The sequence below is a fragment of the Heloderma suspectum genome, chromosome 2 (assembly GCF_057233095.1).
Source record: "Heloderma suspectum isolate Gila_16-S chromosome 2, 16-S_ref, whole genome shotgun sequence".
In the NCBI taxonomy this organism is placed as follows: Eukaryota; Metazoa; Chordata; class Lepidosauria; order Squamata; family Helodermatidae; genus Heloderma; species Heloderma suspectum.
Window position 1 is genome coordinate 270,573,428 of NC_139459.1, and position 72,089 is coordinate 270,645,516.

Genomic DNA, 72,089 nt, shown 5'->3' on the forward strand with positions numbered 1-72,089 from the left:
GGATGATCGAGAAGAGATCCTGGCCTTCCTCTCTGTGACAACCTTTCAAGTACTTGAAGAGCGTTGTCATATCTCCCCTCAATCTTCTCTTCTCAAGGCTAAACATGCCCAGTTCTTTCAGTCTCTCTTCATAGGGCTTTGTTTCCAGTCCCCTGATCATCTTTGTTGCCCTCCTCTGAACCCTCTCCAGTTTGTCTGCATCCTTCTTAAAGTGTGGTGCCCAGAACTGGACACAGTACTCCAGATGAGACCTAACCAGTGCTGAGTAGAGGGGAACTAGTACTTCTCGGGATTTGGAAGCTATACTTCTATTAATGCAGCCCAAAATAGCATTTGCCTTTTTGGCAGCCACATCACATTGTTGGCTCATATTTAGCTTGTGATCGACAACAGTTCCAAGATCCTTCCCGCTTGTAGTGTTGTTGAGCCACGTATCCCCCATCTTGTAACTGTGCATTTGGTTTCTTTTTCCTAGGTGCAGAACTTGGCATTTATCCCTATTAAATGTCATTCTGTTGTTTTCTGCCCAGTGCTCCAGTCTATCCAGATCACTTTGAATTTTGTTTCTGTCTTCCAAAGTATTAGCTATCCCACCCAATTTGGTGTCATCTGCAAATGTGATCAGCATTCCCTGCACCTCCTCCTCCAAGTCATTAATAAAAATGTTGAAGAGCACTGGGCCCAGGACTGAGCCCTGCGGTACCCCATTCGTTACCTCTCCCCAGTTTGAGAAGGTACCATCAATAAACACTCTTTGAGTCCGATTCTGTAGCCAACTGTGGATCCACCGGATCGTTGTTTCATCTAGCCCACTTTAAGCTAGTTTGCTCATCAGGATATTATGGGGCACTTTGTCAAAAGCTTTGCTGAAGTCGAGGTATATGATGTCTACAGCATTCCCACGGTCCACAAGGGAGGTGACTTCATCAAAAAATGAGATCAGATTCATCTGGCAGGACTTGTTTTTGACAAATCCACGTTGGCTTCGAGTAATCACTGCATTGTTTTCAATGTGCTTCCAGATGGATTGCTTTATCATCTGCTCCAGAATTTTCCCAGGGATTGATGTCAGACTGACTGGTCTGTAGTTCCCAGGTTCCTCCTTTTTACCCTTTTTCAAGATAGGGACAACATTAGCCCTCCTCCAGTCATCTGGCACTTCCCCCGTCCTCCATGATTTCTCAAAGAGAATAGACAGCGGTTCTGAGAGTTCTTCTGCCAGTTCCTTTATTACTCTAGGATGCAGTTCATCTGGCCCTGTAGATTTGAACTCATTCAAAGGAATTAGGTGTTCCTTGACCGTATGCCTAGCAATCTCAAGCTGCAATCCTGCCCCTTCAGCCTGCACTTCGCCTTTGCCGGGGGGGTCATGGACCCTCTTTTGGGAAAAGACTGAGCCAAAGTAGGAATTGAGCACCTCTGCCTTTTCTTTGTCATCTGTAATCATTTTGCCATCCTTATTTAATAGCTGAACAACCATTTCTTTCCTCTGCCTTTTACTATGCACGTAGCTGAAGAAAGCCTTTTTGTTGTTTTTAGCATCCCTCGCTAACCTCAGCTCATTCTCAGCTTTAGCCTTCCTGACGCCATCCCTGCAATTCTGTGCTACCTGCCTGTACTCTTCCTTTGTTACTTGGCCTTCTTTCCACTTCCTATATCTGTCCTTTTTTTGTTTTCAGATCATCCCTAAGCTTTTTGTGAAGCCACATTGGCTTCTTCTGTTGTCTTCCACCTTTTGTTCTTGTTGGAATTGTTTGTGATTGTGCCTTGAGAATTTCCTTTTTTAAAAGCTCCCACCCATCTTGGACTCCTTTTCTCGCTAGCATTGCTTGCCATGGGACCTTACTGATCATTGTTCTGAGTTTATGAAAATCAGCTTTCGTAAAATCCAGGGTATGCGTTTGACTACACTCGGCTTTTGCTTCCCTTAGAACCAAGAACTCAAGTGCAACATGGTCGCTTTCCCCCAGAGTTCCTGTAACTGCTACTTTATCCACTAAGTCATCTCTGTTGGTTAGGATCAAGTCAAGGATAGCTGATCCTCTAGTTCCTTCCTCTACTTTCTGTAGGAGGAAGTTATCCGCAACACAAGTCAGGAATTTCCTATGTCAACAGCCTGCCTTGGGTGGTCTTGGTGTTCCTGATATTATTAAATATTGTGATGCATTACAGTTACACCAACTCATTTCGTTATTATAAAAAGATTCTGATATAGCCTGGGTGGAAATAGAACATCCTGGAGATAACCAAGTGTTTTTTTTTGGTCCAATACCAATAGAAATATAGCCACATTAAATAACCCTTTTTTGAAATTTACCCTACAAATTTGGAATAAATGGCATAAATATCTAATGCCCCAAATCTCTCCTCTCACACCTTTTTTAATCCATCCCTTGTTTTCTTATCCTGATAAATGAGCACAATTTGCTGGTTAGAAGACAGCAGTTTACACAGGATGTTGGATTCCTTCCCAAAGGGCAAATGTTTAACAGGACAAGTTAAAGAGAGACTTCTGAATACCCCTAATTTGTGGTTTCAAATCCACCAGATACTTCATTTTCTAAATGTACCATCAGTCAAGCAGCAGGCTATATGGACACTCAGACAATTTGAAAAGTATTTAGTTACTTATAGTCCAGGCTCTAAAGGAATAGTTTCGCAACTTAATAAATACCTTCTCAATATTGCTAATTATAACATGAGAGGTTTAAAGATAGCCTGGGAGCAAGATCTTGGATATGAAATAAATGACAAAACTGGCAAAAAAAATCGGTCTCCCCACCCATTGAAATCAATTTCAGACCATACTAGAGAGAGCTCAGTAAAGGTGATTTATAGTGTGCTCTTCATCTGGAAATCATTTCAACTTGCGTTTGGCTGATCTCTCCAGTTAGTGGTTATTTTATTGTCTGTTGTAATGTATTACCATATGATTTTGTTTGTTGCTTATTCCTTGTTTTAATTTTATTGTATTTTTTAAAGTCTCCTTGAGCATCCTGGACAAGAGGCCTAGAAATGTACTACTCATCCACGCAAACTGGCTGGATTTGAATGGAACTACAGATCTGCATCTGGGGGCACTAATTGTTATGCACACCTATTTGCTCCTGATACAGCTAGATCAATAGGGTATTCTTTGCACGTTCTCAGCTCCAGGAAAGTTTCTCTCTTCTGCCCACCATACATGATCTGTCCCTTGTTTAAAAGTTATTGTTCTGTTTGTTTCTTATTTCAAAAGATACTCCTTTATCACTGAACATTATAGGCGCCAGGATATAAAGAATTGCTCTTATTTTCCTTACTATTATGCCATCCCTACCAGTTCTGTTATGATCTATAAATAAGTATACTTGATATGGGAGCTAGAAACCTTGGATAGCTTAGAAGGAGGGATATAAAATCTAAGATTTTTTTTTTTTTTTGCCTGATAACCACCAGTGTACTTAATCTTTGTTCTGTGTCTATGAAGAAGTCCTCTGTTCTATAATGACATCTAGTGGAAAGAGTTTTCATTGCAAAGTAAAAAATGTTGAAGTAAACAAGACTAAAATCAACATTTGGAAGCATTTAAACTAACAGGACATAATATTCAACTTGTATGGCATAATGCTATTATCTCTCAACATGTACCTTGAACACACTTTAGGCTCATTACATTTCCTTCCTTCCATTTCTTTATTTATCTGTGCATTATCTCCCCGTTATGACAGCGCAAACATCCAGGTGGCTTGAATGACAAGGAAGAGAAAACTTTTCTTTTTTTTGTATGCTATGACATGTGAACCGAGAACTACCAGAAGTACAAGCAGGGTTTCGAAGAGGCAGAGGAACTAGAGATCAAATCGCCAACATTCGCTGCATCATGGAGAAAGCAAGAGAATTCCAGAAAAACGTCTATTTCTGCTTCATTGACTACGCTAAAGCCCTTGATTGTGTAGATCACAACAAACTGTGGCAAATTCTGAAAGAGATGGGAGTTCCAGACCACTTTACCTGTCTCCTGAGAAACCTGTATGAGGGTCAAGAAGCAACAGTAAGAACCAGACACGGAACAACCGATTGGTTCCAAATTGGGAAAGGAGTACGACAAGGCTGCATATTGTCACCCTGCTTATTTAACTTATATGCAGAGTACATCATGAGAAACGCTGGGTTGGATGAATCACAGGTTGGAATTAAGATTGCCGGGAGAATTATCAACAACCTCAGATATGCAGACGATACCATCCTAATGGCAGAAAGCGAAGAAGATCTAAAGAGCCTCCTGTTGAGGGTGAAAGAGGAGAGTGCAAAAGCTGGTTTGAAACTCAACATTAAAAAAACTAAGATCATGGCATCTGGCCCCATCACTTCCTGGCATATAGAAGGGGAAGAAATGGAAGCAGTGACAGATTGTATTTTCTTGGGCTCCAAGATCACCGCAGACAGTGACTGCAGCCATGAAATTAAAAGATACTTGCTCCTTGGGAGGAAAGCTATGGCAAACCTAGACAGCCTAGTAAGAAGCAGAGACATCACCTTGCCAACAAAGATTCGTATAATAAAAGCTATGGTTTTCCCAGTAGCAACGTATGGCTGTGAGAGCTGGACTATAAGGAAGGCTGAGTGCCGAAGAATTGATACTTTCGAACTGTGGTGCTGGAGAAGACTCTTACGAGTCCCCTGGACTGCAAGGAGGTCAAATCAGTCAATCCTAAAGGAAATCAACCCTGAGTGCTCATTGGAAGGACAGATACTGAAGCTGAAGCTCAAATATTTTGGCCACCTAATGCGAAGAGAAAACTCTCTGGAAAAGACCCTGATGCTGGGAAAGATTGAAGGCAAAAGGAGAAGGTGACGGTAGAGGATGAGATGGCTAGATAGCATCACCGATGCAATGAATATAAACTTGAGCACACTCCTGGAGAGAGCAGAGGACAGGAAGGCCTGGCGTGCTATGGTCCATGGGGTCACGAAGAGTCGGACACGACTTAACGACTGAACAACAACAATGACAAAAGAAAACTGTGAGCAAAGCATGGAGCATGAAACTCTTTACAGCTGAAAGCTAATGCCCTTGAGGGAATTCATGGCAATATAAATGTGTATGTGCATATATATACATACACATACAAACAAACACATACACACACACAAATCCAAACAAAATAATGCTATGCTCAGAAAACACAATAGTTTATTAGTTTGACAGGAAAAAAATAATTTGACCAGCAGAGAATAAAACGATATACATTCAATGAACTCCGGGCAAAGTGGAGCAATTCCAGTACATTTCTGCCAGGTAAGAGAAGTGGCTCACTTAGTGTCATGAAATAATGAGCAACGTCATGCAGCTGAGAGAGCACAAGCCTATTTTCATCCACATTTACAGCCTCTGAAAACAGGGAAAGCAAGGAAATCCATGTGGGGTTAAAAAAGCAGGGTGAGTTTCTTCACTTGTTTGACTATGTAGCTCAAGTAATAAGAATTGCAGGTGGGTGGGAGGGCTCAGTAAAGCGTCAAAACCCCTCCTCCCACAACTTGGCCTGGCTCTGGAGTCACTGAGGGCAGCATCCAATAGTAGTCCTATGTAAACTAGGCCCATACGCTTAGATGGGTCTACTCTGTGTAAGAGTACCATTGCATACTGCCCTGAATCTCCACCTTGGGGAAAAAAGGCACTTTCCATTTAAGAAAAGCTGTGTGTATGTCAGTGGCTTTAAACGCTTCCTTCATATTTCCATTCCCTATAGTACGTGAAGAAAAGAGAAACAGCAGCAGTAAATCCCTTCCATTACAGGTATATATTCACAGAGGCATTCATCCACCACCACCACCACGTGCTCGGGTAGCCTACCTTCTCCTTACCCATAATTCCAAGGCTGCATAAGGCTTCAATGCTAATTGTCATGGTAACAAGAGTTCCTTTTTTCCCCTCCATTGAGATACAAGGTTGGATTGAAGTGGTCAAACAGCCCTGGAAAGGAGTCTTTTAAACAAGAGACTGCTCTGACTGGGGCAGGACAGACAGCAGATCAGTGTCCTGAACAACTTGCCACATCACACAAGGAAATGTAGGGTGCCAAGCTGTTACACATCGACACCAGCTCGTGTGCAGAGGTTTCTGGACAGTCATATTTAAAGTAGCTGCCATGCAAAAGTCTGGGTATTTGATTCCAATCAGTAAATGGGGTTGGGGGGGTGTTTTTATACATTGAAGAGTAACAAATGCAGATTTCCATACTCCAACTTTGCCTCATCCCTTTTAACCATCATTTTACATCTTTGGTTACAGAAGCTGATTATTTCCCCTTAATGAGGCATATTGTACAGAAGAATGGCTTGACTCAAGTGCTTTAGAATAAGACATTTGGAAGTAAGCGGAAAAACAAACAGCTGATGTCAGCATGACAGAATAGGCAGAGAGGGTGTTGAATCTCAATTATATTCTATATGTAAATATTACAGACAGTCTCTTATAACCACTCATGCTGACTTACAACTTGGGACCAATACTAAGACTGGTAGAATCCAAGCCAAAATTTTGCACAACTTTTAATATAAATATCCATCCTGAGGCTTCCAAATAAATATAGAAAGAAATGCAAGATGCAAAACCACCTGAACAAAATATTCCAGCCTAGTCCACCCACCTCAGCTAGGTTACTAGGCAGTATAGAAGTTCTCTCTTCCACTGCAATACATACACCAAAACAATTGCAAGGTCATTTTAGGCAGGAAAAAGAAGGTTCTCGAAAACCTTCAGTTCCTGATCTCCCTGTTCCTTACATTTTCAAAAACTTGTTCAAACTATATTATGATGGGGAGATTACATGATTACGTTTTCAAGCTTATATACTAAGTAAACCTCCCATACCCGGAACAGATGTCATGTTAAGAATTTGCCAGGCTCTGAGATGCTTGGGTCCTATGTTGTTTGAAAGTGGAATTTACAGAAGCCCCAAATTGCCACCCATATTCAAGAAGTATCCTACCACCCCCAAAGTTCTCCAGTGTAACCACTTAACCTATATTAATTGCTCTAAAGCAAAAATGAATGGACTGGTACTGCCATTAGTGAAAGTACCTCAGTTTATACTTATAAGCCCGGGAGGGAGAACCTACGGCTTGTGGGAGGTCCCATTCCAGCCCACCAGCTTCCCTGCCTTATCTCCGAACACTGGTACCAATGGAAGCCTTTAACAGGCTGATCGTAGTGCGGGAGGGGCAATGTATGAGTGAGTGAGTGTGTGTGTGAACACACGGCAGTAGTGGGATGGCCCTGCCCCCTTCGGGATGTAGCCCCGCCCACCGTGGGTGTGTGGCTCCTGACATGCTTGCCCAGAACCAATTCAACCTGCAAGCTGAAAAAGGTTCCCCACAATACATTATTTCCTTGGCATTCAGATGCAAGATTGTACCAAGGGTGAACTACTAATGTAGCTCTGTAGTGCTTAGAAAGGTGGAGAAGTGCCTCCCTAGAGAAACACAAAATTTTATAGGTATCTACTCATACCTGAATGAAGGCAACCACATAGCATCCTTCATATTACACCTGACGTGTAATGTGGGTAGGGAAGGACTAGCTTCAAAACAAGACAAAATTGAGTCCTCATGTCTGGATTATCCTTGGCTGAATAAAATCAGGTTGACCAACATAAAAAGTAAAAGAAAAAGTGCTCTTTCATCTAAATTTCTGAATTTCAATGTTCTGTGTATTTCTAAACCAACTCGATTTATACATTTAGATTCAATTGCCACATGCACTCTTCCAGGTGGATGCCTCCAGCAAAACAAGTGTGTATTGAACACATTAGGAGAAAAAACAGTATCGGTTTGACTCAAGATGGCAGCCATTTCTAGACATGTTCTCAGAGTGTTGATTTTCTGGATAGTTTTCACCCATTTGCAGGCAAATCCTCTCCCTTTTCCCCCCCTTCTCTCTTCAAATTAGTCATATCCTATTAGGGGGCGGTGGACTGAGGAATATAGTACGGAGGATTCTGCTTGCTCCAGAGAACAAGTTGTGAGTTACTGATTCTAATATGATAATTGTTGTTAATCTGTCAAAACTATATAATTTAAATAGAAGCTTCATCTGCCTGCAACAAACTTTGACTTCTTTTTCGAAATAAGCAGACCAGACCAATGGCAAATCAAGCCAATACCATACACTGTTATTAGGCAAGGTCAGGTAAGCATTTAAGAACCACCAAATCCGGAAGAAGTTTATAACAGAGCAAAAGTTGTAATAAAGTCCATCATCATTTGTTGCTCACTTCCAGGTGCTACAGTCTTAGTGTTGGGGGTCAAAAGCATTCTATCTAAAAACTGTTAATATCACCATCTTCCATGCAGGGCAAGTTTTTACAACAGTAGGTGCATTAAGCTGCTCTGGCAAAACCAGAGTCCTGAGGCACCTTGAAGACTAACAAATGAATAACATTTTATCCTTGTAAAGTCAGTTCTTGTACTGGACCCATGTATGTGCATGTCCATCTCCACTTTACAATAATTCATATCGCAAAGCATTTGTTAGCCTTTCAGGGTGTTTTTGTATTCCATGTAATTTGTCTAACAGTACTGGGCAGCTTGACAGACCTGGACACTTAGCCATCCGGGTGTTCTGAAACCTCGGACGTCCGTGATTAATACATTTTAGACAATCGTTAATCTTTTAGCTGTTCCCTCCATCCTATGGCAATGTATTCCACAATTTTGTTTTCTCTTCCAAATTTCTTTTCATCCATCCTTTGTAGGCTAAATGATTTGTCCAGGAACAGCCTGGGCCTAACTACATTGCCTGGGAGGATGTCTAACTTCAAAGTAATGTCTGTTAGTCCTTTATCATATAGAAGTAGTTTTAATCTACACCCCTGCTCTCCAGCATTTTTCTTCTCTTCACACCATGTCCGAGAGCCAAACTACATGACTTATGTGATCTAATCTCCCACTGCACTTTTCTTTCATTGAAAAAAAATCTAACTGGAGGCGGGGGGCACTTTGGATCAGGGCCTGGGGTGCATTGTCCCTATCCTTTTCCTGCTCTGCAGCAAATAGCAGCTTCAAGTGAATGATTTAAAATTGGAGAAATAGAATACACATCTTGCAGAGGTTTGAGTAATCCTACACAAGTATCAATAAGAGGTAAGAGAGTAACGCCTAGGAAGCTCTAGCATTTGAGGCTGAGTTTTCTTTTTGCTTTGTGGGTGGGGGTAAGTTGCTTAGCGGTTTCTTCACTTAGCACAAGACAGACATGTCTGTCCAGTTTCTTGGACAGATTTCACATCTAGACTCACTGCATTCTTTAGACTTAACAAGGTTGATTTGAAGACTCCCCCCCCCCCCAAATCTCCTATGGGCAGTGCATCATTACTAATGATTCTTGTTACCATTGCAAACCAGATTCACTTTACTGGTTCATGGCCTATTGCTGAGGTCAGTTCTAAAATAAAAGAAAATAGTCAGGACACAGAGAACAAATGAAGAAACACCATATCAGGTGGAGTCTTTAGCCCAACATCACAGAAAAAAACTATGTGTGATATAGCATAAACTCATTTTGTTTGTTCCTTCAATGGTATTTATAACCTTCTTCTTGGGATGAGATCTAGGAATTAGCTGTTGTAGTCACGACTTTCCAGAATGATGTTCAGAATATGCTTTAATTGGGTGAGGCGAGCCTTCAGGGATGTGTCAGAAAAGATCGTCAACTTACGGGCCAGGTCAAGGGGTAAGATGGATATAAGCCACCAACACCAAACTGGTCCATCTGGAGATGCCTAATGGGAGAATATGTATGGAAAAATATGTAAACAGATTGCGGCAGGGATTCCATGTCTGCACACAGGAAGTAGTTTGGGGCCAGTCCCATTGGGACAACTGCAGATGGCAAATTTGACCACATCAAGATTTGGCTCGAGGGATGTTGAGTAGTGTGAAGGAATACTTCCTTCATCAGCAGAGTACTTAATACTTGTCATCACATAGATTTTTTAATATTGAGCATGTGACTGAATGGCTCAGTTCACATGTAGCAATAAATCAGAATTCTTTAGAATTTGGGCTTATCGTGAACAAGCAAGCATGTTGGTGCATGCTGTTTGATGGTTCCCACTTGGCTCCTCCTGCCAGCAGGAGCAAAGAAACAAACTAGGAAAACTCCAAACTGCTTTGGCCAGGCCCACCTCACTTGACTTATGCTGCACCCGAGGCAAAAGAAACTCTGACAAAACTCTGGCAAAACAATGAACTACATACACAACAAGGAAAACCAAAATTCTTTTTTTAGCAACGTAAAAACTCAGGCAGCTGAGTTCCCAGGCAATAATTCAGAGACAGTCTCATGGGAAGCCATAAGAAATGTAGCATTTAGTTTCTGAAAAAGAGGGCTTTGAATAGATCAGTTCATCTATTTAGCAGTACACCCATATTTTAAACAAGCTCCAGAAAAAGGTTTGGCCAAGAAACATCTAAGTAAGTAAAGACGAGAAACCAAACAGAAGCTTGCATTGCCCCTTGGGACCAACACGCAAGAGCTCTAGTTTTCTATACAATTGTTCTTGGTTGATCAAATATACCCAAGGATTAAATGTGGTGGTCTAGGGTTCAAATCTTTGGCCAAAAGGTACTTTTGTGGCCTTAGGTGGCAAGTAACAAATGGACTTATTTTTCCCAGTTTTCATAGTTGAGAAAGCTTTGTGAAAGGGCACAGCATCTATTTCCCCATCATGGTGAGCTGTGTTGAAAATTGTTTCATAAAAGGCACCAGGGAAACAATTTGGTGCTTTGTATGCTTAAATATTTCGATATCTAAATAGATGCTGAACTCTTGGTAATGTTGGGTCAAGACACTTTGTCCTAATTCTTTAGTTTTATTGCACTATTATCTACACCAGGGTTGGGCAACTTGAGGCCCTCCAAATGTTTTGGCCTACAACTCCCATCAGCCCTAACCAGCATAACCAATGGTCAGGGATGATGGGAGTTGTCCTCCAAATGTTTGGGCTTACCACAGCCACCCCTGGCCTACATAATTTGGCCAAGATCAACAGGCACCTCTAGATATAGGATTCTAGGCTAGTCAGACCACTGAACCTACTGACAGCACAATACTATGCGTGCCTAACTGGGAACAAGTCCTATTATATTACTGCCAGATAAGTAACCCTTGGCAGAGGTGTTCTTAACTTCTTGTGTCTCACTGAGCTCACAATAAGATGGAACAGATTAATCACAGGATGCAAAAGATTGTACTGTATTGGGCTCTTTAAAAATCAAAGCTATTTCTAAACTGAACAAATTGCTTGACTGCAGGCCATTTGTTCCACTGCTTGAAGAGGAGGATCAACTATGTGAAAAGCATAACATTAACACTGTAATGGGATATTAGTATCATAGTTAGGCTCAGCCAATAAGTCAAAGCACCAGTAAAGCAGAGCTTGAGATGCGGTGCAACAACTGCACTTGTGGCAAGATTTGTAATGCTTTTAAAACCAGCCCAATAGGTTATAGATCATAGAATCGTAGGGTTGGAAGGGACCTACAAGACCATCGAGTCCAACCCCCTGCTCAGTGCAGGAAGTCTGATTCCCACGCGGTCTCCCATCCAAGTACTAACCAGGGCTGACCCTGCTTAGCTTCCAATATCAGATGAGATCAGGCGCATCTAGCCCTCTAAGTGTTGCACTACTGCAGTGCAAATCAGTGCTACTGCATCAGCATCTGCCATCATCAAGAGGTGTTGTGTACACAGCAGTGCCTTACACAATTATGCTGTATCTGATAAATGGTCAGCATGGCTCATATATGTAATTCTGTGAGCATCCGGCATACTGTAAGGGGCTTTTAGAATGGGACTGTGGGCAATGGGATGCTATGAAAACTATGGCAGTGCAACTAGGGGTGTGCGAACCCACCCCGCACGGGTTCTCCGGGTGCCCACCCAACCCCTGCCCCTGCTTGCCAGTCCCCAGACTGTGCTTGAGCCCCTCCCGCACTTAGCAAGCAGCCCGCACTCACCCCAGCGGCCTTGTCAAGTTCTGCGGTCGCCATTTTTTGAAAAATAAAATGGCAGTCGCAAAAATGCACATATTTGCATATGAGCGAAATGTGCATTTTTGCGAATGCGCATTTTCACATATGTGCAAAAATGCACATTTCACAAATGCACATATTTGCATGTGTGTGAATATGTGCATTCGCGAAAACGCTCATTTTCGCGCATACACAAATATGCGCATTTTTGCTATCGCCATTTTATTTTTCAAGAAATGGCAACTGTGGAGCTCGACAAGCCTGCTGGGGTGAGTGCAGGCCATTCACTGAGCACAGGCAGGGGCTCAGGAGTGTGGGAAGGGGGTAGGTTCTGCCGGATTTCCAGATGGAATCAGGTGCCCGTGCCATTCCTAAGTGCTACACACTCTGCACATCATTGCAGCCATGCACACCTATCCCAGGGCTGGGATTCTTCTAATATTTCAGCACATGCAGAAATAGAATGGGAATACCTGTATCACTGGGCACCAATGAAAATCTCACCTTCTGGCTTTTCATTCCATTTATCCTGGTCCATTGTGCTTTAGAATGTGGGTGTGGAAACTCTTTCAGCCTAAGCACTGAATTCAATTTCAGAGAAGCTCCTGAGGGGGCATTCCAGTGGTGGCCAGGGGTGAAAGCCAAAATACTGGCATATTTTAGCTTAAAGCTTTTATTGCTAGTAACTGAGCCTTAGACAGACATCTCAGCCTTTTAGAATGGGAGGAAATGCACAAAATCCAGGAAACCACCAAGTGATTGGTGGTCAAGGGAAAGGGGTGGAGCCAGGGGAAGTGAGCATTGCCATCTGGGACACATGGAGGGCTGGATCGGAGGGACTCTGCATTCGGCCCACAGACCTGCAGTTTAACACACCTGCTTTAGAACATGGGCAGATCCCACTTAGAGGAAAGAGACCAATCAATACCTGGATGTCTTCCTCTTTCTCAGGAAGAGGCCCATGGTGCATCAAGAGCTGTCTGAAGGTAGTGTCCCCATGGTCATAAAATTTCTGTGTAAGCTGGTATGTGTAGTCATGCAAATTCTGAAGCTCAGCCAGTTCCTCTCCTTCCACCTACACCAAGAGGACAGTAGAAGGAAGATATTAGGAACAAAGGGAGTGAATGATGGAGCAAGGAAAAGGGTAAAGGTTAGACCAGGAGTTGAGAGCAGAAGAGCACAGAGACAGAGAGAGATAAAAGCCAAGAATAAACACAAGTGACTTGCTATAAACTCAGTGATGTTGCTACACAGATGCAAGATACACGGACCAGATGAAGTGTGGCCTTTTATCAGACCCAACTTTTCTTTGATGACTTTGAGATGCCTATAGACACTCTTGATTAGCTTGAGCAACAGCGAACTTGCATGACTGGATCTACATTATCTTAAGATTCATTTTAAGGCAGGTTATGTAATAATTACATCAGCTGCCTGAAGAAGAGCCTGACATGGTTGCTCATTCACCAACAGAAACAAAATAGATAACAGCTATCACCTTACATATGTTTGTGGTTGCAAGCATCCAGCAGCAGATCAGTCAACTAAAGCTTTCGCTAATTTATTGGCAGGGGACAATTTTAATAAGTGAAGTTAATGCCATACTTTTGGGGGGAGGCCCCTTTTGGTTTTGCTACATTACTCTAAGACGGTAGAGAGAGAAAAAGACATACTTGGAGATGGCCTTTCCTTCTAACAACCAGGAATAGCTTTTCTTTATTTAATTCTAAGCCCTCTCACTTCCATCAATATCTCAAAGGGGAACTTTGGTTAATCTGCAAAATGTATTTAAATTTAAGTAATAGTTAAAAGACAGGGTAATAAATCAGCTGAAATTCCTTAGTTGTGTGACCCTCTTGTTTTGCATCTTCCTTGCACAGAACTTTCAACCAATATGATGCATCTATCACTGCAACCATTTGAGGTGCAATCCTATGTATGTTTAGACAGAAAACAAGTCTTACAATTCCCAGCATTCCCCAGCCAGCCATGGGGAATGCTGGGTGTTGCAGGACATTTTTCTGTCTAAACATGCATAGGTTTGCTCTCTTGGTGACTCAGTAACATGAATAATCATCACATGCACCTCACAAAAGGGTATAGGAAGCTGCCTTATACAGAGTCAGATTATTGGTCTGTCTAACTCAGTATTGTCTACACTGTCTACTGACTGGTATCAGCTTTCCAGGGTTTCAGGCAGGGATCTTTCCCAGCCCTACCTGGAGATGCCAAGGTTTGAATCCGGGACCTTCTCCATGCAAAGCAAGTGCTCTCCCACTGAGCGACAGCCTTTACAGCTCCCCAAAGGTGACCTGTAAGTTATAGAGCCAATGCAATATAAGCTTCTTCTGGTAGAGCAAGTTTCATTCCCTTCGGTGCACTGTTTCATGTTAAGGATGCCATAACCACAATCTTTATGGGACAACTCAGATGGAACCACTCACCTTCTCATCATCCAAGTACTCAATATCAGCAGTGTTGTAGCCATCCCTGTGCCCACGTCTCAAAACCCGGAATCTCCGCTTGCCTATTGTGTCCACTAAAGATCGTCCATCAGGCAGGAATGCTATTTTCTGAATCTCCAGCATGCAGCCATAGTCGGCAAAACTGAAGAGAAGGAAAATGCTACTGAGAGGGGACACACTGAGGAGCTACGTTTACAAGGTGTGATGACTCAAATCCTGAGCTATTATCTATCCCAAACAGCTTGTGGCCTCTATAGGGCTTCAGTTCTTCTTTGCAAGGCTGGAAACCATCATTGCCATCTCCTTTGGAGATGGGGAGCTGAGACAGAGAGGAGAGGTGGTTTTGTGGCTTGCCTTGAAGCAGCAGGACTAGCACCCTGACTCAGCCAAGATGCAGCCACTCAACACTAGTAAACCTGCCTCTCCTAAATAAATGCAGTCATTATCAAATGCCTTCTATTTCTTGTTCCCAGGGCATCTCTACACCAGCCTAAACTCCTGCATTTAAATTGGGGCTTTCTGCTTCTGTTTTAAATGCAGGATCACAACTCCCTTTTTCACGTGCTTCCTTTCCCCGCTCCCCTTTCCCCCTCCTTCTCCCTGTATCTGAGTCTTCCATCTCTTCCATTGATCTCGCTCCTCTTCTTGCCATTTTTCCTCTTTTCATGGAGGGAACTTAAGCAGAATACAACAGGGTAATTTGATAGGTCATTATCTGTGATCTATTTAAAAATGGAACAAAGGGCATTTAGTGCAGGAGATGCCTTGCAGATTCATGGCATCATGTAAAGAGCCCACAAACTTCCGTGAAGCAATCTCAATCGCAGGACAAAGGCTCCGTCTGAAGAAAGCCCCAGTGGTCCTATGGCACTGAAACATGAAACCATCACATCACCTGGCAGAGCCCAAATTGAACATCTGCAAACCTTCCTCCTCGGTATCTTCTTAAGACTCTTGACTATGCAGACATCCTGACTATAACATCCAGTGAGACAGACTTTCCCCACTCCTATTCCCACCCCCATCAATCTGCTTTTTGTAACATCTTGCTTGATGAAAAGATGTGGAGATCTCAAAAGGTTGCACATTTTTGGTGAGCTTTGTTTTGTCCTAATAAAGATATTCGACAAATATGGATTTTGGAATTTTTCTTATGGCCAGCTAGACTGCCTTTGTCTTTTGCATACTTTGTTGATTACTACCTTTAACCCACAAGTAAAGCTTCTTGTGTCTTTTGTGTTACTCTTACTAAACATCCACAGATAACCAACACATCCACAATGTGTCTCTGGGACTACTAGCTGGTCCAGAATAATTACTGCTTTAAGCCCTATTCACACTTTCCCTCCATGTGCAGGACTAATGCATGGAGAGAGGCGGCATCTCCTGGCCCACCCCAGGTATCTGCATGTGGAGTGTGGACCTCTGCAAAGCGACAGCTATGCACGAGCAGCAGATCTCAGCACTCAATGTGCAGATGTCAGGGAGGGGAGCAGGACTAGCATGGTATGCAAGACGAGGAAGCATGGGCCTGCTCTTACCTCCACCGTTAGCCCCACACATGGAAACACCATGGGAAAGGCAAATCAATCTTCATTGTCCAACTTGCTGATTGATTTATTTTAGTTATTTGTTTTTAAAATTTATAAAGCAGCTGTCATCCACAGGATCTCAGGGCGGTGTACACAACATCAAAAACAAACAAATCCAATATAAAAAAAAATCACACATAAGAAGAGTCCTGTTGGATTAGACCAAGGGTCCATCTAGTCCAGCATTCTGTGGACAATTCTACATTTAAAAAAATGAATTAAAACAACAGTAACTCTCCAACCAGAAAACCAAACAATCAGTTTGGTTTAAAAGTAAGTTATGGCGCAATTCTTTGCAGGTTTAGACAGAAAAAGAATCCTACAACTCCAGCGTGGCTGGCTGGGGAATGCTGGGAGTTGTAGGACTTTTTCTGTCTAAATGTGCATAGGATTGCACCTTTTTTAAAAAAAAGAAAATTAATTCTAAAATATTAAAATGCCTTATATTCCTGGTCCTCCATAAACAGAGGTGTACCTAAGCAGGCTGATTTGCAAGCCATTGCTACATGCTTTCTGTGAAGCTCAGTGGATTGTTTTCCCTTCCCAAGCAGCTTATTCTTTAAGATACGAGTTTGTCAGGAAAGAAAGGAACACAAAGGGCTGAGTCTGTGAGTACAATCAGAGGGTGAAATCCTGTCTGCCAAGCCTAAGTAATCCATGTGGCAGAGCAGGGAGTGAGACTGGAGCTCACATGTATGCTTCGGGGAAGTCATTCTAAGCACTGACGTATCCTGAAGATGATACCATGAGGAAGAAGCCTGACACAAGCATGAGTGTGAGGAAGGTCACAACCGCTGCCTTCCACGCCACTTACCTCTTCCCATTCTCGTACATACACATGCCAAACGTCTTTGTGCCAGCCTCCTGACATCTTCGCATCATGAGGCGGTAGCGAGGTTCAAACACATGAAGGGGACACACAATGCCTGGAAATGACATTGTGCACACAAAGATGGGGATATTCTTGGTCAGGCTGCAGAAGGAAGATGGAACCAGCATGATCACATGTTCTCAGTGTGGATAAACAGGAACACATTACGGTAGGAGAAACCACCAACCATCTTTATGTGCATACTATATGACAGCGGTGGGGAACCTCTTTCAGCCCAGGGGCCAAATTCAATTTCAGAGAAGGACTCGGGGGCCGCATTCCAGTGGTGGGTGGAGCTGAAGACAGAAGGAATGGGGCCAAAGGAAAAGGGGGCAGGGCAAAAATACAAAAACTATTTGTATTTACTGTAGCTTAAAGCTCTTTCTGCCGATAACTAAGCCTCAGGAGAGACATTTCAATAAGAACATAAGAAGAGCCCTGCTGGATCAGACCAAGGATCCATCTAATCCAGCATTCCGTTCATACAGTGGCCAATCAGCTGCCCACAGTAAACCCCCAGCAGAACAGGAGTGCAACAGCACCCTCCCACCCATGTTTCCTGCCAACAGGTGTACATAAGCATACTGCCTCTGATACCAGAGGTATCATAGGTATAGCAAAGGTATTGTAGCCATTGATACCCAATTTCTCCTCCAGAAATTTATCTAACCCTCTTTTAAAGCCATCCAAATTGGTGGCCATTACTATGTCTTCGGGTAGCAAATTCAGTTCTTTTTGAATGGGGATGGGGGGAAAGCCAGGAAACCAACACAAGATCAGTGACTGGAAGAAGGAAGGTGGGACCGGGAGAAGGGGCGTGGCCATCTAGGGAAACCCAGAGGGCTGGATTGGGATCCCAGGAGGGCTAGATTTGGCCCCCGGACCTGAGGTTTCCCACCCCTGCTCTATGTAGTTATGCTGCTGAAGGATGGAGGAGAAGGCTATCAAAGGCTACTATTCCTGATGGCTGTATGTTACCTCCAGTACCAGAGGCAGTGAGCCTATGTACACCAGTTGCTGGGGAACATAGGCAGGAGGGTGCTGTTGCACTCATATCCTGCTTGTGGGTTTCCTGTGGGCAGCTGGTCGGCCACTGTGTGAACAGAATGCTGGACTAGATGGGCCCTTGGTCTGACCCAGCAGGGCTCCTCGTGGCTTTTCTGTCACACAAGATGAATCCAGGTGAATTCAAGATGGATTCAAGATGGATCCAGCTTTCTGTCACACAAGATGAATCCAGGTGGCTGTGAAGTGCTGCACTTGCTAAAATGACAAGAGTTGAATGTAGAACATGAATTTCCAGCCACTCCTATGCCTTGTTCACACCAGGCAGGGCCCAGGGGACTGTCCCCTACCCTGCCTGCACCCCTGCCACCACTGGGCCTCTATCTGGCACTCATCATCACTTCCCCGCCCAGTGGCACTGTAGCCTGAGAATCACATGTCCCTCACCCCCTCCCCCTGGATGGGCTCACCCAACAGTGCGCGCACATGCACACAGACACGCAAACACCACACACACACTCCTCCATACCCTCTCAGGGAGTCAAACATTAGGGGTTCTCATGTATCATAATATCCAACAGAATACATTTCTTTCAGCTTTTTGAATTTACTATTCTTCTAACAGGCGAGGGGCATGGAAGCAGGAGTGCTGGGGCACAGCTGCCCTTATTTAAAAAAAAAAAACAATAAGGATAAATATAAGGTTATTTATTTATATCTAGAGTGGCCAGGTAGCTGGCCAGATGGGCGGCTAATAAATCTAATTAATGATGATGATGTTATTAATATATTGAACCTCCTGCAATTCCTGTTAACTGTAATTCAATTCCATATGTAATGTCTGTGTGTTTTGCTAGTTGAAAACGTTGTAATATTTTCTATATACTCATTGATAATATTATAAACATGTAATTTAAAACTCAATAAAATCAATATTAAAAAAATAAGGATAACCCACTTTAGTGAAACCATGAGTTGGTTTATCAGTCCACATTTCTGAACTTGGTATGCTGTATATTTCTTAGGCTGAACTATTTCCTCAGCCAGTGTGGTGTAGTGGTTAGAGTTGGACTGGGGCTCCAGAGATCTGGGTTCCAGCCCCTACTTGGCTATGAAGTGAGTTTGGGTGACTTCAGGCCAATCAGGGACTCCCAGCATAACATACCTCACATGGGTTTTGTGAGGATAAAATGGAGAGGACTATGTAAGCTGCCTGGGTTCCTTGCAAGAGGAAAAAAGGCAGGATATAAATGTGATGATGATGATACTATTTTCTTTGGAAGAGCTTCACCAACTACCTGTGACAGCCTTCCCCAACCTGGTGCCCTCCAAAAATGTTTGGACTTCAAATTCCCATCAGCCCTCGCCAACATATGCAGCAGGAAAGCTGGGAATTGCAGTCCAAAACATCTGGAGGCCACCAGGTTGGGAAGACTGCACTACAACGTGGTTCCCTAGGGTTGCTATCTTATACACACTTATCTGGGAGCAAGTCCCATCAGAGTCAATGGGCTTAGTTCCAAGTAGACATATATAGGATTGCAGAAGATATTACTTCAAAATATAGTGAGATAACATCTCCCCCATCCCATATTGTGCACGCATGCACACAAACACAAACAAATAGGTCTCTGTTTACTTTGAAAGTTCTGTCATCTCAGACTGGTAGACCAATTTTCTTTCTGCCACTTGTGATGGAAAGACAGCTGTCATGAGCTCCTCCAGCAGCACAGTGGTGTTGTATTTTCCAGCCCTCAGGTACTGGAAGTAACCAAAGACATTACATATTAAGAACATAAGAAGAGCTGTGCTGGATCAGGCCAAGGTCCATCTAGTCTAGCATTCTGTTCACACAGTGGCCAACCAGCTGCCTGTGGGAAGCCCACAAGCAGGACATGAGTGCAACGACACTCTCCCACCCATATTCCCTAGCAACTGGTATACACAGACATACAGCCTCTGATACTGGAGGTAGCACACAGCCATCAGGACTAGTAGCCATTGATAGCCTTATCCACCACAAATTTGTCCAAACCCCTTTTAAAGCCATCCAAATTGTTGGCCATCACTACATCTTATGATAGTGAATTCCATTGCTTAACTATGCACTGTGTGAAGAAGCCCTTCCTTTTATCTGTCTGAATTTCCCACCAATCAGCATCATGGGATTAAGGATGTCAGAGAATTCCGCCACGGATCTCGGTGAGGCTGAATGCCAGTGCATTCGGCCCCCCGAAATCTGTGGCGGAACAGCCTGCCACCCCCCACCCCCCGCGGATCCCCCACCCCAGGATGAGACTTACCTGGGGTGGATCTTCCGGGTGGCGGCAGCTCCGGTCTTCCGACCGGCTGCTGCCGCCGCCATTTCCAGGCTTGTGAAAAAAAAAAAAAAAGACGTGATAGGCTACGTAAATCTTTACATAGCCTATCATGGTTGGGGGTGCGTTTTAAACAAAACAAAACCACGTACGCAAATGGCGGCGGCTACGGCTGCCGCCATTTGCGTTCCTTCTTTTTACCATCTTAATCTACATAAATATTTACATAGACTATGATGGCGAAAATAAAGGGGAACGCAAATAGCGTAGCGGGCGCTATTTGAGTCCGCTTTTGATTCACCGTTTTAGCCTACGTAAACATTTACGTAGGCTAAAACGATGAATGAAAAAGGGATGCAAATAGCACCCGCTACGCTATTTGCGTTCCCCTTTATTTTCGCCGTCATAGTCTACGTAAATATTTACGTAGATTAAGATGGCCAGAAAGAAGGAACGCAAATGGTGGCGGCCATAGCCGCCGCCATTTGCGTACGCGGGGTTTTTTTGTTTTGTTTTACCCAGAGCCCTCCGCGGCCAGAAATCCAGCTGCGGATGGCTCTGGCCTGGCCTGGCCTGGCCTGGCCTGGCCTGGCCAGGCCGGGCCTGGCCGGCTGCTCTGCGGAGCTGCAGCGGAGCACAGCCGGCCGTTCGAGGATTCCGGGGGGAGGAACGGAGCACCTCCCCCCCGGCCAGGATTCCGGGGGAAGGGACAGAACGCCTCCCCCCACCACCACCATCAACATAATCCGCGAAAGGTAAGTCACTTTCGTACATCCCTACATGGGATGATCCCAGGTTCTAGTATTACGAGAGAGGGAGAAAAATGTCTCCCTATCCACTTTCTCCAAACCATGCTTAGTTCTGTACACCTCTATCATGTCTCCCCTTCCTCACCTGTTTTCTAAGCTCAACAGACATTTCAGACATTATAACCTTTCCTCGTAGGGGAGATGCTCCAGTCCCTTGAATATTTTAGTTCTCCTTTTCTGCACTTTTTCCAACTCTAAACCAGAACAGAACACAGAATTCCAAGTGCGGTTACACCATAGATTCATATAAGGGCATTATGATCTTGGCAATTTTATTTTCAATTCCTTTTCTAATTATGCTTAATGTGGAATTTGCCTTTTTCACAGCAACCGCCCACTTGGTTGACATTTTAATTGAGCAGTCCGCTACAATACCAGGATCTCTTTCCTGGTCAGTCACCACTAGCTCAGATTGCATCAGGCTATACTTGAAGTTGGGATTATTTTCCACAATGTGCATCATTTTACACTTGCTTACATTGAACTGCATTTGCAATTTTGATGCCCATTCTCCCAGTTTGGAGAGATCCTTTTGGAGCTCTTCACAATCCCTTTTTTTATTTTAACCATCCTAAATAATTTGGTGTCATCGGCCAACTTGGCCACCTCACTGCTCACTCCTAATTCCAAATCATTTATGAACAAGTTGAAAAGCATTGGTCCCAATACAGATTCCTGTGGGAACCCACTGTTTACATACCTCAATTGGGAGAAGTTACCATTTATTCCTACTCTCTGCTTTCTTTAACCACCTACTGATCCATAGGAGGACCTCTCTTCTTATTCCATGACTGCTAAGTTTGCTCAGAGCCTTTGCTGAGCAACTCTGTCAAAAGCCTTTTGGAAGTCCAAGTAAACAACATCTACCAGATCACGCCTGTCCACATATTTATTGACACTCTCAAAAGACTCTCAAAGGTTAGTGAGGCATGACTTATCTTTACAGAAGCCATGCTGACTCTTTTCCAGCAGGGCTTGTCCTTCTATATGCCTACTAATTTTATCTTTAATAATACTTCCAACTTATTTACCCAGAACAGACACTAAGCTAACCAGCTTGTACTTTACCAGATCCCCCCTGGATCGCTTTTTAAAAATTGGTGTTACTTTGTATCAGTCCTTTGGTACAGAGGCCCATCTTAGGGGCATCTTACATATTTTTGTTAAAAGATCAGCAATTTCACATTTGAGTTCTTCAAGAACTCTAGGATGGATATCATCTGGGTCTGGTGATTTATTCACTTTTACTTTGTCAATAAGATTGAGAACTTCATCTTTTGTCACCACTATTTGGCTCAAGCCCTCAAACGCCCTTCCTGGAAACATCAGTTCAGGCATATGTCCTACATCTGTTGCAATGAAGACAGATGAAAAGAATTCATTCAGCTTCTCTACAGTCTCCTTATCCTCCTTCAGTACTCCTTTAACTCCATTGTCACCCAACGGTCCAACTGCCTCCCTAGATGGTTTCCTGCTTCTTATATATTTAAAGAATTCTTTATTGTTGGCTTTGATATTGTTAGCAATATGCTCTTCAAAATGCTTTTTTGCATCTCTTATTGTCTGCTTGCATTTCCTTTATGCAAGCTTGTGCTGCTTTTTGTTCTCCTCATTTGGGCAAGACTTCTATTTTCTGAAGGAAGCCTTCTTTTCTTTAATAGCATCGTTGACAGTGCTTGTTAAGCATGCTGGCGACCTCTTGGACTTGGTGCTACCTTCCCAAACCTGTGGTATACATTTTACCTGGGCTTCTATTATTGTGGTTTTGAGTAATCTCCAAGCATTTTGAAGGGATTTAATCCTCTTGACTCCCCTTTTCAATTTCCTTTTTACCAGTTCCCTCATTTTAGAGAGATTTCCTCTTTGAAGTCCAATGTGACTGTGTTGGACTTCCTTGGCAATTGCCCACTTAAATATATATAAATATATATTAAACTACGATGATCAACTGTTTCCATTTGATTCAACAACACTCACATCTCGTACTAGGTCCTGGGCAACACCACTTAGTATTAAATCCAGGGTAGCCTCCCCTCTGGGCAGTTCCATGGCCATCTGTTCTAGGGCAGTCATTTAGAGCATCAAGAAATTTAAACTCTTTGTTTTATTTATTTATTGTTTGTTTATTTATTTATTTATTTATTCATTTCATTTCTATACCGCCCAATAGCCGAAGCTCTCTGTCCAGTCATTGTTGTGACTGGATCATGCATTTATCCACTCACTGTGGAGGTAACTGAAATCAATATAAGACTTTCTTGTTTGGATGCCTCCCTGGTTCCATTCTTAATCTCAGGATCATCCTGAGCATTCTCACCTGGTGGGTGATAGCACATCCCTAGTACTAAATTAGGGACTGCAGTGGCTTAGTGGTTAAGACGCTGAACTGCAGACTGGAAGGTCGGCAGGACAGCAGTTCAAGACCCGAGTGCCACGTGACGGAGTGAGCTCCCGTCTTCAGTCCCAGCTCCTGTCAACCTAGCAGTTTGAAAGCAAGAAATTGCAAGTAGATAAATGGGTATTGCTTCGGCGAGAAAGGTAACAGCGTTCCGTGCACCTCGGTGTTCAGTCATGCCGGTCACATGACCACGGAAGCGTCTTCAGACAGCGCTGGCTCTTCGGCTTAGAAATGGAGATGAGCACCACCCCCTAGGGTCAGACATGACTGGCTGGGGACACCTTTACCTTTTAGTACTAAATTACTTTTGGAGCCAGGTATTGACACCCACAGCACTTCAGTAGAGGAGTCTTCCCCTTTTAGGTTTTCTAGTCTGCCTGACAGTATGCCCTCTTTAACATACTGAGCAACACACCCTTCCCTGTCCTTCCTATAGAGTTTATATCCAGCAATACCATATCCCACTGGTTCTCTCCATTCCATGAGGTTTCTGTTATGCCCACTATATCTAGGTTCTTCTTTAAGGGCTTCTTCACACTGAGCTTTTATCCTGTGATGGAGATTGCTCCCTCACGGAAGTTTGTGGGCCCTTTAGATAATGCTGTGACCCTCCAGGTCATCTCCTGCACTAAATGCCCTTTGTTCCATTTTTAATAGATCGCAGATAATGAGCTATCAAATTACCCCGTTGTGTTCCATTTCAGTTTCCTCCGTGAAAAGAGGAAAAGCAGCAAGAAGAGGAGCAAGGTCAATGAAAGATAATGGAAGACTCAGATACGGGAGAAGGAAGGGGAAGGGGGTGGGGGAAAAGGAAGCACGTGAAAAAGGAAGTCATTGTGATCCTGCATTTAAAACGGAAGCAGAAAGCCCGATTTTAAATGCAGGATTTTAAGCTGGTGTAGAGATGCCCTAAGACTGGGCATTCCATTTTTTTTTTTTAAGGAAGGGAAGTAACTGGCACACCTTAAGTATGCATCTCTTAGAGGGACTGCTCCTTGTTTTCCTTCTTTTAAAACTGTATAAAAGGTTTTACAGAACGTAATCACCTAGCTTTGACAAGGAAGAGCACACAGCAAAATACACTCCAGTATTAGAGACTCTGTTCCGGGCTAGCATGTTTTTAAGACTAGGATCAGGTTAACCCTCTCCAGTGTTTCCAAAACATAATTTGAAGCAGAAAAGTATTCGCCTTTTAATGCTAAGTACTGTCAGTCTTTAGTTAAGGTCAACTCCTCCTTGATCAGCATCTTATGTTGCACTATCTATAATTCCCAAGAAATTGGAAAGGAAAGCCCACTAACATCACAGCCTCCTTGGCTCCTGCTAACAGGATGTCAATAAACCTGTATCTGCTATTTAGCTGTAGCTCTCTAGAAAGCACAAAGCAAAGGTGGAATGAGGCCGGTTATTCAAACCTAGGTGTAAAAGCATTTATGCTGCACTGAGGGAAGAAAACCATCCCTTCCCATACAACAAGATCTTTTAATGGGTAATTGTAGGCAAAAGATTCCAGGGAGTACTCCACAGAGCCAGTCCACAAATGCAATCCTGCTGCTTATTTTTCCCCATGAACCCTGCTGTATACGGAATCACGTGGATGACCGTCTAGAATTCAAATCATGCTAACAAAGGGAGGAATCATCTTGTCTTGCCTGTGTGAATCAACCCTCAGTATCTTCTCATTCTTTTAAAATGTGTCTCAGAGAAGAAATGCTACCCATTCACAGGAGGACAATTTGTTCATGTCCATGGTGTACCTTCCTTCATGATGGGGTGTGTAACTGATTTTCCCTTTCAACAATGTCATCTGTTTGACAATAACATTTTGGCTCAGAGGACCCTCTGAACTGGAGACTTCAAAGCATGATTAAACATTTTCCAGTTTAATGAGAGTGTTTCCATTTACTTCCCCCACCCTGTCGTCAACATTTAGGGTAAATCCAACGTAAGCTCTACTTAGAGCAGAGCCATGAATAAATTAAGTCCCATTCATTTCAATGGGTCTACTCTAAGTAGGGCTTATGTTGGATTTTATCCTAAGGGAGCAATCCTACCAGGATAGGCGGCCACTTCCAAGGGATCATCCCCTCCATGCTTCAGCCACCCTGCATTTGTGGCTAGACAGCTGATTTCAGCTGTCTAACCATGGGAAGTCGGAGGGTGGGAAGTGGCAGCTGGACAACATGCTGGATGTGTCATACCGGATTTCTGATTTCCCCACCCCAGCACACCCTCAGGAACACCCTGTTTTCACCTCTCCATGCTCCTCTTCCAAGCGCATATATATGCATATATTATATGCATTATGTTCCACGCTGCCTCCAAGGCAGCACGGGAGGGCGTGGAGGTAGGTTCTCAGGCAACCCACCTCAAAGCGCAGGCTCAGAGGACGGTTTCCAGGAACTGACCTATCCTATGGCTGTCTAGCCACTGACTAGCGGCCATATGATTGCGCCCATAATGTTTTCTGCCTTGTTGTCTATGCAAAGTCATACCTGGTTATATTTACGAAATCCACTCTGATTTAGCACTTGGAGCCAAGAACGTTTGTCAGGTGGTCTGAACACTTAGGGCTGCAACGTTTTGGTCACTGGTAATGGTTTATTGATTCTTTTTCCATTTTTCAGTTTAATACGAATAGTAAACATTTCCCTCATCTCACCCTCCCTGTCCCCCTTTAGGTTTCCCCCTCCCCTATTCATATCAACCCATATTTGAAGAGCAAAGGTTGTGTGCCTATGAATAAAATCACTGAGCATCATAAATAAGTAATGCAGACGTCTTGGCAGGTGCAGTTATTGCTCCATAAAGCCGAACCTGTCAGACGGTTCCCTTTTACCCAGGAGTCAGAAGCACAGACGGCCTGTCCTAACCAAGGACACTTTAGTGATGCTGCAGTTACTAATAATTACCCCACTCAACAGGGCAACTAGAAGACAAAGAGTGCCCCAGCCAACATGCAAGGACAGAAGCTTGGATCCAACTTCCTCCTGCCAAATGGATACTGCTGGTGAAACGAGACTTCCTCATCCTCTCCACACCACTGCAGCCCCCTGCATGCCCACAACTCTGCTCCGTAGGGTTGGGGGACTCCCCAGAGCAGATTTGGAGGCATGCAGGGTCTGCAGTGGGGAGGAAAGGGAAAGGAAGTCCCGTTCCACCAGCGGAATCCATTCTGCTGGCGGAAGGAGGAAGTTGGATCCAAGCCAACAATCTCCTTTTCCCCATCAAACACAAAGAAAAGTTCCAAGCAATTAGAGACAACTAATAAAGATCCAGGCCTTCCTTCTTGACCGTCACATTACCTCTCTGAGGCTCTGCTTGCAAAGGGGGCAGTTGGGCCTGTGGTCAAGGCAGCGTTCCACACACTCTTTGCAGAAAGTATGGCCACACGGTGTAGTCACAGGCTCAAAGAACATCCTGCAGAACAAGCAGAGGAAGAAAGAGACCATCCCTCATTAGGCACATGCCAACCTAAAGAAAAATATCAAGATCACAACTAATATGGGAACACATTTCAGCTTTTGGGGGCTTGGTATGGTTTGCATTGTGATATACCATGAAGGGCTGGAGAGGGGGAGAGAGAGAGAGAGAGAGAGAGAGAGAGAATGTGTGTGAACTAGAGTGTAAGTGCTCCTATCTCAAAGACTGTTATTAGCTTTGCCCTGAACTGAGAGTCTAAGTTTTACGTATCTGGGCATCTGACATTTTAAATACCCAGCAAGGCATGTTTGCCATGAATGGGCAAGGGGCAAGCAAGTTTGGTACACTGACAGCATACATAAATATACGTCATTAGGCCCAAAAGAATGTAGGGATTTATTTCTGAAATGTGAATAGCATTAATCCCAAAGGTTTTTATAGCTATCAATAAAGCTGATTCTTAGGGAATGTGTTCACTTGTGTTTCATCTGGTCAGCAGACTTTGGCAATAAGTACTGATGTCGTTTAAGAGGAGATGCCCACCACGGGAAGGACACTGCTACCACCACGAGAACAACAAGGCTGGCTAAAGTGAACACATGACTGAAGTCCTATTACTACCTGGAATAACATAACCCCTCATCCCTCCCCTTGCTCCCTCTACTCACCCACGTCGCTGCTGCCCACCCCCTCCACTCACTGCTGTCCACTACCAATGCCTGGCTCTGAGGACCTCCTGGGACACCTCTCCAGTCTTCACAGTGCCTGGCTCTGAGGATGAACCCCCTCAGAGCCAAGCATTTGGGGGTGGACAGCTCTCTGAAGAGACACAGCCGACACAGTTCTCCAGATGATGGTAGGCAGTGGCAGTGAGTGGAGTTGGCAGGGATGGGCCCTTCTGAGCCCACGGGCTCTTGGCAGCTACCTGACCTTGCCGACCTCTGACGCCAGACCTGATCATAACCACATGCCAGCTACTCCCTCTAATGGAACCCAAAGAAAATCCTCTGGGAGAGGTCACCTTCAAGTTGTTATGGGGAAGGGGGTATTTATTTGTAATGAAGAAAATAAAATATTTGCCTCACATCTTCACTATTTCAAGGATATATATGTGTGTGTGTCTGCTAAAATTCCCACATCTTATATAAAACTTGTCTTTTCTTTTCACCTGACAGCTTCAGTCCATCAGGCAATTCGTAAGAAGTGCCAGCCCCTGGAAAGCATTCAGCAGGGGATTCAGGCTTTGGCTCAATATTTCAGCTAACAAAAAAAAAATACCTTTTATTTGACAGCTGCCTCCTCTGGCGGGTTTGTCATTTAAAGGTGGCAATATATTTCAATATAGCAAGCTTTCTGGGAAGGGCCCCCCAAAACCTATGGGGACAGCACAGGCTTTGCACAAACGAGGGCCCCAGATTTGAGCACTGACACTGCAGGATAAGTGATGTCAGGTTGCACTGCTGAGAGGGTCCCAGTCACTGGAGAACTCACCCCGTCACACATGACGAGAGCCAAGCAAGCTACTTGCATCACCATGCAAGAGCATGACCACAAAGCAGTGTCCTGTGATCTTGGTTGGGGACTGGGGGCCCTCACAGTGAGTGTGGGGAAGCTTCCTCCAGGACACTGCAATGCTGAATGGAGGAAACCAGTTGCACAGATTGATCAGCCCACAAGGGTTGGCGGTCAATCCTGTCAGTTAAACAAGCAAGGTACTGAGGTCACCAATATGATGCCCATGGACACCTCTCCTGCTCCCTGCCCCTCCAGTTTTTTATTTTATTTCTTAAGGTGTCTTTTTTTACTATAAAAAAAAAAAACTGGGAGGCTGGCATGCTGCAAAGTGAAGTGCTTCCCTCCAACATCCTCTCTATTTGGGTTCAGAAGAGTAGTTTTGTATTTTGGAACTCAGGTTTCACCTCTGCTTTGTACTTCGGTTCTTGGGCCAGTTATTTTTCTTTTAGTCTCACCAGCTTGCCTTATTTATTTATTTACTGCATTTATATCCCGCCATTTTTCCTCTTGCAAGGAACCCAAGGCGGCTTACATTATCCTCCTCCTCCTCTCCATATTATCCTCACAACAACAACCCTGTAAGGTAGGTTGGGCTGAGAGTCTGTGACTGGCCCAAAGTCACCCAGGGAGCTTCCATGACCGAGTGGGGACTAGAACACGGATCTTCCAGCTCCCAGCCCAACACTCTAGCCACTACACCACGCTGGCCTTCCGAGAAATATTGTGACCAGCCATGGCCACCATGGCAGCCATTTTATGAATGGGCAAGTCCCCATGACATGAGAGTGCCACAACACCCTCTCAAAATTTCAAATGTGTCCACTGACCCAAACAGGTTGGGGACCCCACTAAGCACTCTGTGCTGCCATACCATGGGACTCATGTGTACATAAGCAGGGCATACAATTCCCTTGTGATTGGGCACAACACAGGACTTTGTATTTTGCGCCCGTAGCCCTTAACAACAATCTTAGTACCAGTGGCGGCTGGTGACACCTGTTCCGGAAGGGCTGTGATGCCATTCTGGGTTTTAGTTACAACCAGGCAAAGCTCTAAAGGTGCTATCCAAGATACTGAATCCATTTTGGGGATAGGGTCCAGCATCTTGGATGGCATCTTTACAGTTTGGGCTGGTTGTAACTAAAACGCAGACTGGAATCACTAACCCTACAGAACTGGAGTCACCAACCACCACTGCTTAATGCCATATATCTAGTTTGCACACTGCATAAGCACTACCCATGTTTTCTTAGTATGGACCAGGAAAAGAACAAGACTATCTTCCAGTCAAGGATAGAGAACCCTTGGTAGGTTCTCAAAGGATCAGGACTGAGGAAGATTAAGGTATAATGACAGGGCTAGATTAGACTGAGGTTGCAAGATTCTATCTACAGAATTATCTTGCAGCAGTGCTGAATTGTCCCATGAAAACAAAAGTGCATCTGATCAAAGAGGAATCATTAGAACAGATGCTGCCACTGTGCGTTAGCAGCCACAACTTCCCGCATTGTATATAATCACACTCATCAGTGTGAAACTTATCGCTGGCATTGTGCAGACTGATCCACACAGTTGTGCACTGAGCAGATCATCCATTTCCTCAGTGAAATAGGAGGGCACTCCCTAAAGTTTCAAGGATGTTCTGAGGGTGGACCAGGGGAGGTAAATGAGAAATGCTTGTTGTCTGCCTGTCTGTGGCCCAATATTGATACAACTGTTTTTTATAAGAAAGTTTTCAATTTCGAATTTTCAGAAGTTCAAAAGGCTCAACTTCCCTCTCATTCATTAATAGAAATCATTTTGGGGTGGTTGTTGGGTTTTTTTGGGAGGAGAAAGGAGAATCACAGTGCAATCCTATATGTGCCTACTCAAAAGTAAGCCCCATTGAGTTCAATAGGACTCACTCCCAGGTACGTGTGTACAGGATTACAGTCACAGTAGCTCACAGACACCGTAAGCCACCACAAGAAGCCAACGCCTTTTCATCTGTAACATGTAGCATTTCTCTTTAGTCCTTTCTCCATTCTGGATACACAAAACCACTGTTTTGACCTCACTGGCACATGGTCATGCAATTGTGCTTAACTAAAGTTTAGGCTGATGTTCCTTTGGTTACAAGGTTGATAATTCCATAAAGACATTGCCTAATTACTGGCACAAATCTCCCCAGCATCAGCCTTTTGGCAAGGCTTTTAAATCCTCTCTCTCTCACACACACACATGCACGCATGCACGCACACACACACGCACACACACACACACACAGACTGACCGAGACCATCCCAAAGCATTCAGGCATCAGTTCACTTCCATTTCTCCCCATCCCTGATTTATAGACAAAGGGTGGGCTGGAAAAGGTTAATCTAAAAATGGATAGATATAGGAACATAGGAAGATGCCTTATACTGAGTCAGTCCATTGGTCCATCTAGCCCAGTATTGTCAACACTGACTGGCAGCGGCTTTCAACGGCTTCAGGCAGGAATTTTCCAGCCCTACCTGGAGATGCTGGGGATCCAACCTGGGACCTTCTGCGGGCAAAGCAGGTGCTCCACCCCTGAGCTACATCAAGAGATTTGTTTAACTGGACAGCTAAGGGAACCCATGTTCCCTACCATCTCTAACTCACAGCCCAACTTCATGCTCCCATACAATTGCCCAGAGGGAACAAGAGTTGAGAGGTTAAGATAATCATGCACAGAAAGCCTTTCTTGACTTTTTGTTGAGGAGGGAAGACGTGTAAGAAGTGCTAACATAATGAGCGTGCATAACAGGGAAGAAATAAACACAACTATTGTGCAGTTCAGGATCTTTGCTCTACATAAATTACAGAGTGGAAGAAAACACACTTGTAATATATCAGCCTTTCCCAACCCCGTGTCTTCCAGATGTGCTGGACTACAACTCCAATCATCCTGAGACACCATGGCCTAGGGATGATGAGAGTTATCATTCAGAACAACTGGAAGGCACCAGGTTGGGGAAGTCTGCAATATCCACTTTCAAAACCAGCAAATACATGCCATAGAATGGCACGTTCTAATTGCAATATACTATCACTGTAATATACTATCCATTCCCTAGGAAGCTATTGTACTTTATGGATAGGTAGGGTGATGGGGAAAAAAACCCAGACAGCAGACAGGCAGTATACCTGTATGCTCAGATACCATGATTGCCCTAGAAACGCTAAGTCTAGTCACCTTCTTTGAAAGAAAAAGGGTTACAGAGAAACAGCAAGACAACTTATCAATGAGGCACTGCAAGGACAGGTGCCAGTACTGAAAAGCAAAGATAAGATAGGTAATTCACCTTCACAATCCAATGCACTTGAATCACCTAATCAACTAGCTAGATTCCAAAGGAGAACTAGGAAAAAATAATGGAGATAGATCACTCATCAGCTATTAAGATGAACAACAAACAGTTTCCCTAAAGTTTAAGATGCAAATAGAATTGCAGAAGAGTTGATCGTTCCGTGGTTTCCCTATTTTTCTACACTGGCTTCAAAAACTGACCAACAACAACAGCTCGGTCATACTTGGACCACTGTATGATGTAGCATGAGTTCTTAGTTTCATAATAGCCCCTGCAATATATTTCTTAAAGCTTGACAAGAAGTGCCATTAGGGCAGAGCTCCAAAGGTCTTACTTCTCTTTCTGTAAAGTACAAACCTTCAAGGGAAATAAGTATCAAATCATTACACAGTCAGAGACTGTGACTGTTCTGGGTACTGGCATACTAAATTAGATAACGCTGGCTGGGGAACGCGGGGAGTGGTAGGATTTTTTTCTGTCTAAACATGCATAGGATTGCACCATTAATTACACACAATCTCCTTCCTGCTTCACCTCTAGAGATGGGGAGGCCATGGGAAAACCTCAAAAAAAATGGAGAGGGGGAATGGGTTTTTCCCCTAGGCCTAAAATAGAAAAATTGGAAATAAAAATCTTTTTTGAAATATTCTCTCTTTCAGAATGTTAAGTGAACTATTATTGAAAGCAGTGTTTTAAAATAAACATTGTTACACAGGCCAGATCTACACCTCATCTCATATCGATACGATGCCATCACAGCGATGCTATATCCCTCTTGTGCATTTATAGCACACACAATGACATATGTTGCAGTATTTTGGATCGTATGGAATAAAAAGAGGGAAATAATGCTAGAAAAGCAGTATACGGAATGCGTTATGTGCCCCAAGGGTTATCAGTGAACTTCAATACTGATAAAAAAAAAAACACTAGTACTGATCTAGCCACAGTCAGTTCACATAGCAGCAAATCTCTTAGATCCAAGATTCAACGGTAACAATGTTTGTGATGATAGCATTACTACTGTGTTTGACTGGATTACTAAACAATACTCCAAGGACTTGATGTTGTCCTTGTTGCTGGAAAAGGTAGTTTCAAATGTTGCTGAATACTGAATAATATTTGGTGCAGGAGTGCAACTTGGGAGTCTGCCAAGCATATTGCTCCTACAAGAAGGTGGCAAGGCCTTTAAATACATTTTCACACCAGGCTAAGCAGGCAAGCCTTTCTCCAACAGCCCTTATTGCTACCCCACTACAAACTGACCGTATGCAAAGAGAGCACTCCAAGTCTGACGTACTCAAGAGGCCCCCAAGATCTAGCAGATAATCTTCAGTGGGGTTTGTTCTTATGGTATCTGCTGATGCTCCTTCCTCCAGATCTAGTTTGCAAAAGGAAAAAGCAAGAGAAAGACGTTGAACCTCACATACTGATCACGTTATCATTGTATCCTACCTTAAGCTGTAGGTCAACTCTATCAACCTAGTTTTCTACATAACAATCTGAGGTACAGACAGATTCAGTAAATAAATAGATCTGACCAGTGGAGGCTGGTGGATCCGATGTCAGTGGGGAGGTGAATCCACTCCAGGTTTCAGTCAGAACCAGCACCTTGGATAGCTCCTTTAGAGTTCTGACTGAAACCTGGAGTGGATTCACTGCCCTGCTGACATTGGAGCCTACAGCCTCCACTGGATCCGATAGAAGGAACCCATGTGTTTTGTGTCCCCACAGATTTGCGGCCTTAAGGCCAACCCTGATCTCATCTTATACCCAGGTGGCAAGCAAAATTGCATCAATAACCAATTCACACTTTACATCTTTGTGCCTCAACAATCTAGGCAACTGTGATTCACTGTGGTTCCCTACTGAATGTGAATTTAGGGGAAAACCCAGGTATGTCTTAGCATAATGTGTGAAGTTGCCCTATGAGGTCTGCCACCTGACAACAGTGGCTATCGATGGCTACTAATAATGATGGCTGTATAATACTTCCAGCCTGGAGAATATGAGGAGGGTGCTATTGCACTCATGGTCTACTTATGGGGTTCCCACAGACAGCTAGCTGGCCACCATGGGAACAGAATGCTGGACAAGATAGGCCTTTGGTCTGATCCAGCAGGGCTCTTCTTATGTTCTAAACCTTTTGCAAAGATGGCAGACACAATGGGAGATGTCCCATAATTTCAGCATTAAACTTGACAGTCCTTCCCCACACTATCCCTTGACCAGCTCTGAACAGGGTTCTATATCATCAGATCAATAATCAATTCTCCACAATGTATCTGCCATATATTTTAAGAATGACATGTTCTCATCAGAACATAAGAGAGCCATGCTGGGTCAGACCAAGGGTTCATCATGTCCAGCATTTTGTTCACACAGTGGCCAGCCAGCTGCCTGTGGGAAACCCACAAGTAAGACATGAGTGCAATTGCACCCTCCCAGTTTCCCAGCAACTGTACAGAGCCATACTGCCTCCAATACTGGAGGCAGTATATGGTTATCAGTACTAGTAGCTATTGATAGCCATCGCCTGGGAATCCTGCCCTTTACACAGTGCTACCTTGGGAGCATTCAAGTGCTTCTGTAAGGGTTGAGGCTCACAGGGCCTGCCCTTCTAGGGAGCATAATGAAGCAGCCTCCTCCAAGTACTACCATGATGGGTGGGGTGGGCAGAGACAAATGAGACAGTAATGGTGTCTGAATAGCACCGCAAAACTTTTTTACATGTTGGTCCTAGCAGGGGGTGGACGGCAGGCACCATTTTGACTCTGCTTCAAGAAGCAAAATGTCTTGGGTTGACACTGAAAGTTTGATATCAGGGAGTTGCCCCTGATTTTCTGTAGCAGAGGTACATTGGTAACGTTCTAAGAAACATGGCTTTACCTTTTGGAAACAATTTAGGCGAATCACCTCTCGTCTCCCTCCAAATTCCTCAACCCCAGTATAATTGCATTATAAAGCCAGAAAGGCTAGATTAACAATGTTAGTAGCATCCCACTGGTAAAACCGTTGCCATACTCATCATGCAAATTTGTAGATGGCATCTCTGCTCCTCCAGTAGGAGTTTGTGCCTTAATACAGTCTATAAAAATTCACAGATGCAGTTTAGACAGCTGTACTTACAGTACCATCGTCCCTTACAGAATTTGCTGAAAGGGAGCTGAAGAAGCAAGTAACCTTCGATTATTTTTCCCAGAGAGAAAGAGAGAGACAAGAAGCTTGTTTGTCAATAATATGGACCCACAGACATCCTTTTGTAGAAAAAATATTCTCACCCCCTTCCTTCTTTGCAGAAAAACCTGAGCTTGACTTCTTCCTCAACCACTCTGGCATAGGAAGTGCTGCCTGGCTGTGACCAGACACAGTTTCACCCAGAAAAACTTCCTTTTTTCCCTTCAAGTCCTATTTAAGAAAAGCAACACGGTAAACACCTCTTTTCAAAAACAGACCCAGAGTCAAGACAATAAATGGAGAAAGGAGATACACATGAAAGAAAAAAAAAAAGATGACAGTTTTACAAGCTTATTTTGATTTCTGAAATATTAAGATACTCCAACATTGCTGTATTTTGCGTGTGCACACACACACTTCTTGACTTGGTAGCGGGGCTTTATTGAAATATAAAACCTTGCTGGAAGTACTTTTCTATGTACCTTGCTTTTCATAAGACCCTCAATTCTCAGATGAGGTTAGATCCCATTCAAAGGAGATGATGCATGAAGGAATTGTTCAAACACTGGGCAGCTGGTCCATATGATGCACCAAACCAAAAAAGACAGCTGCACCAAAGGTAGATTCTCGATGCATTTCAAGAAAAACTCAAAATGTATTTCTCTTGATAAAAAGAGAATCTCAAACTCTTAAACACTGCTCAGGAGGACTCTATTTCCTCATCCAAGTGCTTTGGTTCTTAGCTTTATAGATGTTTGTGATCCGCCATTGGTGTTGTTCCCTATGATGCACACATACATACATAAAGTATCTCCACACAAACCCTCTGCAATCTCAAGGAATGTGGAGGGGTTCACAGGGCCTTGTGGGCTAGCCCCACCTACTGCTGGAACCATCCATTGCCTCCTCCTCCTGACAAAAGTTTGTGATTAAAAATGATCTGCATGTACAGATGTGTAAGTGGAGAGCGCCTACAAATGAGGTGGCACTCTGCCAGGGGAGGGGGGAGTCAACATGAAATTCTGGTGATAGGCAGGGCTAGCCCGCCCAGCCCATGAACCCCTCATTCAGTGCATGGAGGGGGTCATGTGAACGGCCCTATAATGATATTCCATTGCATAGCTCCCTTTCCTTGACTTGGGGTGCTTCCAGAAGAAGGGGTTCTATCTAGGATGAGAAATTCATTCCAGTTCATTTTTGATGAGGATTTACCTAGTTTGCACCTTCCAGAAGCACACGGACTCAGATGCAATCTGAAGTTGAAATCCGTACATTTCAGAACTTGCAGTGTGATTCGTGGATCCCGCCAAAAATGTGTTTGACAGCACGAGTACATTTGAAAAATGCTCATGAAAAAATGCGTACTTTTGAAAAATGAGCACAAATACACCCTTTAGTACCACCAATCCAATGGGAGAAGAATGTGTATATTTCAAAGATGTGCACAACTGCTGTGTACATTTGGAAAAATACACATGGATTTCATGCAAAAGAAGAAGAAGAAAAGCTCACGATTTGATACGAACTCTAGTCGTAACGAGCTTCAAGATGGAATTCAGAAAACTTCAGCAAGCTCGCCAATTCGCACATCCCTAGTCCTAGCCATCAGAAGACAGAGTGCAGCTATTTCATCTTCTTTTCCTCAATGGGTTTTTTCAAGGTCTGGGGCAACACAGGAGGCTTAAGAGTGGAAGACGATGTCGTTTGGACCCTCTGCAAATTTCCATGAATGAGGTAGGACGATGGCACAATAAAAGCCTCATATGGAAGCACCCTTGTCATTTGTAGAGATATCACCACATGTTATAGAATCATAGAATCACAGAATAGTAGGGTTGGAAGGGGCCTACAAGGCCATTGAGTCCAACCCCCTGCTCAATGCAGGAATCCAAGTCAGAGCATCCCTGACAAATGGCTGTCCAGCCTCGTCTTGAAGGCCTCCAGTGTGGGAGAGCCCACCACCTCCCCAAGTAATTGGTTCCATTATCGTATTGCTCTGACACTCAGGAAGTTTTTCCTGATGTTCAGCCGGAATCTGGCTTCCTGTCACTTGAGCCCATTATTCCGTGTCCTGCACTCTGGGATGATCAAGAAGAGATCCTGGCCTTCTTCTCTGTGACAACCTTTCAAGTACTTGAAGAGTGCTATCATATCTCCCCTCAGTCCTCTCTTCTCAAGGCTAAACATGCCCAGTTCTTTCAGTCTCTCTTCATAGGGCTTTGTTTCCAGTCCCCTGATCATCTTTGTTGCCCTCCTCTGAACCCTCTCCAGTTTGTCTGCATCCTTCTTAAAGTGTGGTGCCCAGAACTGGACACAGTACTCCAGATGAGGCCTAACCAGTGCTGAGTACAGGGGAACTAGTACTTCCCGGGATTTGGAAGTGATGCTTCTATGAATGCATCCCAAAATAGCATTTGCCTTTTTTGCAGCCACATCACATTGTTGGCTCATATTCAGCTTGTGATCGACAACAATTCCAAGATCCTTCTCGCTCGTAGTGTGGTTGAGCCATGTATCCCCCATCTTGTAACTGTGCATTTGGTTTCTTTTTCCTAGGTGCAGAACTTGGCATTTGTCCCTATTAAATGCCATTCTGTTGTTTTCTGCCCAGCGCTCCAGTCTATCCAGATCACTTTGAATTTTGTTTCTGTCTTCCAAAGTATTAGCTATCCCTCCCAGTTTTGTGTCATCTGCAAATTTGATCAGCATTCCCTGCACCTCCTCCTCCAAGTCATTAATAAAAATGTTGAAGAGCACTGGGCCCAGGACCGAGCCCTGCGGTACCCCACTTGTTACCTCTCCCCAGCTTAAGAAGGTCCCATTGATAAGCACTCTTTGAGTCCGATTCTGTAGCCAACTGTGGATCCACCGGATCGTTGTTTCATCTACCCCACTTTGAGCTAGTTTGCTCATCAGGATATCATGGGGCACTTTGTCGAAAGCTTTGCTGAAGTCGAGGTATATGATGTCTACAGCATTCCCACGGTCCACAAGGCAGGTTACTTGATCAAAAAATGAGATCAGATTTGTCTGGCAGGACTTGTTTTTGACAAATCCATGTTGGCTTCGAGTAATCACGGCATTGTTGTCAAGGTGCTTCTAGATGGATTGCTTTAGGATCTGCTCCAGAATTTTCCCAGGGATTGATGTCAGACTGACTGGTCTGTAGTTCCCAGGTTCCTCCTTTTTACCCTTTTTCAAGATAGGGACAACGTTAGCCCTCCTCCAGTCATCTGGCACTTCCCCCGTCCTCCATGTTTTCTCAAAGAGAATAGACAGAGGTTCTGAGAGTTCTTCTGCCGGTTCCTTTATTACTCTAGGATGCAGTTCATCTGGCCCTGGAGATTTGAACTCATTCAAAGGAATTAGGTGTTCCTTGACCATATGCCTGTCGATCTCAAGCTGCAATCCTGCCCCTTCAGCCTGTACTTCGCCTTTGCCAGGGGGGTCATAGACCCTCTTTTGGGAGAAGACTGAGCCAAAGTAGGAATTGAGCACCTCTGCCTTTTCTTTGTCATCTGTAATCATTTTTCCATCCTTATTTAATAGCTGAACAACCATTTCTTTCCTCTGCCTTTTACTATGCACATAGCTGAAGAAAGCCTTTTTGTTGTTTTTAACATCCCTTGCTAACCTCAGCTCATTCTCAGCTTTAGCCTTCCTGACGCCATCCCTGCAATTCTGTGGCTATCTGCTTGTACTCTTCCTTTGTTACTTGGCCTTCTTTCCACTTCCTATATGTGTCCTTTTTTGTTTTCAGGTCAGCCCTAAGCTTTTTGTGAAGCCACATTGGCTTCTTCTGTTGTCTTCCACCTTTTCTTCTTGTTGGAATTGTTTGTGATTGTGCCTTGAGAATTTCCTTTTTTAAAAGCTCCCACCCATCTTGGACTCCTTTTCTCGCTAGCATCGCTTGCCATGGGACCTTACTGATCATTGTTCTGAGTTTATGAAAATCAGCTTTCCTAAAATCCAGGGTACACGTTTGACTACACTCGGCTTTTGCTTCCCTTAGAACCAAGAACTCAAATTTACAACATGGTCGCTTTCCCCCAGAGTTCCTGTAACTGCTACTTTATCCACTAAGTCATCTCTGTTGGTTAGGATCAAGTCAAGGATAGCCGATCCTCTAGTTCCTTCCTCTACTTTCTGTAGGAGGAAGTTATCCGCCACACAAGTCAGGAATTTCCTGGTGGGGCCATGTTTTGCAGAATTTGTCTCCCAACAAATATCGGGGAAATTGAAGTCCCCCATTACTACTACATCATGCTTCCTTAAAACATTGGCTATTTGCTTTTCAAAAGTTTCATCCTCGTCTTCTCCTTGATTGGGTGGCCGGTAGCAGACTCCGACCACCAGGTTCCTTTTATTCTTTGCTCCATTTATTTCAACCCAGATGCTCTCGATGGGGCTACCAAGCTCCTCCTCCTGTATTTCTGTGCAGAGATATGTATTTTTCACATACAGTGCAACCCCACCTCCCTTTCTGTTCCTCCTGTTCTTTTTGAACAAGTTATATCCTTCAATTGCTGTATTCCAGTCATGAGAGTCATGCCACCAAGTCTCAGTTATACCTATCAGGTCATAATTTCCCTCTTGTATTAAGAGTTCAAGTTCGTTCTGTTTGTTTCCCATACTCTGGGCATTAGTATATAGACATCGAAGACCATGTGCTTCATAGTCTGGCTTTCTTCCTACATGTGTCTGAAGACTATTATTGGGCGCTATCAGAGCTGTTCTCTCCATTGCAGTGCATGCGCCTATGTCCACTGTTACCCCCAACATTACATCTCCCTTCCCCGTAGGATTCAGTTTAAAGCCCTCCTGATGAAGTTCTTCATGCTGTGGCCAAACACATTCTTCCCAGCCTTTGTGAGGTGCAACCCATCCCTAGCCAACAGCCCATCTTCCAGGAAGTATAGCCTGTGGTCCCAGAATCCAAATCTCTCTCGTCGGCACCACCTTCGTAGCCAGTCATTCACCTGGAGTATTTTTCGTTCCCTTTCTATCCCTCTTCTAACTACTGGAAGGATGGATGAGAAAACTATCTGGGCCCCAAAGTTCTTGAGTTTCCTTCCCAAAGCTTCAAAGTCTGACATGATCTCTTCGTAGCTCCACTTGGCGGTATCATTTGTTCCCACATGGATGAGAAGAAAGGGATACCTGTCAGTGGGCTTTATGAGTGCAGGCAACCTTTCAGTCACGTCTCTAATCTGTCCTCCCGGGAGACAACATACCTGGCGAGTCCATGGGTCTTCGCGACATACTTGGGTCTCGATCCCACGCAGCAAGGAGTCTCCCACTACTACCACTCTTCTCTTCTTCTTCTTGTAGGCCTGGGTTTCATCGCCTCTGTTTGACTGACCTTTAGCCTCTTGCTCACTCTCATGCAGGTTCCCCTGTGATTCTTCCTCTGCAGGCTGTCCTCCAGTCTCATCTGCAAGTACCTGGAATCGGTTCCACAGCTCCACTGCTTCCACTGGTGCAGAGTGGCGTCTAGTTCTTCTTCTCCTAACTGTCACCGTTTTCCAAGGAGTATCCTCTATTCCATTTTTCTTCACCTCAGCATTTCCCACTGCCTCATCTTGCTGTTGCTCTTCAAGCTTCTGGTCTGCCCTTTGCTGCTGTAGTTCCCCCATTCTGTCCAAGAACTCTTCGTGTTCTCTTATTCCCCGGAGGGTGGACAGTCGCCGCTCCAGTCCACTTACTTTTTCCTCCAGCAGCGTGATCAACTTGCACTTGTTGCAGGTGTAGGCCACGTTGTTCTCAGGCAAGAAAACAAACATTGCACACACCTTGCAGGTCACCACCACTGGAGAGTCTTGTCCTTCCATAGCCTCTTTTCCCTTTTTGTGTCTAGCTTTGTGATTGTTCTAGACTAGCCTGTGCCTGCTCCTCTACTCAGTAGAGGTTAAAAGCAGAGTCCCACTGGTGTGCAAGTGTGTGTTACAAGACAAATAAATGGAAAAAAGTTAGTAAAAAAATAAAAAAAGTAAAAAAATAAAAATAAATGTTAGGGGCCTCCCCCTTGACCTCCCCTGCCGAACTCCCCTGGCCAACTCCTGTTCGCTCCCCCTGTTCGCTCGCTCTCTGGGAGCTTGCCTGCTTCTGTAGTCCCTGGACCAGCTGGAGCAGCTTGCTCTGCTCTGCTCTGCTCAGCTGGGAGGCGGGAAACAGACTGAAGCTTCCCGCCCAGTCAGCTGCTGGGAGTACTCAGGCCACACCCCTCCAATTCAGTTGGAGCTCTCAGAAGCTCCTGGTGAGCTCACAGCCAGTCAGAAGGATAAAGGGCAGCGCCCTGGGCTTCCTGCAACCCACTTACCTCTTAGCCTCTGTCTCCTTTGTCTCTTCAACCACTGCAACTCCCCTGGCCAACTCCTGTTTGCTTCCCCTGTTCGCTCGCTCTGTTCGCTCGCTCTCTGGGAGCTTGCCTGCTTCTGTAGTCCCTGGACCAGCTGGAGCAGCTTGCTCTGCTCTGCTCTGCTCAGCTGGGAGGCGGGAAACAGACTTACCTTATGTTGCTTACCTGTAGGGGTTCTCCGTTAAGAGAAACAAGTAAAGTTACCTGTTGCCCTGAATTAGACCCTTTCAAGTTCTGACTGATATCACTCTTTAACTCCACAACAGTCCCTGGAAGAGGGGAGGCATCATTCGTGAGAATCTGGTAACAAGAAAACATGTTACTTTTTTTTTAAAAGGAGAGATACCGCAAGGTAGAACTTGGCTTTTAAGTGATACTAGAGGTACATCTCTCTCCCCTCTATCAGTCAGATCTTGTTAAGCCAGCCAAATGCAGATTTTAGTGGCCTTTGATGCCACAACTAAAACTTCAAGACAGTATTATTTTTGGAGGGAGCAATCCTATGGCTCCTAGACAGTGTCTGAGGGGCCATAGGATATTTTGGATTCCCTGATCCAAGGTCGGAGACAGTGCTCCGACCTCAGAGGGGGAATTGGAGCTCTGGCCCCCTCCCTCTCACAGCTGGTGCAGAAAGAACTGCATCAGCTGATCTCCACGATCAGGAACTTAACCATGGAGAAGGGGAGACAGGAGTGTTATGGTTGGTGGGGAGGGAGGAGAATGAAGAGGCCAGGATATTAATTATTCTGAGGCCTCGTCAGCCTCCGAAGCTCCCCAGCTAGACAGACAAAAAAGCCCATCTAGCGAACAATGCCGGGCAGGAAGAGCATCAGGCAAAGATCACCTCCACTGCTCCTTGTGCTCTGCACTGGATGATCATAAGCCTCCGAGTTTGGGGGCTTACAGTCATCAAGGCTGCAACCCATAGTACTGCACCCTAAAAGTATTTTCCTTTCACCGGGCAGAGGGACTGTTTCTTGTAGCTCTTAACAGTTCACTAGCAACGTGCCTAATAAAATATATATCCAGAGAGACTAAAAGGCAAAAGCAGCTTATTAGCAGTCATCTGTCATAATGCATATGCCACTTTACTCAACTGTAGTCATATAAAGACTAAAAGAAATCATCTGAGAAGAAATGCTAGGGGGTGAGGGGCAGTATATACAAAGTGCCAATTTTGTTAAAGTATCAATTTGGTTTTATGGTTGGTCAAAGAGAAAATTCCATCTCTTTAACCATGAAAACAGGGCAAAAGTTCCTTGTTTGACCTCTGATCAGGAACAACCTCTACGTTATATGATCTATCACAGAAGAAGAATCTCATCTTACTTTGTTGGCCTCCTGGAACGCAAAGGCCAAGGACTTGCCAATGCAACCCATTGATTTTAACTCCTGAAGTTTAATTTGGAGCGAAATGGCCATTGGGCAGTTACCTGTTCTGTCTCGAACTGAGCAGCATGAAAGTTGGAATTCAGTGTAAGGCAATGTTGGAACTGCAGCAGGGCTTCCGCTTTTTTCCCCATTTCCAGGAGCACTTTCCCCTTCCTAAAAAAGCCCTGCAAAGAAGCAAATAGCCATTGTTTGAAACAGACATTTCAGATCTCCTGAACTTTTATATTACCCTATGGCTGTAGAACATTTTGCATAGTACTCAAGGTCTCAGGCTCAATCCCCAGCATCCCCAGTGATGGCAGGGAAAGACTCCTCTCTCAGACCTTGAAAAACTACTCCCAATCACCATAGACAGTACTAAGATAGACAGACCAATGGTGTATCCCAATGTAAGGCAATGTCTTATGTTCCTCACCTTGGTGATGGAAATTATTTATCACTCTCAAGTTACTTCTAACCAAGGAATAACAGTTCAGAAACATACTTGAACTGAGAGATGGTGGCAATGTGAAGGACCTGTGAATTCAGACACACAACTTGGACAGCACAGCACCAAATCCACCATTCTTCTGTTGTTAGCCAACACATCCCCCTGCAAAATATGTGAGTACCTGAGAACATGGCCCAGAATCCTCTGCACACCACAGAGGATTCTGTAGTGTGTTCTGGATCCCATGCCCTGTTAACTGTGGTGCTGTTCAAGTCTGTTATGTACTGCAAGGGAAATCCAGCAATGGAGGACAAGCTGTGTTTTGCAGACAACTGGTCCGCCATTATCCATCTTCTCATCATGGAACCGCTATTGATCCTTTGGAACACCTGCTCAAGAGCAGCAGCTCCAGTTCTCAAGTAGAGACAGACCAAAATTCTTGGAAAGGCAGGTAATTCCTCCTGCATCCTCTGCTATCCTCCATCAGCCATGCTGACCAGCGATCGGTGGCATGAGTCAGGATTAATTCTGAGGGTATGGAGATAGCTAGCAGTTCAGATTCAGAAGGGGAACAGCCAGAACCAGGGGAGGCATCTTCCCCAGCCAGTTCAGATATGGAGAGGCGTGCTTCTCAGGCTGCTAGCACCCAGGTGGCTGGGCCTGAAGCCCCCCCCCCCCGTAAGAACCCAGGAGGAGGAGCATGGGGTGTGACCTGAGGGATGCTAGACTGTGGCACAGAGCAAAGAGGGAAAAGTTAGAGGCAGAGCTCAGACATTCGTCCCGGTTGCCTATGCGTGAGGATCGACGTAGGGGAGCATCACTGGAAGGGAGAGGTTTCCCTCCCTAAGTTATTCTAGCCAGCAAGTTCTTGTTTAAAACTGCTGGCAACAGCATAGCTCCCATTTGGATCCCCTGTTGCCATTCATAAATGAAGCAGCTGTATTCCTTTGTAGCCTGAGAGTCTTCGAGGATTTGCATCTGTAATTAACCTGTTGATAGTAAATTAAAGGTGTGAGACTGACGCCTCTCTTCTTGTGTGTGTGTGTGTGTGTGTGTGTGCGCATGAGGAAGGTGGGGGCCAAGGGAATGTGACAGCATGTCTGTGTGTACACCTTCCATTTCTGACACTCAGGGCTATGAAACTCCCAAACTTAGAAGCCTCAGCAAAGCAGAAGCCTGATAATCTTCCCAAAGCAATGCACATCTTTTCTATTTGTTCCTACAATCTTTGATTAGGATTACACAGGTAGGGAGTTAGCTGATCTTAATATATTTTCCAGTTTACAAATTTTGTTGAAAGTATTTCTAAGCCTCTCTTCAAAGGAAAATTTCCAAAGCAAATAACTGTCAGAAGAAAATCCAGAATTACAATACTACACTTTTTTTAAAAAAAAGTTACAAACAGATATAATTTTGTTTGAGCACCAAAGAAAAATCAGTTGGACCAGTAGTCAACAGACCCAATAATACATGAGGAGGCGTATTGGCACCAAGCCTGTAACCAAGTCACCTGTAGTTCTAGAGGGGCCTAGAGATCCAAAGTGCTTTGCTTAAGTTCATTACTGATGCAATTCCCTTGCTAGTGGGCCTCTGAGCATGTGAGATGAGTCAAAGGTCGATAGTGCGGCCTCAGCACATTCCATGCTAGCAAAAGCTAGTATCTTATCACGGCCTAGTATGTGCCTGGAAGTGAGGCTATGTTTATGCCAAGCTGCAGGTGTCTGTGCTAAGAAAGCACTGATTGTTTTCCTTCTGAACAAGCACTGTTAGTCTATGCTGGGAATGAACACTAATTAATGCTTGCTCACTGCTGACATATATGGTATAAAACCCATTGTACCCCATGGCTCTGGATTCAGAGAAGCTGGCTGATCCAACCATTGGGTACGCCTGTGTGCTATAAGGTACTCAATAAAGTACTCCTTGTAAGTAAACCTAGATCTGATTTATCACTATCTTGGCACCTCTAAAGTAAGAGTTCAAAGCCTACTGCAGGGGCAATACAGGAGAGTAAATCAGTTAAAAGCCTTGGGGAGCAATCCTACCAGGATAGGCGACAGCCTCCGAAGTCAGAGGCTGCCAAGTATCCTATGCAGGGCAGGTGGAACACAGAGGGGATCCTCTCCTCCGTGCTCCAGTCGCCCTGCAATTTCACGTAGATGGCCAATTTTGGCTGTCTAGGTGGGGCACTTCAGAGCAGGAGGTGGGGAGGCCGTGCAGTGCATAGGAAGCTGCAAAAAGCAACTTCTGCAGTTTCCTCCCCTCCCCACCCCCTGGGACCTCCCTCTTTTCGCCCTTTCTGCACTCCGTTTCCGAGCACGAAAACCAGTGAGGACCGTACCACCTGTGAGGCTACAGAGGAGGGGGAGTTCCTGGCAACCTATGCCAGAGCACAGTTCCTGGCAACCTCTTTTTAGTGGCCATAGGATCACTCTCTTGGTGAACAAAAAGGTCTTAACTTCATTTCTAAATAATAGTGCCACACAAATCTATCTGGGGAGAACAGTACCCTGTTCCCAAGCTATTTTAAATTTGTATCCACTTTTACAAGCATTGTCACCCATTCCAAGTCCATAGCATAAATTAAAAAATTATATATATAAAAATATATTGCCACCTTGACTTTTTTTGTCAGAAAGGTGTGATATAAATGAAATAAACAAACAAATAAATAAAATATCTGTTTCCAGGAGTAAAATACAACATCAACACAATACTGGAAGAGAATATCCCTACCCCTACAACAAGAATGATGTTTTAACTGCTGTTTCCATGGGATGATTTAAGATTAGTTTTCCAACTGGCATTCAAAAGTAGTCCTGGAGAGTCCCATTTTTAAATTATTTTAATTAAACTAACAAAGAAATCAGAGAACATTACCTGGTTGATGTCTAGCACACTTCCAGAACATTACCTGGTTGATGTCTAACATACTTCCAGAACATTACCTGGTTGATATCTAGCACACTGCCAAAACATTACCTGGTTGATGTCTAACACACTTCCAGAACATTACCTGGTTGATGTCTAGCACACTTCCAGAACATTACCTGGTTGATGTCTAGCACACTTCCAGAACATTACCTGGTTGATGTCTAGCACACTTCCAGAACATTACCTGGTTGATGTCTAGCACACTTCTAGCATGCTCCCTAAAGGAATTGGGCCTGTCCTTCCAGCCTTTTCATAATTTCTGTCTAACTAACTTGCTGACATGGAAGCAATGAGATTGACTGAATAAAGATCGTGTACGACAGGAAGCCAAACAGCTCGAAGGGTGGGGATATCTATTTTTTTTTAACCCAATAGAGTTGTCTAGGCAAAGTGAACATAACAAGAATTGACAGATGAACCCATTAGCATAACGCAGTGTTTACATTCCACACTTGAAACCTATCGCTTCATTGACAGATTGGGTTAGTGTGTTTCTGAACAAGATCCACCCCACAAAGCCACCAGGGTCATTTCCAAGTTCAGGGTTACCAATAAATGGCTGTACCAAGGCTCCAGGCAAGGTGCTGGTATTCAAAAGTGAACACATCAACTCCGGCTCTTCAGGGCCAGAACCGTGATCCCTGCCTATTTTCTGATGGCAGTTTGCAAGACTGGAGGATGCTCTGGATTATCTATGTACCCCTTTTCTTGATATTCTGGCTTTAAGGCATGTGCCCTACACTGAGCTATGATCCTTCCCTAATGTTGATGAAGACTCTGCTCCTCTCTGGGACCAACTTTGTACCCAAGGACAGTGGGCCTACTGAAAGACCTTCAAGACCTCAGTGCTTGAATTACTGGGAGAGGGCTGGGGGACACAGAGGCAGCACTCTTGTCTTTTGTGATGGCCCCATTAGCTATTGCCTGCAGAGGCCTAAAGGTCAGCCCCCCGCATCCTGGTGCTGTCCAGATTGTCAGACTACAACTCCCGTTATCCACAACCACCATGGTCTTACTGGCCGGGCAAGAGGGGAGTTGTAGTCTGATACAACTGGAGGGCTCCATATTGGGGGTCTTGATTTGGCTAATTTCACTACACCCTCACCTACGTTTCCCCCCATAATTCAAACACTGCCAGATCTTCCACGAACACTCCCTTAAGTTTACTCTCTGACTACCATGTGCAGACTGCCAGAGCATACTGGGAGATGTACTTAGTGGCTGCCCCTCAGCTGCAGAATGCCTTCCTTCTGAGAACCTTCTAGAAGTAGTGTGAAGTCTGAGAATCTTCTAGAAGCAGTGTGAAACATTTTTCATTTGTTGGCTTGTGGTAGACGGGGAACAGGAAGGATGGTGATTTTAATCCCTCTAATAGGATTTCTGGTTTTAACATTGTTACCTGAGAATTTGGGGAAGGGGTATTTAATCAATTAAATAAATAACTTCCATGAGGAAACCATTCCCTCTCCACCTGATCAGAGGGCTGCAGCATCTCAGCTCAAGCTCAGCCTTTTACAAAAGCCCTGCTCCATCTCACAGCTTGTTTTTTGGTAAGTACAGATGCTTGCCCTGGACCACAACACAGAGCTGCACACTCAACTCACCTCACACGCTTCTGGCTCTTGGCTGCACAGCACCTCCAAAACCTCCAGAGCCTCTGGGTATCGCTGTAAAGCCACATACACCTCTGATTGGCACACCCTCAGCGTAAGATCATCTGGAGCTACAAGCAGAAGCAGAAGACTTCAGAACTGACGCCAACGAAGCAGCGGTGCATGCAACCTTGATTCAACGAGTCCACACTCCAAGTTAGTGTAAAATGGCATAAACCTCCAAGAGAGAACCATTGACCAGAAACAGCTGGGGACCAGAAACAGCCACGCAGGGGAAGAGATGCCAGGAGCAATAGTGTGGATTATGGGATTCAGTGGATTATGGGATTCCATAATTCCAGTGGATTATGGGATTGACAATTTCAAGAGGTTAGAGAAACTGACCCTATACTTAGTACACCTGAGAAATGTGCTTTAGCTTGTGATGGTCTTCTGCCAGTCAACATGGCAGACAGGGACCAGCAAAAGAAGGCTGCACATTGTATGACTCTCTCCCCACAGAGGTCCCCAGGTGAGGCCTCTCCTCAGGACGTTTTCCAAGCGCCTGGTTTTATGCTACAATAACCACTATTAGGAAACCCGAGAAGCGGCTATCTTAGATCTATCCTTAGAATGTAATGCCACCTGGAGAGGCTTCTACCCTTAAAGTCAGCCCAAAAAAATAATTCTAAATAAATAAAAAAATAATATAAACGTCACAAGAAGCTCAGTATGTGCAAACATACTAGAGGCTGTGCTATAGCTTCTGGCTAAGATATTATTTTTTTCCATTTATTTGTGATCATTAAGCTGTCAGGAAACCCTTTGTTCCAGAACCAGTTTAAGAGTGCAATCCTGTGCATATATACTCGGATATAAGGCCCACCAATGGGGTGCAGCAGATCACAGCTTCCTTCCAGGTAAGTGTGTATAGGACTGCAGTGTAAGAGACTAGACATGGTATACAAAACAGGGCATGGGGACAGAAATCAGTATTAATATATGAAGATAGGAAAGGCAATGGGTTTTCAAGAGGCGCTATCTGCAGTGGAGGCTGGTGGCTCCAATGTCAGTCGGGCAGTAAATCCGCTCCCAGTTTCAGTCAGAACTCTAAAGGAACTCTCCAAGCAGCTTGGATAGCTCCTTTTGAGTTCTGACTGGTTATGACTGAAGCCCAGCACAGTTTCACTGCCCCACTGACTATATGTATTGATAACATTATATAAGTAACATTTGATTACTTAGTGAGAGCTTCAACAAAATGTTGCCATATGTAGTGCTTCCCACCCAGGATTCCAGCCACCGCATGCAATTTCCCCCTCCCTGCTGGTTTGCCATCCCGCACCCCGCCGCCAAAAAACCAGTCAGCATTCTGTGCCCGGTAAGCATGCCCAATCCCATTATAGGGCCTATCACCTAAAAATGTGTTGTACCCCTGCAGACTTTGGGGTTCCCCCAAGACTGCTGTTATCCCAAGAAAACAAAGACCCTGTCAAAAGTCATTGGCTGCAGAAACTTCTCTCATGGATGGGCAGACTGGCACTCAGAGAGTTTGGATCACTATTAGTATCACACTCTCAGACTACGATCATAAGAATGTCAACCACTTAGGAAGCTCCCCTAGTCTAGACCCCTCAGAACCTTATCTGGCCCCTTCATTAAACCTTATTTAGAATAAATATTTGCCATCTCTCAGCTAGTTTTCCCTTTGTTCAGATTCATGCCAATTTCCTTTTTCCAAACCTAGTATTATGCAAGCAGGCAGTTATGCAGTTCAGCAGAATCTGACACTGCCTATGAGCTCATTGTGCTTAAGGACAGGACCTATTGGTTTGGGGGCTTGAGAGACACAGCTCTGCTTATACCATGGGGGGTGCAGGGAGAGGAATTCAGACTGTTAGTCTATGTGGCACTTGGACTGTAAACGGAGCCCCCAGTCCAGCCCTATCCAGTAAATTTCCGCAATAAAAAAAAGCACATGGCTTCATTTGCTGTAGTGATTCACCTATCAGTGCTGCAGTGTTGATTCACCTATCAGTGCTGCAGAAAGTGATTATACAACAGTTTCCATTGCAGAGATGTTGAAAGAATGAGGAACGTGGAGCGCAGGGAGCCTGTATTCGCCATGCTACAGGTCACATTTCTCCCTGGCATAAATCAGCTAAAAATCTGACTCTTGCATCTATCTTTACATCTGGAAACTTTGAACTAAGTCATTTAAAAGTCAGTTGCCAAAAAAGGTTCACTGAAATACTTTTAGAGCTGGACATTTAAAATAGCTCGTGATCAAACCGAGAATTCAGCAATCCCAAGGCTGCCGGTACTTCCAAGAACTTACAGCAGCACCTCCCTGGTACCCATAGGACCTCATCAACTATGGGCTCCTAATGTATATTTTATGTGAGGCAGACTGCTGGAACAAGCATTGAGTTCTCTCTGTCTGTCTGTCTCTCTGTCACACACACACCACCAGTGTGTCCAAAGTTAAATACCATGGGGGGTGCAGGGGGGTGCAATTTTTGTGAACCGCCCAGAGAGCTTCGGATATTGGGTGGTATAGAAATGAAATAAATAAATAAATAAATGCTTACATCATCCACCCCATGGAGGGCTTGGTGAGGGGCAATTCAACCCACCAGCACATTATGGTTCTGTACTCCTGCTTAGGCCCTTCATCTTAAGGTTGTACATGCATGAAGGCTGCCCAATCAGAAAACATGCAAGAGGCAGGATCCCCGAGTGCATATGCCGTTCACACAATGCATAGTTAAACTATGAAATTCACTACCACAAGATGTAGTGATGGTCACCAATTTGGATGGCTTTTAAAAAAGACAAATATATGGAGAATAAGGTTATCAATTGCTGCTAGTCCTGAAGGCTATAAGCTACCTCCAGTATCAGAGTCAGTATGCTGGGGGGCACAAACAGAAGGGTGCTATTGCACTCATATCCTACTTGTGGGTTTGTCACAGGCAGCTGGTTGGCCACTGTGTGAACAGAATGCTGGATAAGATGGACCCTCGGTCTGATCCAGCATGGCTCTTCTTACGTTCTTATGAACTTATGAAAATGGCTAGAGTATGCTCTGTCAGTTGGAGGCAGGCATGGACTTCCAGGTTGGTAGAAAATAGAGGGGAAAGGACGAGAACATAAGAAATGAAATAAGCGTTGCCTCAACCCTATTTTGTTGGTGTGCTAAGATGACTGCTATATAACTAGCAACTACAGGTTCTTCACTCTACTGTACTGCACATGGGATAGCCATCTATTCCATCTTCTGAATCAATTTTCATTGAACTCATTCTTTGTCTTCCATCACTAGCCACTACCTACTGCAATCTATCATCACCGTTATCATCATTTGCAGTACGCTGTAGTTACAGCTTTGCTTGACCTACAAAATCCTTTTTTCTGAATATCTTTATGATGGTTTATCTATGGATATGAAATAAAATATATTATTACTATTATTGTTATTAAAATGTTTTTTTCTATGTAGATTAATTTATTATTATACTTGGGGTTTAGTGACACCTGCCTGTGACTTAAGCAATTTGACAACTTTTCATAATTTTCTTCCATCCACTAGGTTCTAGGATTAATAGTCTTTTGCTAGAATAGGGCATTCATTTGTTTGTCAAAGACCTAAGCACCTAGCCATGGACTTCTCAAGAAGACTTTTTATATGTATGATTTAAAATGTATATATATATGTATATATGATTTAAAATGTATATATATAATTCATAACAATTATGTCTTTGTTAACAATTGTGTCTTTGACAAAATCATCCATCAAGTCATTATACAAGAACCAGTGTGGTGCAGGATTTAGGTCTTACACAGAAACCAATGGATACAGTTTGATGAAATCATTAGTTTGCCAAAAGTATTTACAAAAGATTTTTGGAAAAAACATAAAAGGAGGCCATATATCAATGAGCACACTTCAAACTAAATCTACATATGACCTAAATACTTGTAATGTCTTTTTAAAAACTATAAAGTTTTAACTATGAAATAAAAAACTATGAAGATGAAGCTATTTATGGGTTTTACAAGTAAAATCCTACTCCTTTCTCACACATACACAGAAATTAACAGTGCAATCCTATGCATGTCTACTCAGAAGTAATCTCCATTGAGTTAAATGAGGCTTACTCCCAGGTAAGTGCAAATACTAGATTGTACCTTAAGGCAGAAAAGATGTCAATGATTTACTTGTACCTAAAGTTAATAGCATTCTAAAAAGTTCCTCAAGTAGAACTTCTTTAAAAAAAAAAAACGTTTAGGGCACAATCCTATGCATATTTAGACAGAGAAAAGGCCTACATCTCCCAGCATTCCCCAGCCAGCATGGCTGGCTGGGGAATGCTGGGAGTTGTAGGCCTTTTCTCTATCTAAACATGCATAGAATTGTAGCCTTAGTCTTCAAGAAAACACTGGTTGAGTATAACAATTTTCAATAGAACAAATATTCAAGCAACTTTAACAATACATCTTTGAATGAAAGATTGTATTTCTTGACATTTTGGTAAATTATGTCTACCTAGTAAATTATGTCTACCCAGGGAGATCCAAGTTCCCTTGGTGCTTCCACAAACCAAAGCATTAACAGAAGGAAATTATGAAGTGAAGGATAGAATAATAAATGCAGCTGTGAAAACAACTGATGGCTGGTTTGGTGAGTTTTGATCATGCTATTGTACTTTATGTAACATGTACAATTATTGGTAAAAAATCTAAGCCAATGAAACAGCATTTTATTACTAGATACATACAGTTGCCTCCTACTTCCATTTAGGCTTGACTAATAGCATGACAGGCAGAAATTCAACCATGTGCAAACCTTCCTCCCATGAAGATGTAGTGATTGAGAGCTACACCTGTTGAATTTTTGCCTCATGACAAAAAAAAAAAGAAAAGCACAGACTAGATTTCAGCCAAGTTTGAAATTACCAGCTCATCCTAGAAATTGGTAGACAGGATGAAAAGTTTCACCTCTGAGCAAATATCACCTGGCCTAGTCTACAGATTACCACCTTGTGTAAGGAAGTCAGTCAGTCTCTCTCTCAACACTATATAATTAAAAAATGTATGATGGATAGGCAATTACATGGTCAGAGACCTGTCTGGGCTGCAATCCTACACACTTATCTGGAATTAAGATGCAGTGAATTCAATGGGGCTTTCTTCTGAGTACACACATAAAAGCTTGCACTACATTTATTTATGTAGTCATTACATTTCTATAACACCCAATAGCCAAAGCTCTCTGGGCGGTTCACAAAAATTAAAACCACAAGTACAGCATAAAAACAATGTAAAATATAAAAGCATTAAAAACTTTTAGACTGTTACAGACACAGGAAGATGAATCCTCTATGCAGAGATGGGGAACTTGTGGCATGCCCGATTCCAACCTGCGTTGGACTCCGACTCCCATCAGCCCCAGCAAACTGCCAATGGTCAGGAGGTGATGGGAGTTGGAGTCCAACAACATCCCGAGCCCTGCCTATGGCTCATGGCTGAATTAAAGGATTTGGAGAGTTTGAATTTCAGATCTGTTTCCACTGGGAGAACGGGGAGTACGCTCGCACAATAAAAATAGTTATCTCCATTGTGTAGCATTTAATAAACATTCAACTAATTCCTGAACAAATCCTCAGGAATTTATTGTTGAATAACAGAACATGCTGTCTACATACAAGTCCTGACAAGAAATGTATGACCCAAAGTGAGGAAGTGATCTTTTATACTGCCCACTAGTTACTATTACAGTAATCAAAATCTTTGTGCTGTGCTTTAAAACCACCCTCTAAGTGCTAAGCTACAGTGCAATCCAATTGATGTCTACTCAGACATATGCCCCACTGAGTTCAGGACTTTCTCTGAGGTCAGTGCCTATAGTTAATCATCCTTCAAAAAAGAAACAAAGAAACATACCTAGACAGGCTTTGGAATATTTTATTATTTATTTATTTATTTATTTATTTATTTATTTCATTTCTATACCACCCAATAGCAGAAGTTCTTGTGCCCCAAGCCACATTCAAATGTATCTCAGGATCATCAAATGTCACAAAAACAGAGTGGCTGAAATTTGGAGACCCTTTTTATGGCTGTGCAAGTGACAGTGTCCCAGATAAGGTCTATTTTGTAGGTTTACATTTGTGTAAGTTCATCAGTCAATGGTGGAAGCTGGATGAGAAGATTCTATTGTATAAGTCTCACCTGTTTTTTGAAACACCTGTACTTTTCTGAGTCATTGCAAACTCAGAGCTTGGTGTTTTATAACAGGCTGTCAAGAAGCAATGAATAATGCGAGAGCTTCAACATTTCTGCACAAGGAGGAAGGTCTCAATCAATGAAGCACATATGCCCAGGTCGCTCTTAAACCCTACAAGGTCTAAGTGACCTCGGATTTTGCCAACCTCAAAACCAGTCTTAGATTACGCTTTAAGTTTATTAAGGACAGAATGGGTTGGTGGATGGAGATTGCTCAGAAAATAATATAGATTACCATCTCTCTCTCTCTCTCTCTCTCTTTTTTCCTGACAGACACTGTGCCTTTAATAGTAGCATGTCAACCAAACTGATTAGGTGCACCTTTCCCCATCATCGCATCTCCATAATAGGAAAGCAGTATCTGTTGAATTTCTGCCTATCAGGCAACTATTAAAGGAACAAAGGCTTCATTGAGAAGAGAAAAATGACAACTCTAACTGCATCAACAGTCACAGAATTCTTGGGGATGAGTCAAGTGGGAGAAGAGAGTCTTCTCTAGGGAGGAGATAGTGTTGCAATGGAGCTTCTCTGTTCTTCTGTTTTAGTGCAGCAGATAGAGTGCTGGGTTCAAATGCTCACACAGTCTTGGGTATGGCACAATTCCTCACGTTAACTTACTTCCAGAAGTTTGTTTAGAAAGGAAAGCTGCAAAAATGCGAAATAATCCTAAACTATTATAAAAATCTGCCCTGCCTTATTTTGTCTGGAATGAATACTGATGAGCTAAAAGGTGATCAGCAAATTGGATGGCACAATTTGTGTGGCTGAACTGTGAAAAGCTCCAGAAGAAGTGCCTCATATAGGCAGAGTAAGACTTTTTTTTTTTTTTAATCTGGTTGTATAAGCAATTTTTTCACGCCATCAGAAGTGTCTTGATCATTGATTTGTGCATGACAAAAGTTGCAACAGAAGCAAACTTAGAAGAAGTAGCAGTCAACACTTTTTTTAGATGAAAAAAGTCAAATACAATCTGCCTTTTCCAGTCAGGAATAAGGAAGGCAGAGGCAACACATGCAACATTCAGTTCCAACCCATGAAAGTAAAGTCTCTGGCTGGAGTGACAATCAAGAAGTGGATAACTCTGCTTGAGACTGCTATCAAGATTTGTCCCTTGCTGCTTATACAATGCAGCCTGTGTGATATAACCCAGGGACTGTTGGGGTGGGTGTCTCCAAATTCAAGAACTGAATCCACCGTTAGCCCTACTTAGAGTAGACCCATTGAAATGAATGGGATTTACGTTAGTCGTGACTAACTGAAATCCCATTCATTTCAACGGGTCTACTCTAAGTAGGGCTAACGGTGGATTCAACGGGTCTACTCTAAGTAGGGCTAACGGTGGATCCAACCCAGGAGTCCCGACATTAACTAGCCCCGCATCAGCTCACTTTCTCCCCACCGGCACCCTGCCAGTACCCCAGCCCTCACTAAAAGCATCTCCGGGGAGCCTCCCATCCTTACCCAATCCGACCGCTTTCTGGAGGGTCCTCAGTGCTCCCCGGTAGTCTCCGGTCCTCAGCAGCTCCTGCAAGCCGCTCTTCAGCCTGGCCACTTTGGTGTCTTTCCCCAGGCACTTCTCCAACAAGTTCGAGAGCAGGACGTTGCAGGCCACAGTCCTGGAGCCCGGCACGGCAAGTTTTTCCCCGCAGAGGCGGCACTCGGCAGGCAAGTCTTCGCCCAGGCATCGCCTGCAGAAGGAATGGCCGCAGGACACGGTCACCGGGTCCCACAGGACTAAGCGGCAAGAGGGGCAGAGGAAAAGCTCCATGGCTTCGGCTGATGCTGCTGCTCCGGCAAGGAAGAACAGAGGGGGCGCGGGGCGGGGCGGCGCGGGGCGGCGCGGGGCGGGGGCTGGCTACGGAGATCCTCCCCGGGCAACGTGCAAAGGGCGATCGCTTCCTAAAAGGAGCGACATCGAAAAGGCAGGCGGGGGGGAGACCCGGGCAACAACCTCCTCGGCACTTGCGCAGCGAACTCCGCGCTGCTCTCTCTCCTGCCGGGGCCGGGAGCACTTTGCGGGGGGCCAAGACAGGCGAGCCTTCCTTCTGTTCGTGCCTTCGGCAAGCCCGGCAGCCGAGCTCTTAAAGGCGCAGGGCACCTCTGCGCGGCTCTCGCCCCATAACTTTTCGACTTTGTTTAGGGTCCTTTTCGTCTTCAAACGGAGCTGGGTCAAGGCAAGCGATCTCCGGCTTCACGTTCCTTTATTTGCCGGGCGGGGGCGGGGGCGGGGGCGCCTCTACTCCGCCTCCTTTGCCACGCTTGATAAAAGAAAACTAATCTTTTCAGGAAAGCCACCGGCTCAAGCCTCTTCCCCCCAGCCCGAGCCCCAGCTATCCTGCTTTGACATCCATCCGGGCGTTTTACTTTATTTTTATTCTAACCCACAAAGGGGAAAAGTGGCCCCCAACCGACGTTTTCGAAACCTCGCTCGTTGTATCCGGCGTCTGATTTGTGTCGCTTCAGCAGGGGGGAGCTGAGGGAACAGGTGGCTCCTGGAGAGATGGCAGGCCCGGAGCGTTGGGTCTGCTTGCCGGATGGGCCGAGTCCCTTTCTCTCCCCTGAAACTCTTGATCGTTCGGTTCTGTGACCACTTCACACAATGGTCACAGAAGCCATCCCGCTTCCTTCGCCGCCGCTGGGTTCTTCGGCTTCCCACAGGTCGCCCTCCTCTCGCCGGTCTCTCCCTCCAACTGGGGCGGGGGGCGTAGAAGTAGGCTGGACCCTTTTCTGAGTTAGCGAAAGGAGGGAAGTTGCTACGGCGTGGGCAGGAGGGCAGGCGCGAAACGGGGCCCTGATCTCGCCCTAACTTCTCCGTGACGGCGCAGCCCCATTTCCATCTGCCCACCCACCGCCCTCTGCTTGTTCCCTTCCGCACACAAACGCGCGCGCGAAGAAGCCAAGCCAGAAAGCCCACTCCGAACATTACATAAAATCCGGATCGGCCCCATGTGATGGAGCCGGAGAGCGACCCATTGGCTGCCGGCTTCGGCCCGCCCCTGTTGTGAAACAGCCCTGGCGGAGCGCGTTTCATAACCTCGGGAAGGAGGAAAGGGGCGTTTGTTGGGGGGATCTAGAGAAGTGGGGCGGGGGAAAGGGGGCAGAGAGCAGCCACGGGCGCCGATCTCTGCACGGCGCGCGCTTGAGGCCTCCGCCGTGTCAGTTCCGGGTCTCGAGGAATCGGCGGCTGTTTCGTAACAGGAGTGCCGCCAGCGAGCGTCGGGCTTCCCTGCTGAAGCAGCGGCGCTGTCATTCCGTGCATCCCTCCGCTTCTCGCAGGCAGCCCTTCCTCGAGTCGTGACCCTTGGCTTGGCGTCGCCTCTTTCCCCCCCTTCTTTCCGTTACGACTCCTGCCTTCGGAGAAATCAGTGATGCGCTCCGGCGGGGGGGGGGGGGGGGGACGGCAATTTTTTATTTACATACAGAGAGTACAGAATGCACCAGATGCTTAAAGTGCTGCACGTGAGAATGAAGGGCGCGATCCCAGGCAAGTGTGCCCCGATGCAGGCCTGGCTTTGTTCAGCGGGGCTTCCTCCCAGGCGCGTGGGCGTAAGCAGGGGTGGGCACCTTGTGGCCCTCCAGATGGTTTGGCCCACAAGTCCTGTGAACCCTCACCATTGGCTCTGCTGGCTGGGGCTGATGGGAGTTGTTGGCCCAAACATCTGGAGAGCCACAAGTTGCTCACCCCTGTGCTGTATGGACACTTACTAGGGAGCCAGCCACGTTGGACGACTCACTGGAACTTCCTTCTGAGGAAACTCGCATAGGATTGTGCTACCTGTAAAGCTGCAGTCCTGCGCACACTTAAGTGAACTCAGAGGCCAGGCTCTAGTTCCATGATGAACCCAAGGAGCCTTTATCGCAAGTAGTAGCCCATTATGCTTCATGGTAAATTAATTTTGAAATGGGGAGATGTGCTGGTAAAGGGGGAAGTGGGATCCAGAATTCTACTGGAGAAACCAAAAACCCCACCCCCTTTTTTGAGCCTAAGCAGCCCTTTTTCAATTCTACTTCTGAGAAAACATGGACAGGATGAGTATGGCTGCAATGCTAAACACACTTACTAAAGATTAAGCTCACTGGAATACAATAAGACTGATTTCGAAATAAACATGCATAGGATTGCAATGTAAATCCCACTGAACTCAATGGGATTTACTTCCAAGTCACTGAGAATGCATAGGATCAGGCTGCACAGTTAGCAGAGATACACACAGCTACATGGTACTTCCAGTTGGGCGGCTCCTTGCGCTGCCAGCCAGAAGTCACTGTGCAGCTATTCAGTCTTCACTTTCTTAGGGCACAATCCTATGCATGTTTTGACAGGAAAAAATCCTATAATTCCATGCTGGCTGGGAAATGCTGGGAACTGTAGGAATTTTTCTGCCTAAACATGCATAGGATTGCTCCCTTAATGGCTTATCTGCTGTAAGAAAAAAAAAGACAGAAACACAGTGGGAAAACTCAGAAGGGTTATGAGTTGAAGATGACAGTTTGGAATCCCACCCTGGTAAAACTCTGTGAATGAGGCAGGGCCATGAAAGCCTCACCTGGAAGCACCCCCGGTTGCAAGAACAAAAGGAGAAACAACTGTGTTGTTGTTTTTTTACAGTGAGGCATGCACCATCTTTGTTCAAGCCCAGGATGTGCAAATGTTCTCTATAAATATTAGGGGGTTCACATCATATGCCCACCCCCCAGACATGCATACATGTTGAAAGAACACATGAGAGGGCTGCTAGCCACACTCTTGCTCTTGATGCGTGCCACACCCTGGCTGCCACCCATGATTCCAGTGGCAGAAATGTTTCCCCACCATCCACGTATTTGGACAGCATCAGAAAGGGCTCTTCCTGTATTCTGGGGAGAGAGACAATGGCACTGTCAGTGGGGTGGGGGGTGGCCTTCGCACATGTCAGTGGCCATAGGCTGTGCGGTCCTGCAATCCCCCTTCTTTCAATGCAGGGGGGGTCATGTGAACCCCCTATTGTTACACCCTCCCAGTTCCCAGGCAGCATTTAACTCAGATCAGTTGCCTTTGGAGGAGAGATCACTGGAGTTTTGTAACATTTGGGTTCATATACAAATATACAGGTTGAGCACAGATGAAAGTGGACAACTTGAACATTCCTACAAGCAACAAATCTACTGCCTGACATTAGATCCCCAAAGAGAGTCACCCCTGCCTGAACACCCAATATGTTTTTAGGTTACAACTCCCAGCTCAGCTGTCTCTCTCTGCCCCTCTCTCAGTCTCAAACCCTTTCTCTTTTGTTCACTAGAGGCTGTTGGCTCTGATTTTGGTGGGGCTGTAAATCCTTTTGGGTTTCAGCCAGAACTGTAGAAGAGCTATCCAAGGTGCTGATCCTATTTGGGGGATAGGGTTAAGCACCTTGGATAGTTCCTTTAGAGTTCTGGCTGGTTCTGACTGAAACCTAGGATGGATGCATAGGCCCACCAAAATCAGAGCCACCAGCCTCCACTGCTTTTGTTCTTTTTCACACATACGCATTAATTCGCGGGGGGGGGGGGGGTCAGGAAACTGTCTCCTTCCCCAAACTTCTGATGGTTCCCTGCCCCCATCTCTTCGGATCATTCCAAAAAGGTCTCTGATGTCAAGGTCTCTGATTACATCTAAATGCAGATCTTTTAACAATGAGCTCCCATAAAGAGACATTCACTGATCATTAAGAACATCAGACAGCCATTAACATCCTTGTGCCTAGTTAAGGATATGGCCAGGATTACTAACTCAACTCGGCCAGGCTTTCATAACACCATTATAGTCAGTGGTGAAAGTGAGCAGGAAGACATTGGTACTGGCAACTGGCACCATATCACGGAATCCCAGAAGAAAAACATTTCATGCACATTCATCACGCAGTTACCACAACCACATAGAAGCCGCCACAGGAAATACTTTTTTCAGATCAAGATGCTATCCCAAAGCAAGGCTTTAAAAACGGTGTTCAGTTTAGACATTAAGAACTATCTCCCCCCCCCCGAATGTGTAACATTTAATTCCTGCAGCTCAGCGATGTTTTCATGCAAATGTTTATTAGAAAGAATACAGAAGGTTTTTTGCATTTAAAGTTACCCATAGCTTTGTTGTCTCACAAAGGAATTATTGGGTGTGACTTCAAAGAATACAATCCGAATAAGTGGTTGCCATAACAACAAACACACATTACATCTAAATGCAGATCAGGGGATAATAAAGGTGCTTAAAATGTGAAATGCCACAAAGGGGGTCGCTGTGTATGCAGAGGGGTCAGATACAAAGTTCTCAGATATCCCATCATTTGGAACCTCCTACGGTTAAGGGCCTATCTTTTTGTTTGGTTGGTTGATTTTGCTTACTCTGTAATGTTCCATGTATATTGGTAGGACCTTTTCCATAGCAGCACCCTGCTTATGAACTGTCTCCTTAGGGAAGTTAAATTGGTATCCCCTTTCCTGTGCTTCAGACAGGCAGCAAAGATGGCTATTCCACCAAGCTTTTAATGGTGTAATGTCATCACTATTGTTATACTAATTTTAGGCTCTGTTAACTATGAACTTTCCAAACTAGTATCTCCCCCCAACATATAAGTTTTGTGCTTGTTTTGTGCCACAAATCCCACAACTGTGTACTGATATATCAAATGCGGGTTCATAGTTAATGCACACAAAAACCAACATTGTCATAGCACCTCCAAACCTGCACCAAAGTTGTGTGCTACTTTTGTGCCATGAATCCTGAGTTTTGTGCCACTGGCAAAAGCTTGAAAATGACATACTGTTCAGTGGGACCTGGTGAAGGCAAAAAATTCACATATCTCATATCCCACCTAAGGAGATACTAGTTTTGGGGGTTAGTAGTTAGCAGAGCCCTAGTTTTAAGGTATTGATGGGGATTTTAAAAATCAAGTCATGTTTTAAGATAGGTAGCCAACCTGGTGACCTCCACGTGTTTTGGACTACAGTTCCCATCAGCCACAGCCAGCATAGCCAATGGTCAGGAATCTTGGGAGTTGTGGTCTATAATATCTGGAGGGCACCAAGTTGCTTACCCCTGTTTTGTTTTTAGTCTTATTATTGTTTTATTTGAGTTGCCTATCAAATAAATAATGCCTGTTAGTTAGAAGGATGATTAAATAAACACCTCAAGTGCCTGTTAGCTCGAGGGATAATTAAAAATGTATTGAATAAATAATACATAACTAAATAACAATGTTGCTGTTTGCATCCTGTGTTTCTCAACAATATTGTGCATCCACAGAGAATACATAAGCAGGCTTCCCTTCTCTAAGTATTTTAACCGATACACAACATTCTTAAAATAGTGTTACCAAAAAAAGGCATTGGCCCACTCCACTAGCCTGAGTGGTCAAGTGTGCTTCCTATCTGTCAGTTTCCGTGCAATAAGAAAGTGCTGAAGACTTACAGCATAGTTATAATTTTTGGTTATTTTTAACTATACCAGCAGAGCAGACTGAGAACAAGAAACTCCTACAGTAGACAGTACAAATGCTATTTCTTGGGCTGGATTCCCCAATAGCAACAGTTATGTCCCTCATTCAGCCAACTTCAGCTCACTAAGGGCGCAATCCTATGCAGATAAGCGGCCGCCTCCGAACTTAGAGATGACCGCCTATCCAATGCAGGGCAGGAGAAGCACAGAGGGGATCGTTCCCGCTGCGCTTCTCCTGCCCTGCATTTGCAGCTAGACAGCCGATTTCCACCTTCCCCGCCCCAGAACACCCCCCAGAATGCCCCATTTTGGCCGCTCTGCGCTCCTCTTGCGAGCACAGAGCATGGGGCCATTCCACGCTGCCTATGAGGCAGCGCGGAAAGGGAGGTAAAACACAGTTCACTGGGAACCAACCTCAGAGCACGGGCTCCGAGGTCGGTGGGAAACCAGATATCCTATGGCTGTCTAGCCACTGACTAGCGGCCATAGGATTGCGCCTATAGGATTGTCTCTGTGTTCAAACTGCAGTTGCTTTATTTTTCTGCCATGCACAAAGGCACATTTCAGACGTGATAAGTAATGATGGTTTCCTATTACCTAAATGAGCTTGCATGAACCCTGTGGTCAGGTGCTCTCCTCTCCCTTCTCTTCCTCTTTTTAACCCACTCAGAGATGTTTGGAAGTATCTGCTTCTGGTTTTAAACCAACTATAACGTCCAAACTCAGGGAACTGTGGTTTGTGTAGACTATGGTTTGAGAAGAAGCCAGGCTCTGAAATCATGCTTTGATTCTGGCTTGTTCTCAGTCTCACTGACCATAGTTTTAACCAGGGGTGGGCAACTTGTGGCCCTCCAGATGTTTTGGCCTACAACTCCCATCAGCCGCAACCAGCATAGCCGGGGGATCATGGGAGGTATAAGCCAAAACTTCTGGAGGGGCACTAGCTGCCCACCCCTGCTTTAAACAAGCCACCGTTGAGCTTGCACAACACAAGTCACTGTTTTGTTCATGGGACAGAGTCAAATGTTATCACCCGCTAACTGCTGCAGATCAAACTGCTGTTATAAAGGGGCAGCAAGCAACTGCTGGTTCAAAAGCAAGTTTGCAACCCTCTTTGGAAACAAGCAACTCTGTAGCAGCTTGCAGTAGTAGGATTTAATGTGAGCTGGAGCTCTCTAGAGAATTTTCTGGTATGAAATTGTGTGCTTTTAGCCACTCTCGTTACCTCTAACTGGTGTTTGACTAAACAATCGGAATACAGAATATGACAGTGCGTTTCCATGCCACCCTTAACGCAAACTGGCCTCCTTTGTGAAACACTAGATCTCTGATGAGTTAAAAACAAGTCTATTAGTCACATATTGTCTATAATGGCTTATGGAGGCTGCAATCCAACGGCCACTAGACCCTGTCTAGAAGGCCATAGAATTTTGAGGTTTCTGGGAACCAAGATTGGAGCCAGGACTCTGAACGCAGTTCCCAGAAACTGCGCTCCCTGCTCCCGCCCCCACCCCGTTGTAGCCGGCGCAGTTCTGTTTGCGCCAGCTACGTCTCCACGCTTGGAAACAGAGCATGGAGACCAGGAAAAGGGGCAGTCCCAGGGTCAGGGAGGGGAGGAGACCATGGAAGCCACGTTACGCAGCTTCCTTTGTGCAGCTCCCTTCCTTCCCTCTCCCTGAAGGTGTGGCTAGACAGCCCAAATCATCCAGCCAGCCAAAAATGCAGGGCGGCCGGAGCACAGAGACAAGGATCGACTTCATGCTATAGCTGCCCTGCATTGGGTACTCAGCAGCCTCTGACTTTGGAGGCTGCTGACTATCTCAATAGGATTGCACCCTTAGGTAATTTTAGCCTCTGGCCAGGTGTCCTACTTTATAGAAGACAGTCCTCTATTTCGAAGAGCTGGCAGGGGATAGTCCTCTGTTTGAAGGCACTTCTATTTGAAGTCTAAGTCTGGTTTAACATCAAAGAACCTTAGGAAAGGAGATCAAAGGCCCATCAACAGTTAGCACCTGGCCAGCAAACTGAGCAGGCACACAAATTGCCTAGTCAGTCCTCCACTATGGGACATATATTGTATTGATATTTAAATTATAGTTACGATTTCTAAATTTGCACCTTTTTCTATAAAGTGATGCATTTCTTCTTTTTTGACAGCCTGCCCTGGACTGAATGATCTTATGGGGCAGGAGCTCTTTAGAGGGTAATGTGTATTACTTCACTTACTTTCAGATTTGGTAAGCCACCCCAGCTTGGTTTGGGAGCCCTCCTGCTCATTCTGCTGAGTGGGCCCTGGACATCTGCCCCAAAGTCCTTCCTTGGTTTCCATTGCAGCAGCCAGTTTCCTGGTCTTCCATGGCCTGCAAGTAAACCAGGGCTAGGCAACTTGTGGCCCTCCAGATGTTTGGGCCTACAACTTACATCATTCCTCAATAGTGGTTATGCTAGCTAGGGCTGATGGGAATTGTCAGTCAAAGCATCTGAATGGCTAGAGATTGCCCACCCGTGAAGTAAACTATCAGCCAGGACTGAACTCTGAGCTTCTCTACATGAGGTTGTTAATCCACTGAATCCATTTTTGATTTTGTTGCATAATCTAGATCTGAGATCTAAGCCCTACATGAAGAGTGTTGCTTTTCCTGCTTTTCCATTACATAACCTCTAGGTGGCACTGTGGTATAGCAGAATAGTGTAAATTCAGAAGTGAAAAAGTGTTTTCTTTTGCTTTTACAAATAACACATTTTCCCTAATCTAAAAAAATCAAAAGTGCTCTTTAGACACAGAAGCAAAACTGGAGGGTCATGACATCATCTAAAAAACCCATAAATAACCGTGACTAGGGAATGACAAGCACATGATAAATGCCATGTATAGAACAGCTCTGTTGTTTTCTTCAATAGGTTTCAATTCCATTTCTCACCAGTTTCAATGTTGGGTAATATTATTGTCGCATACACTACTTTACTGATTCTAATATCCTCCAGTGTTGTCGTTTATCAGGATTTATGTGCTGATTCTGTTTGCTTTCAGCCCATCACATATCCCTATGATATGTGCTGCTGTTCAGCCAAAGGCTTTTCTGTTAGACACAATTCTAATTGTTTCACTGAAATCAAATTAATTTACTGTGGGATTCTTACAAAATACAGCTGACAGAATTTTGCCCACAGCTAAATTTAGGATGAAGGATTTATTCTCATCTTCCATGACTCTGGTTGGTGCAATAGAAGGCTACTTTGATAGTCCCTGGGAACAATCCAAATCACTATTGAGTAACAATTACATGCAGATATCCTGCCTAACTTTTATTTCAGTATTGTGGCCTGAATTTTAAACTATCAGGGCAATGAACTGTTTTGGCCTGTAAAATGGAGTTGTTAAAAAGATCAAGACAAGCTCTTCCTTTAAAAAAAAAAAAAAGTGCAATGAGGTGCATTCTGCCATTAAGCAGCCTTTTCTTGATAGCAGCTGATCATTTCATGGCCAAGTGTCCTGTCAAAGGATTCCATTTGTCTAAATAATCCTCAAAAGACAGTTCCATGTTGCTTAAGAAGGTTCCAGCCACAACACTATGGAGCCATCTTACAGAACTCCAGTAGTTTCTATTTCCCAGACACCCCTGTGGCAGAATTACATACCACCAGCAACCTTGTGTGATAAGATGGAGGGGTGTGTGGAAAAGTTGCTGCAATTTCACTTGAATGGAGTGCACCCACAAATGTGTTATTCACTATTAAGATTGATACACACACAACCTTCAATTGAAGTTTCACAGTGGCTTACAATAAAATACTTTAAAACTCAACAAAAGAACAAGTGCATAATAATAGGTTAAAAACAGCAAAGCCATAAAAACAATTAAAATATTCAAGGCAGAATAAAACAGGTCACCTAAAGTGTGTGTGGGGGGATTCTGGGAAAATTGGAAGTTTTTTGCCTGGCACTGGGAAGACATTAGAGTAGATGCTAGGCAAGCCAATCTAGGGAGAGGATTCCAAAGTCAGGGTGCCAGAGCTCCTTCCCCGGTAACTATCTTCAGATGGTTGAGGAACCTAGAGAAGGCCCTCCAATGATGATCTCAGAGTGCGGGCAAGCACATATGCTAATAGGCAATGCTTCAAGTACCCCAGGCCCTAGCCATGAAGGGCTTCAAAAGTCAAAACCAGCACTTTAACCTGGGCCCAGAAATGGATTGAGAGCCAGTGCAGTCGGCAAAGCACTAATGATGATGACACCTGGTCCAAGATAGCAGGGTTGTAGCCGGATGCTGAATTAACGGTAGTTTCTCAATCACCTTCAGAGGCAGGCCCTTGTATAATGCATGAAAGTAGTCTAACTTGGAGGTTACCAGAGCCTAGGAGAACTGAGGCTTGGCTGCCTCTGGCCCTGGGCAGGGATACAGCTGGCAAAGCAGCTTGTGCCACAGAGGAAACCTGCACCTCCACTGGTAGAGCAACCTCAAGCTGTGACACTGTTTCTTCAGAACAAGTGTCTCCATCCAAAACAGGATTGTTTTATGATCCAGCTGCTTTCCTTTAGTGACTTCTCAACCTGAAAAATAGAAGAGGGATCCTGTGAATCATTTTTGAAGAGTGAGCAGATATTTTGGAGTAGGGAACAGACAAATTTTTTGCTTCACATTTTATGTTTTACCTTATAGCATCAAGATTCTTTGGAAAAATTAGGCCATGCCCAGATTTTGGTAGCTGGAAGTTGGACTGAAATGTCATTTGTCCCATCTAAGCCTGGCAACCCCCCCCCTCCCCCCCCAAGAGAGCTCCTATGTCTTTAACAAGTGCAGGACAGACAGATATTCAAGAGTTCCTTCTCACAACTGTACCTCCGTACTGGAAAAATGGCATTCCAGTCTGCTGCATGTTATGCAACTGTTAAAAGCACAAGAGCCTGGCCAGCAAGTGGCTGCAAGCCATTCTAGCCGCAAATAGTAAATAGCTGTTATACCATTATCATACCATTATCATAACAATTGGTACACATGACACCAATAGGCACCAATAGTTATGGAAATGGTATAACTGCTATGTTTAGATTCAGCCATATGCTCATGTCCCTATCCATCAGAGACAGCATGCTGGTGAGATGCAGGGCTGATATCAGGAGTTGGCATCGTTGGGTATCTGCCAAGACCCACAACTCTGCAATGGGTCTCCTGCCAGGGGTTCCCTGGCTCACACTGATGCTATTCTTCCTTATCATTCCCACTTGCTCACTTACAGAACAGCTGGTGACAATGTAAGCAAGGAAAAAATGGGCCCACACTGAAGGAGCTCCTGCCCCCCACAAGAGTGTCTTGTCCAAGAGCCCTCCAAAACCTGTAGACAACAGTGGTGAGCTGTTTGATCTTTTGCTCCATTAATCTGTTCTCAGCTCTGCTGAAGAACGTAAGCACCTACGTTGGATTCCTTATGTAAGGATTTTTCACAGCCTTGCATTGAACGTATATAAGTGTTGGGATTTTTTTTTTTTTTAAGAAGCTTAAAGTACATGAGATTGAAACAATATAAAGCATTTGTCAACAACGTTAGTCAAAAAATACATCTGGGTAATGTCTTTGAGTATTATTGGGAAACAAACAACTCTGAGCGAAAGGCAAAGCTGAGTCATGAATATCAGTTACAAAAATATTGTTACAAAACATGTTTGTGGTTTTTTACTCTGGTCTGTGTGTAAGCCACTTTAAACATTTCTAGAGAGTGCCGTTGTTTTGTGAGTAGACACAGGGTCAATGACATTTTTTACATGGCAGTGAAGTTACGTAAATTAATACAGATAAGGTTCGTGGGGCTGTTTGGAAGCCCAGCTGTACATGTGACTATCACTGTGGGTCTCTTTGCATAGTTTTGAAAAGATGTATCCAAAACCATTGTTACCCCACGTCCAGAATAGATTCGGAGGGCGGGGGCTGTAGGGGGGAAGAGAGGACAGGGAAGTCCCTTTCTGCAAGTGGTATCCTTCTGCTGGTGGAACAACAGTTCTGGATCCAACCAAGGAAAACACCAGTATGGGGAGACAGGGGGAGAGGAGGGATGTAATTTTGTAACTGGAATCTCTAGCTTTGAATCACACTGAGGGTGCAGTCCTATGCATGTTTAGACAAGAAAATGTCCTACAACTCCCAGCTGGCTGGCTGGGGCATGCTGGGAGTTGTAGGACTTTTTTCTGTCTAAACATTCATAGGATTGCACCCTGAATGGCTTTACCAGGGCTCTCCAATCTCCGTGCTTTGGGGAGGAGTGTTCAAGCAATGTATTGCAGGACTGATCTAGTGTTCAGTGCTCTTTGCTAGTTCTCTTTCCCAGGAGCAGGAACTTTAAAAGGGGTTTGGTGGAGACTGGAACCTCAGGGTGTGTGTAACACTGGGTGCTTGCTTGGAAAGTGCACATCCTTCTACCTCTGCCACTGTATGTTCCTCATCCATGATCCACCTCTGTCCTATTGCACTTTTTGTGACTTTGGCACCAATTGAGCAATTGAGACTCAGAGCAAGTGGCAAGGCTGGGGCTTCACAGTTTGTCTCATTCTGCTGCCACAGCTAATTGGCTGATTGCTCCTAGGTTCTCCTCTCCTGCCCAGCCACCTTAAGGCTGATGAGTGGCACATTTCCTGACTCCCCACCCCGAAGCCTCCCCCCACCCAGTAGCCCAGAGCACAGCTGCCAGCCCACTGCTAAAGCAAACAAGAAGGCAAAGCTAGAGAGCCCTGCTGAGATGAGCAGTTACTGGAAAAAAAGGGGACTGGAAACAAAGCCCTATGAGGAGAGACTGAAAGAACTGGGCATGTTTAGCCTTGAGAAGAGAAGACTGAGGGGAGAGATGATAGCGCTCTTCAAGTACTTGAAAGGTTGTCACAGAGAGGAAGGCCAGGATCTCTTCTCGATCATCCCAGAGTGCAGGACACGGAATCATGCACTCAAGTGACAGGAAGCCAGATTCCGGCTGAACATCAGGAAAAACTTCCTGACTGTTAGAGCAATACAACAATGGAACCAACTGCCTAGGGAGGTGGTGGGCTCTCCCACACTGGAGGCATTCAAGACTAGGCTGGACAGCCATCTGTTGGGGATGCTTTGACTTGTATTCCTGCATTGAGCAGGGGGTTGGACTCGATGGTCTTATAGGCCCCTTCCAACCCTACTGTTGTATGATTCTATGATAAAGAGAGTGACTGAATGACAGAGGCAGAGAACTGCACATTAGGTAAGTGGAAACTGTCAGCGGCCCTTGGGCCTTGCAGTGAAGAGCACTGCGCTAGGCAGACCTCATCTGGAGTATGTTTTAAAATAAAGAATCTACTTGGATATATTTTAAAAATAGACATTCAAAAATATCTTGCCCTTCTAACAACTTTAAAAGAATGCTCCAGTGGCACAGATGTTGCACTATTGTTGTTGTTGTTGTTAAAGAATATGATTATTATTATTTTATTATTTATTGCATTTCTATTCTGTCCCATAGCCGAAGCTCTCTGGGCAGTTTACAAAGTCTTTGGGTGGTCTTTGTGCTCAATGAGTCACCACTCACTGCCCCCTGTTCCTTTTCACCACTAACAAATTATCATATAAGAAGATAAAGCCTCTCCTCCTCCTCATTTTTGTGCTTTCATTCTTTCTACAGGGCCACTCTGGAATGTTCTGAATAGGAAAAACAGATCAGGGAAGAGGAAGATGTATATCTCTTTCCCCCTCCCAAGCTAAGGATGATGTGTGTGTGAAAAGAAAAGTAGAAACAGCAGACAGCTGGTCGGCCACTGTGTGAACAGAATGCTGGACTAGGGGGGCCCTTGGTCTGATCCAGCAGGGCTCTTCTTATGTTCTTAGGGAGTAAGACAAGCTGAGATACATGCACAGAGAAAGCAGAGTTTGAAGCTGTGGAAGCATTTGGATTTGGCTGTCTGTTACAATGTTTAAGCTGTGTGCCTTCACCTATGCCCAACCTGTTTATTTGTAAATAAACAGAAATATTACAAAATGCCATAAGCATCCAGTGACCTCCTTCCGAAGGAAACCAAACCTGTCTATACCCTGCTCCCCTCCCCTAGAACTTCTCACCATTTGGGGACATTGGGGCAAGGGTAACGTTACGTTAATGGAGTCACTTTTTGATTCAGCTATGGACTGTGATCTTTACTTAACATTGCTGAGCCTTGGCCATTCAGCTGACCACTGACAGCAGGATAACTAATAATGAGTAAAATGGTTGCCCTTTCAAGTCTCCCAAGCCTGACCCTGAATTTTCCTCACCGCGCCTCTCTCTCTCTCTCTCTCTCTCTCTTTCGTAGCGTGTTTCTAAGTTGGCCAGTTACTGAACACATGCTTTAATCATTGATACTTCTTTTTTTAATGGCTTACAGTTCCTTCATTCCTGATTGCTACCCCTGCTCTGACTTACCTGAGCATCCCAGATGCAAGAAGGATGCAAGTGGGATTGAAAGAAATCCGTATTTCACACAAGTCCTCTTTTGGAGACTTTTTGCAGGGGGGATGATGGTGAACTGATCGATCTGATTATCACACAATTTGATTTCTGTACAGTGAGGAAAGGACTTTAAGCTGGTCACTGACCATAACAATAAATGATTGAATGATTGAAAGCAGAAAGGCAAAAGTACTCTGTGTGAGCTTGCCAGGCATGCAGCTGTTAAAGATACAGACGCTCTAATAGGACAAAGAAAGAAAAAAGTGGCAACTCTGCTCTCATGCTAACAACTGGGAAGACTCAGAGCAAGTTGCAAGGCTGGGGCTTCACAGTTTGCTCTTCCACCAGGAACAGTGGAGGCTGGTAGCTCCACATTCGGTGGGGCTGTGAATACATTTTGGGTTTCAGTCAGACCAACCAGAACTCTAAAGGAGATATCCAAGATGCTGAATCTATTTGGGGGAATGTAGGACCCCACCAAAATCAGAGCCACCAGTCTCCACTGAACAGGAATGGACATGGACTTAGAGGAGATTCCAGCAGGAAAGGGTGCACGAAAGCCACTTACCTGGTCTCGCAGCTTGCTTCGCGGTGGGGGGGAGGCGCTTCGCTGCTCCCCCCAAAGTTCAGGCGGGGGGGGAGGCTTCCCACCTTGCCAGGCCGAAATTCAGGCCGGGGAGGAGGTGCCTCGCCCGGCCGCAAAATAAAAAGTAAAAAAAAAACCACGCCCCTGTGATAGGCTACGTGACGATTAACGTAGCCTATCACGGCTAGATTTGCAAAGTCAGCTGTGATAGGCTATGTAAATCGTCACGTAGCCTATCACAGGTGACTTAAAAAAAAAAAAAAGCGTGTACGCAAATGGCGGCCCCATAGGGAGCTGCCATTCGCGTTCCTTATGTAGTCGGTATAGTCTACGTAAATCTTTACGTAGACTACGGCGAAAATAAGGGCAACGCAAATAGCGTTGCCCTTATTTTCACCGTAGTCTACGTAATCTTTACGTAGACTACAGCGACCAAATAAGGAACGCGAATGGCGGCTCCCTATGGGGGCCGCCATTAGCCGTACGTGCTTTTTTTTTTTTTGAAGTCACCTGTGATAGGCTACGTGATGATTTACATAGCCTATCACAGCTGACTTTGCAAATCTAGCCGTGATAGGCTACGTTAATCGTCACGTAGCCTATCACAGGGGCGTTTTTTTTTTTTTACTTTTCTTGGAATGGCGGCGGCGGCAGCGGCAGCCGGTCGAAAGACCGGCTGCCGCCTCTGCCCCTGTCGAAGACCTGCCGAACCGCCGCCGGGACCCGCCGCCGGGAGGGACATTCGGGAAAGGTAAGTCCCATCCCGGGGGGGGGGCGGGGGGCGGGGGGGCGGAGAATTTCTCCCCAAAACTACTTCGGGGGGCCGAATACGTTGGCACTCGGCCCCCCGAAGTTTCGGGGAGAAATTCTCCCCCATCCCTAGAGTATAAACAGCAGGGAAGGGCAGTTGAGAGAGGAGAATGCATACAAATGGCAGGTCAATAAACCAGCAAGTGAGCTGAGGAAGGACATCCACACTTGGTCTTAGACATTCTCTAGGGTTGCGTAGCCCATAATACTTTTCCAACCCAGTCCTATGTTGGAATACTAGTGATAACAGGATCACCCTGCCCTGAGAGGGTGCAAACTAAGTGTTAATTTTTTCTTTAGATTTTTTAAAGCAATTAGGACAGGAGGAGCTATAGGAAGGATCATTCAGGGTGCGGAGCTAATTAACAGCTCCAGAGCCTTTGGTGCAAACCAGAGTCACAAGGGGGAAATGTTGCCTAGCAGTCAGGTGGAGCCAAATAACTGCCCTTTTTAGCCTGTTTATGTGTGTGTATAAAAAAAAAAAAAAACTAGCATGTTCAGTATGTTCTGTAGTAGTGGTGGTTTCATTTTGTTAGAACCCTGGCCTAATTTGCTGTGTTGTTTTATGCTTCAGGTTCTTAGCCAGAAGACTTTTTGTTTATAACTCAGTAAAGTTTGCCAAGCCCTTCACTTTCTGTGTTCAGCCTGCTTTATTCAGCCTCTTCTGCAAACATCCTGTGCATGTTTATTTGGAAGCAAGTCCTGCTCAGTTCAATGGGACACACCCCTGAGTAAATGGGTTTACAGTGTTATGTTTGCGCTGTTGTGATGGTGGGGAATAGTATTGGTCTACAGTGGTTTTTCTTAAAGAGCCAACGAATGTGGTCAGGGATTTGACAAAGATAACATAAGAACAGTCGTGCTGGATCAGACCAAGGTCCATCTAGTCCAGCATTCTGTTCACA

General features: G+C 44.6%; 1 protein-coding gene across 2 annotated transcripts; it reads right to left on the reverse strand.

Annotated features, from left to right (window-relative positions):
• Nucleotides 1-5,157: 5,157 nt before the first annotated feature.
• Nucleotides 5,158-56,800, reverse strand: LOC146354554 (LON peptidase N-terminal domain and RING finger protein 1-like). Of its 2 annotated transcripts, none has more exons than XM_084839219.1 (12): nt 55,364-56,799; nt 47,624-47,742; nt 42,697-42,819; nt 41,429-41,563; nt 35,010-35,136; nt 32,995-33,109; nt 26,779-26,893; nt 19,588-19,709; nt 16,887-17,045; nt 14,460-14,622; nt 12,944-13,090; nt 5,158-9,761 (listed from the first exon to the last, which is right to left on the reverse strand). In XM_084839219.1, the coding sequence occupies exons 1-12, from the start codon at nt 55,668-55,670 to the stop codon at nt 9,597-9,599; spliced, it is 1,797 nt and encodes a 598-aa protein (XP_084695345.1). In that variant the 5' UTR covers nt 55,671-56,799; the 3' UTR covers nt 5,158-9,596. The 2 variants fall into 2 exon arrangements, with proteins under 2 accessions (XP_084695345.1, XP_084695344.1); XM_084839218.1 differs by having other exon boundaries at nt 5,160-9,761; nt 41,468-41,563; nt 55,364-56,800.
• Between the last annotated feature and the right edge of the window lie 15,289 nt (nt 56,801-72,089).

What these genes read in the sequence shown, in the direction of transcription:
- LOC146354554 (XM_084839219.1), bottom strand. Translation starts at nt 55,670, where the DNA reads ATGGAGCTTTTCCTCTGCCCCTCTTGCCGCTTAGTCCTGTGGGACCCG. An exon ending in AAGAGCCAGAAGCGTGTGAG is followed by an intron (nt 42,820 to 47,623) that starts GTGAGTTGAGTG and finishes GCTTCTTTGCAG; the next exon opens with GGCTTTTTTAGGAAGGGGAA. An exon ending in AGTACTTGGATGATGAGAAG is followed by an intron (nt 13,091 to 14,459) that starts GTGAGTGGTTCC and finishes CTCTTGGTGTAG; the next exon opens with GTGGAAGGAGAGGAACTGGC.